The sequence below is a fragment of the Argiope bruennichi genome, chromosome 7 (genome assembly GCF_947563725.1).
Source record: "Argiope bruennichi chromosome 7, qqArgBrue1.1, whole genome shotgun sequence".
In the NCBI taxonomy this organism is placed as follows: Eukaryota; Metazoa; Arthropoda; class Arachnida; order Araneae; family Araneidae; genus Argiope; species Argiope bruennichi.
The window spans coordinates 127,708,973-127,776,891 of NC_079157.1; the positions used below are offsets into that span (position 1 = coordinate 127,708,973).

The 67,919-nt window shown below is 31.3% G+C and overlaps 2 protein-coding genes across 2 annotated transcripts; both read left to right on the forward strand.

The window, feature by feature from the left end:
- Positions 1 to 22,951: 22,951 nt before the first annotated feature.
- On the forward strand, positions 22,952 to 40,653 carry LOC129976410 (protein maternal effect lethal 26-like). The gene is made up of 2 exons (XM_056089960.1): positions 22,952 to 24,594; positions 40,535 to 40,653. Exon 1 carries the CDS (start codon positions 23,700 to 23,702, stop codon positions 24,582 to 24,584), a length of 885 nt encoding a protein of 294 aa, XP_055945935.1. The 5' UTR covers positions 22,952 to 23,699; the 3' UTR covers positions 24,585 to 24,594; positions 40,535 to 40,653.
- LOC129975574 (speckle-type POZ protein-like) lies at positions 23,126 to 23,677 on the forward strand. The gene has a single exon (XM_056088637.1). It carries the CDS (start codon positions 23,126 to 23,128, stop codon positions 23,675 to 23,677), a length of 552 nt encoding a protein of 183 aa, XP_055944612.1.
- Positions 40,654 to 67,919: the final 27,266 nt, after the last annotated feature.

The following is a 67,919-nucleotide window of genomic DNA, read 5'->3' on the forward strand; positions in this document are numbered from 1 at the left end:
GGAATGATGGAGAAGACTGGGTAAAATAAATTTTAAAAAAATATATAATTATATAAAAATATTTGTTGGCTTCGAGCCTCGAACTGAAGACCTGCAAAACTAAGCGCCACACTCTGCCGATACAGCCAACAAGCCTCGTAACACGACAGCTTCTGAAGGCTCTAAGAGTCTCATTACGACTCTCCAATAAAATTTTAACCCTCTGAGCGTTTTCATTCTATGTCTGAAACCTCTAAAAAGGGAACTAAACTTGACTAGTATTCTCTCTCACAATCGTTTCGGTTTTCCTAAAGAAATGTACAGCAAGAACGAGCACTTTTTTCTTTCCCCACTTCTTCTTCACGGGTGGTCGACACACCCTGGGGTATGCGCAAATTACCGTTCATTCATGTCAGATCTTATAGCTTTCGTTTATGGCTAGAAAAGTCAGATGGTTTCTAGGAATAGTGTATGGGGATCCAGTTTCGTTGCTTTTTAACCCCGATAGTAGATAATATCGCTCTGTAAAAAGTTGTACAGAGCAAATATAAACAGATGGGTTTTCTCTTAATTTTTGCTAGGTATTTTAAGCACAGAAACTCTCATCGGTCTCACTATATATATATATATATATATATATATATATATATATATATATATATATATATATATATATATATATATATATATATATATATATATATATATATATATATATATATATATATATATATAAAAAAAATAAGTAATTAATGAGGATTCAAATTCCATTCATATTCCTTTATTATTCTTTCAAATAAATCATTGTAATATTTTTTACTGAGTAATCAATATTTGAATAGCATTTGTCTAAAATTAGGACTAATCACAAATAGTTATGTCAATCAGATGTGTATAAATAACAATATATAACCGATTTATCATTAAAATAGCATTATCTTCTATTATAATAAAATATGCAAATCAGCAAATTGATTGAGTAGCTTGAAAAATATACAAATCTTATATGATTTGCTACTTATGTATTATTTGCCATATGATTTGCTACTTATGTATTAATGACCCAGGCTCTAAAATATATCACATCAATTTTTTTAAAGTTCAATACTTTTTTTAATCATTTTTTTATTGAAAAATAAGGGCATATTCGCTTTTAAATGTTTCAAAATAATGAAAATTTCAATTAAAACCTCATCAAATATATTAGGGTAAATGCAGATTAAATGACCTTATTTAAAATTTATTTTTGAAATTATAGACTGTTCTATTGATTTTAAAATGTTTTAGAAATTTATTAAAATTATCGACTTTTTTTTGCTATTTTTTTCCCACCTTTTTTCACTATTTTGTGTGCATATTCAAAGAAATTGCTATCTTCAAAAATATTGAAAGGAACAAACAAATGATTCTTTTAAAATATTATACAGGAGTATTTCATTCCTCGTAAATTTCGATACATTTATGATGTTCTTAAAAAAAATACAATGGACGTAATAATTTTCTAATTTTCGTACATTCTAAAAAAGAAAACACTATTTATTCATTGCCATTTCTGCTAGTTTTATCAAAAAAAAAAAAAAATTAAATGACAAAAGTTTCAATTATGCTTACATATTTTTATAAAATTTACTGTGGAAAAGTAATTGATGATTTAATTATGTAAAATTAAACTTGTAAAGCATATGTTGCATTAACGTATCTTTGCAACATTCCATTTTCTTTCTCTTTCTAATGATCGCTAAGAGTGAAGATAACAATCACCGAAAACATTTTTTTTAACAATAATTCATGACGATGGATTCAATAAAAGAATAAGCGTCTTGCTTTGGTAGGAACCGCAACAATTCCACAAATGAATTAAGAAATTTTATGTCTTAGAACTGTATTTGAAACAAAGTTTGGAAGTTTTAATTGCTTACTAGAAAAGTTTTTACTTTTGTTGATTACCTCCATAGACATAGTAAAAATATCAAACTATATAAGTAAATGGATTTAGTGAAGAAATAGTGATATTCGTATTTCAGTGAAATTGGGATGTATAAATTTTACAAATATTTGAGAGCATAGTTTGAAAACTTTCGAAAACCAGCGTAAGAGGTAACTGGTTCCTTATTTAGAAGTAATTACCAGTGTAAGCAATTACTTTCATTTATGAAAGTAGCCTTGTTGTATCCAGAATCATTGACATTAGCCTTGAATTGGTTTTGAAATACACAAAAATAAAGTTTTTTTCTTTTCTTTCTTTTTTTTTTTTAATTAGTAAAAAAAGGTTTAGTAGTTGCGCGTAGGACGTAAACACTTCTTATTTTGATTATAACTTAATAAACCATATTCTAAATTATATTACAACAATTAACATACCTGAAAATCATAAATAACATTTACATCTCCTGTTCTTTCCTCTAAATAAATCAATATTATGATGTTTGTTTTGAAATCTGTTTTATGATGATTTATGTCATGAGTGCTATGGTGATTTATGATATGATTATTCAGAGCAATTCAAAATAAATCTGAAGATCGCATTTAGTAAAGAAACACATTCAATATTAGAAGGAATATATTAATCGCATACCTTAGTTCATTAAGTATGAAGTTATCTTTTACCATAACTAAATAATCACTCATTGTATTTCGTTATGGAAAAGAATAATTCACAGATTCTCGAAATTTGATACTTACAAAATATGCCCAGTCTTAGAACATCACGTCATATTATTATCAAAAGTTGATTTTAGTTTTTAATCATATTTTTTGTCGAAAATTAATAATAGTGTTTAAACGATTACATCTACTGACTTAATTTCACAAACTTATCAAATTAAATCTTGATTAAAAAAAGCCTTTATAAAGCAGTTACTTTCTAATTTGTAAGCTATTCCATTGATTTATGGATCCCCCCCCTTTAAATCAGAAAGACCATCTCGCGATTAACCATCCGCGTAGCCCTAAGGCTCGTCTCACACTATACGGATTCAAATGCCACCCGTGTCGCTATGAGTTTGGGCCGCCGTTTTTCTGCAGACCGAACATTTTACTCAACTCAACATTTTACTTACTGTACTTCTTGATAACTTCCAAAAGAACTAACCAAAAATTGAAATCTTTTTCACAGTTGTGTAGGATGTTGGATTTAATACAGGAAAACGCATTTTACTTTATAAAAACTTTATATAATTAAATAACAGCCATTTCAATAAAAAAAAAGTTCATATACTTTTTAAATATTTTCAATGTGTTGCTTATTGTTGAGTTGTTTCTATATCCTCACAATAAGGACAATTATGAACAGAATTCAACAGCAAAATCCATTAAAAAAAGTAATAGAATGAAAATATTTTAAAAGGAAATACTTCACGTGACAACAAGAATAATAAACGCATTACTAAAATGCACAAATTCAGTAATTTTAATTTTTTTAAGAGGAAATACATATATAGAAACCAATACTAAAAAGGAGCCAAGCAAAAGGAACAAAAGTATAAATTCATGGCCGCAGTATAAGCTCATAGAGGAATCATCAAGAGAAATCCATTTCAACCTCAAAACTTCAACCTCAAATTCCTGTCGCTTTCTTTTGTCACTTTATAATATATATTATATAAAGAACAGAAAATTTTTAATATATAAATTATTAGAATAATTAAAATATTATGCAGTATAGTTATACCGAATTATAATATTCATTTAACTAGTTTTAAGCATTACAATACATAGAGTGGTGGCCAAAAGTGTGGACATTTTTTGAAAGTTTCATGTTTTTCAACTTTGCTTGTAGAATATATTAATTTTCTTTTACATACAAATGTGTATATATCAAATTGAAGGTAATTTAATGTAGAGTTTAATAACAAAAATGGTATTACAATATCTGTATTACAAAAACAGTTACGCTCATTTTAGTAGAACAAACAAACACAAATCGTTTTGAATAATGACGTGTTTTGTAATAAAAGCATACTAGCCGATCACAAACACTATTTTGAGGACCAATCAAATGTATGTAACTATAATTTAGGTTATTTGGATGGTAAAAGAGTTATTGTTGTTTAAATATTTTGCGGAATGATGCATACTAGTACAATTAAATAGAATATTGCTGTTTTTGAATATTTTAAGTCCTTTTTTTTAATTAAACTAATTTTAAACCATGTCACCAACAAGAAGAACTGATTGGACATCTACAAAAAGAAGCCGAATTCTCATATTGAGAGAAAATGGCCTCTCTTATGCTGAAATTCCAAGACAAGTTGGTGGTTCAGTGACTTGTTCTGATGTACGAAAGTTCTGTTAACGTTATGAAAAGGGAAATCAATGGAAAATAAGGCCGAAAAAAATGAACAAGTGCTACTGCCGATAGAAAATTTAAACAGCTATGCCTTCAAGATAGAAAAATTTCATCAGATGCCATTAGATGTTAAATGAATGCAGCGGGTATTGCAGTAAGTTCAAGAACAATAAGAAGAAGGTTATCAGGATTTGGATTACAAGCTAGAATTCCAAGAGAAAAACCATATTTAAATCAAAAGCAACGCGAAAAACGTGTTAAGTGGGCAAAAGAACACATTAAATGGTCAGAAAATCAATGGAAGTAAGTAATCTGGAGCGATGAGACTAAAATATCACTCTTTGGTAGTGATAGTAGAAAATACGTGAGACGTAGAGTAGGTGAAGCGCTTCATACTGATTGCATTGAAGCAACCATAAAAACAACAACAAATGCCATGATTTGGGCATGTATGTCTGCAGATGGTGTGGGCCGAATTCAAGTGATTGATGGCATCCTGAATGCCAAAAAATACATCGAAACTGTCCTGGAACCAAAACTGATACCTTCCATCAGGAATTTCTTCCCCAACAAAGCACCATTTATTTTTCAGCAGGATTCAGCTCCATGCCCCACAGCAAAAGTATGCAAAGCATGGTTTCAAAATAAAGGCATAGATGTATTACCATGGCCAGGAAACATCCCTGATCTCAATCCAATTGAAAATTTGTGGCGACGTTTGAAAATTCTTGTATGAAAAAAACGTCCATCCAATAAAAGACAACTTATTGAATCTATAATTGATTCTGGGCACCATGTGATTACGAAAGATGAACTTCAAACACTCGTTCACTCGATGAAAAGACGCTGTGAAGCTGTCTTAAGAAATAAGGGTTATCCTACAAAGTATTGATTGTGTAAGTATCACTTTAAAAAATGCAAATCTAAGACAGATCTTACTAAAATGAGCATAACTTTTTTTTAAATACAGATATTGTAATACTGTTTTTGTTATTAAATTCTACATTAAATTACCTTTAATTTGATATATAAACATTTGTATTTAAGTGAAAATTAACATATTCTACAAGCACGCAAAGTTGAAAAACATGAAACTTTCAAAAAATGTCCACACTTTTGGCCACCACTGTATCTGCTTCAGTAAAATATTTATAAACTTCAAGTATCACAGAACTGGTTTTCGTAAAATTTATTATACAAAGTTATTCGCAGAAATTCTGTATTCACGATCCCCAGCGCACAGAGAAACATGGTTACAAAAAAAAATGTTTGAAACAAATTGTACCCATCCACAACGCTTGATACTTTATTTTTATAATTTATCAAATATATCTCCAAGCGGTAGAAAAAATTAATAAACTTGATTGAATTGAATCATGAGCCCAATAGGTGAAAGAAAGAATTTATTTATTTCAAAATGAAAATACATTAAAAAAAGGCGTTTTTTTCTTCTTTCGAAATTGAAAAATTATATAGAGCAGACGATCATTGATGATATATCTATTGGCCAATGGTTTTAATATGAAATATAAATTGACAGATTTGGTCGAATGACTGAGGCAAGTAGAATACCAAAAGGTTTTGGAAGTAATTCCGCCATAGACGTATCAACTGAATATACTGAGAAGATATATATATATATATAAATAGGTGATCATTGATGATATATCAATAGTCATTAGCCCTCATATAAAAAGAAAATTAATATATGATTGACAATATTATTTATATATTTGGTTTAAAAAATAAACAATTGTTTCTCAAATTTCAGTTTAATATAGCATACTAGATATGGCTTAATCCCTTTTTTCAACCCTTTATTAGCTTTTTTTTAACCTCCCCATTCAACCTCCCAGCTTGGGTTAAAAAGACTGAGCATTCACTAGGAATCATTCCAGTCAAAGAATTTGAGAAACGATTTCTTTCTTTATCGTAAATCAACATATAGCAACCTTTCTATAATTAATTGTAATTAATTTATATGTAATCTTATCTTCAAATATTAGATAAACTAACTGATGAGAAATCTGTATGTAAAAGTCATGTATGCATGTACATGATATCCCAAAACGGAAGCATGGAGATAAATTAAATGTATCATGCAATTTTATCAAAATGTAGATTTGTATTAATTTTTTTAAATGTATTCTGACAAAGGATTTATTACACATGAGTGTTTAAATAATTATTTGAAATCACACGCACACATACAAAATAGATAAATGAAGTTTGGTAAGTTGGTTTGATATCGTTATTACGAATGTGTCGAATTTTTGCTCCAGTCTGAAAGGATAGGAAGACGCACCAAATTCATACTTGATTCTATTCAAAATGTGCTAAGAAATATGGATAACGCTACACTGCATAAGCATATGAATAGGAAAAAGTAAGAATGCTGATGCTACCATTGATCTTTACCTTGATTGTAAACCTTGGATTGCTTTTAATAATAATAATAATAATAATTGTTTTCCTGTTTGGGTCCAACAACCTTTAAGGTCGATCCTGCATTAGTGTGCAGTTTATGAAGTTTTCTTCCATAAGTAACACCAGCATCAGTAACAAAATCTGAATAAAGTAATGCAAAGTCATTTATTTGATAGGAGAAAATAGCAGGTTGTGATTTCAAGGCATAACTATGAATGCTAAGCTTTTGAATATTCAAAAATAATTTATTATCCATGCACCATTCAGGAATTTATCTGCACCATTTTGTATTAGAACATCCTTAAAAATGTATAGTTAAAACTCATTCTGTACTTCGCACAAGATTCACCAAAAGTTCTCATTTATCCACTCGGATTTTATTCTATATTGAAGAATGCTCATTAACTTGTCTACAAAAAAAATAATACTGCTTCAAAGACCTGTAAAATAAGAACAGAATTTTTGAACTACCTACTTATTTTTTAGAAGTGTTTTAGAGATCTATAATTTTATCTAAGAAATATATCTTCTTTGATAAACTGTTGAAAAAATATCTTCAGATAGTTTACAATATTAAGACTTTTACAATGCGATTCGTTTCTTAATATTCCTAACAAAATAAATCAAACCCTGAATTAAATTTATTTTACTATTTGCTTTCATCTACATCAAGGTATATTAAGACTAAATATTAATAATTTTCTGAATAGACATAATTCTTAAAAAAACGTTTTTGTTTCTTTTATGAATTTGAATGAAATTATTCTATTCAGTTCTTTAAAAAAACTTTGAAAAGGAGTCGCATTATAAAAAACGACACATTATTCCAAATTTTTACAAGATAAGAGAAACAATATAATAATATATTTTATTATATTCTGTGAAATTTAGACTGCTTAAAAACGCAAAATTCATTTGCATCTGTTTACTTCGTGAAAAATAATTGGAAGTATAGATTAGCATAAAAATATAAATTTGAATCATAATAACAGTTGAACTAAGAATGAAAAATATATTTAATATTTTAACTATATATTAATGGCAATTTTTCAAATATATCCCTTTCGAGTTGCTAGTACTTCAATGTGATGTTTAATCACAAGTAAGCATAAAACTGCATTAAGAAAAAAATAACTCAATGGAACTTTGAGGCAACGCTTAGATCAAAGAAATCCTATCCCTATCGATATCAAACAAAAATTATTGAAACAAAATGCAATTTAAATTTAAGTCCAAATAGAGCCATTATGGGAGACACAATTGTGGAAAAATTCCTGTTCCTCTTTTCTTGGGCGAGACCTTTCCTTTTTCATCCCTCATTCCTCCATAACGCCGGCACCATCACAATGCCCTATGCCTAAAGGAATCTTCGGGCCCTCAGATCCTGTGACTTCCTTAAATGGCCCTAAAACTTCATTGTGTTGTCTCCCCTCCAATTCATCAAGATGTCGAAACTGGTAGGGGGAAAGAAATACGTTAAAATACGTCGACACCATCTGCGGTGCAGTAACACCCCTACGTGATTTTCAGTGCAAAACGAATTTGCATCGTTCGTTACCCTACGTTAAAATGCGTGCAGTGCACTTTAAAGACATCTATGGGGCTACGTCGAAATACGTGTGGAACCCTTAGAGGGTTAAATACGGTGTCAATCTGGTCTAAAAGCACAATGCTAAGAATACGAATGAATTCTGCGCATGTGCGTGAACTTGATTCGTAAAATGTCGAATAAATTTAGATATATTATGATATGAAATTCTATTTTTGATGTATATTATTTGGATTTATTCAATTTATCTCAAGGAATGATGGACAAGACTGGGTAAAATAAATTTTAAAAAAAAGAAAAATATATAAAAATATTTGTTGGCTTCGAGCCTCGAACTGAAGACCCGCAAAACTAAGCGCCACACTCTGCCGATCCAGCCAACAGGCCTCGTAACAAGACAGCTTCTGAAGGCTCTAAGAGTCTCATTACGACTCTCCAGTAAAATTTTAAATACGGTGTCAATCTGGTCTAAAAGCACAATGCAAAGAATACGAATGAGTTCTGCGCATGAGCGTGAACTTGACTCGTAAAATGTCGAACAAATTTAGATATATTATGATATGAAATTCTATTTTTGACGTATATTATTTGGATTTATTCAATTTATCTCAAGGAATGATGGACAGGACTGGCTAAAATAAATTTTTAAAAAAACAGAAAAGATATAAAAATATTTGTTGGCTTCGAGCCTCGAAATGAAGACCTGCAAAACTAAGCGCCACACACTGCCGATCCAGCCAACAAGCCTAGTAACACGACACCTTCTGAAGGCTCTAAGAGTCTCATTACGACTCTAAAGTAAAATTTTAAATACGGTGTCAATCTCGTCTAAAAGCACAATGCTAAGAATACGAATGAATTCTGCGCATGTGCGTGAACTTGACTCGTAAAATTTCGAATAAATTTAGATATATTATGATATGAAATTCTATTTTTGAAGTATATTATGTGGATTTATTCAATTTATCTCAAGGAATGATGGACAGGACTGGGTAAAATAAATTTTAAAATATATATATATATAAAAATATTTGTCGGCTTCGAGCCTCGAAATGAAGACCTGCAAAACTAAGCGCCACACACTGCCGATCCAGCCAACAAGCCTCGTAACACGACAGCTTCTGAAGGCTCTAAGAGTCTCATTACGACTCTAAAGTAAAATTTTAAATACGGTGTCAATCTCATCTAAAAGCACAATGCTAAGAATACGAATGAATTCTGCGCATGTGCGTGAACTTGATTCGTAAAATTTCGAATAAATTTAGATATATTATGATATGAAATTCTATTTTTGACGTATATTATGTGGATTTATTTAATTTATCTCAAGGAATGATGGACAGGACTGGCTAAAATAAATTTTAAAAAATATATATATATATAAAAATATTTGTCGGCTTCGAGCCTCGAAATGAAGACCTGCAAAACTAAGCGCCACACACTGCCGATCCAGCCAACAAGCCTCGTAACACGACAGCTTCTGAAGGCTCTAAGAGTCTCATTACGACTCTAAAGTAAAATTTTAAATACGGTGTCAATCTCGTCTAAAAGCACAATGCTAAGAATACGAATGAATTCTGCGCATGTGCGTGAACTTGATTCGTAAAATTTCGAATAAATTTAGATATATTATGATATGAAATTCTATTTTTGACGTATATTATGTGGATTTATTTAATTTATCTCAAGGAATGATGGAGAAGACTGGGAAAAATAAATTTAAAAAAAAAAGAAAAATATATAAAAATATTTGTCGGCTTCGAGCCTCGAACTGAAGACTGCAAAACAAACCGCCACACTCTGCCGTTCCAGCCACCAGGCCTCGTAAGCCGAGAGCTTCTGAAGGGTGTAAGAGTCTCATTACGACTCTCCCGAAAAATTTTAAATACGGTGTCAATCTGGTCTAAAAGCACAATGCTAAGAATACGAATGAATTCTGCGCATGTGCTTGAACTTGACTCGTAAAATTTCGAATAAATTTAGATATATTATGATATGAAATTCTATTTTTGATGTATATTATTTGGATTTATTCAATTTATCTCAAGGAATGATGGAGAAGACTGGGTAAAATAAATTTAAAAAAAAAGATAAATATACAAAAATATTTGTCGGCTTCGAGCCTCGAACTGAAGACCTGCAAAACTAAGCGCCACACTCTGCCGATACAGCCAACAAGCCTCGTACCACGACAGCTTCTGAAGGCTCTAAGAGTCTCATTACGACTCTCCAGTAAAATTTTAAATACGGTGTCAATATGGTCTAAAAGCACAATGCTAAGAATACGAATGAATTCTGCGCATGTGCTTGAAATTGACTCGTAAAATTTCGAATAAATTTAGATATATTATGATATGAAATTCTATTTTTGACGTATATTATGTGGATTTATTCAATTTATCTCAAGGAATGATGGAGAAGACTGGGTAAAATAAATTTAAAAAAAAAATAAATATATAAAAATTTTTGTCGTCTTCGAGCCTCGAACTGTAGACCTGCGAAACAAAGCGCCACACTCTGCCGTCGCAGCCACCATCCCTCGTAAGCCGAGAGCTTCTGAAGGGTCTAAGAGTCTCATTACGACTCTAAAGTAAAATTTTAAATACCGTGTCAATCTGGTCTAAAAGCACAATGCTAAGAATACGAATGAGTTCTGCGCATGAGCGTGAACTTGACTCGTAAAATGTCGAATAAATTTAGATATATTATGATATGAAATTCTATTTTTGACGTATATTATTTGGATTTATTCAATTTATCTCAAGGAATGATGGACAGGACTGGCTAAAATAAATTTTACAAAAAACAGAAAAGATATAAAAATATTTGTTGGCTTCGAGCCTCGAACTGAAGACCCGCAAAACGAAGCGCCACACTCTGCCGATCCAGCCAACAAGCCTCGTAACACGACAGCTTCTGAAGGCTCTAAGAGTCTCATTACGACTCTCCAGTAAAATATTAAATACGGTGTCAATCTGGTCTAAAAGCACAATGCTAAGAATACGAATGAGTTCTGCGCATGAGCGTGAACTTGACTCGTAAAATGTCGAACAAATTTAGATATATTATGATATGAAATTCTATTTTTGACGTATATTATTTGGATTTATTCAATTTATCTCAAGGAATGATGGACAGGACTGGCTAAAATAAATTTTAAAAAAAACAGAAAAGATATAAAAAATATTTGTTGGCTTCGAGCCTCGAAATGAAGACCTGCAAAACTAAGCGCCACACACTGCCGATCCAGCCAACAAGCCTAGTAACACGACAGCTTCTGAAGGCTCTAAGAGTCTCATTACGACTCTAAAGTAAAATTTTAAATACGGTGTCAATCTCGTCTAAAAGCACAATGCTAAGAATACGAATGAATTCTGCGCATGTGCGTGAACTTGATTCGTAAAATTTCGAATAAATTTAGATATATTATGATATGAAATTCTATTTTTGACGTATATTATGTGGATTTATTCAATTTATCTCAAGGAATGATGCAGAAGACTGGGTAAAATAAATTAAAAAAAATATATAAATATATAAAAATATTTGTTGCTTCGAGCCTCGAACTGAAGACCTGCAAACCTAAGCGATACACTCTGCCGATACTGCCAACAAGCCTCGTAACACGACAGCTTCTGAAGGCTCTAAGAGTCTCATTACCACTCTCCAGTAAAATTTTAAATACGATGTCAATCTGGTCTAAAAGCACAATGCTAAGGATACGAATGAATTCTGCGCATGTGCGTGAACTTGATTCGTAAAATGTCGAATAAATTTAGATATATTATGATGTGAAATTCTATTTTTGACGTATATTATGTGGATTTATTCAATTTATCTCAAGGAATGATGGAGAAGACTGGGTAAAATAAATTTTTTAAAAAAAGATAAATATATAAAAAATTTTGTCGTCTTCGAGCCTCGAACTGTACACCTGCGAAACAAAGCGCCACACTCTGCCGTCGCAGCTACCATCCCTCGTAAGCCGAGAGCTTCTGAAGGGTCTAAGAGTCTCATTACGACTGTCCAGTAAAATTTTAAATACGGTGTCAATCTGGTCTAAAAGCACAATGCTAAGAATACGAATGAATTCTGCGCATGTGCGTGAACTTGATTCGTAAAATTTCGAATAAATTTAGCTATATTAGGATATAAAATTCTATTTTTGACGTATATTATGTGAATTTATTCAATTTATCTCAAGGAATGATGGAGAAGACTGGGAAAATAAATTTAAAAAAAAAGATAAATATATAAAAATATTTGTCGGCTTCGAGCCTCGAACTGAAGACCTGCGAATCTAAGCGCCACACTCTGCCGTTCCAGATACCAGGACTCGTAAGCCGAGAGCTTCTGAAGGGTCTAAGAGTCTCATTACGACTGTCCAGTAAAATTTTAAAAACGGTGTCAATCTGGTCTAAAATCACAATGCTAAGAATACGAATGAATTCTGCGCATGTGCGTGATCTTGACTCGTAAAATTTCTAATAAATTTAGATATATTATGATATGAAATTCTATTTTTGACGTATATTATGTGGATTTATTCAATTTATCTCAAGGAATGATGGACAAGACTGGTTAAAATAAATTTAAAACAAAAGAAAAATATATATAAATATTTGTCGGCTTCGAGCCTCGAACTGATGACCTGCAAAACAAAGCGCCACACTCTGCCGTTCCAGCCACCAGGCCTCGTAAGCCGAGAGCTTCTGAAGAGTCTAAGAGTCTCGTTACGACAGTCATGTAAAATTTTAAATACAGTGTCAATCTCGTCTAAAAGCACAATGCTAAGAATACGAATGAATTCTGCGCATGTGCGTGATCTTGACTTGTAAAATTTCGAATAAATTTAGATATATTATGATATGAAATTCTATTTTTGACGTATATTATGTGGATTTATTCAATTTATCTCAAGGAATGATGGAGAAGACTGGGTAAAATAAATTTAAAAAAAAAAGAAAAATATATAAAAATATTTGCCGGCTTCGAGCCTCGAACTGAATACCTGCAAAACAAAGCGCCACACTCTGCCGTTCCAGCCACCAGGCCTCGCAAGCCGAGAGCTACTGAAGGGTCTAAGAGTCTCATTACGACTGTCCAGTAAAATTTTAAATACGATGTCAATCTGGTCTAAAAGCACAATGCTAAGAATACGAATGAATTCTGCGCATGTGCGTGAACTTGACTCGTAAAATGTCGAATAAATTTAGATATATTATGATATGAAATTCTATTTTTGACGTATATTATGTGGATTTATTCAATTTATCTAAAGGAATGACGGAGAAGACTGGTTAAAATAAATTTAAAACAAAAGAAAAATATATATAAATATTTGTCGGCTTCGAGCCTTGAACTGAAGACCTACAAAACAAAGCGCCACACTCTGCCGTTCCAGCCACCAGGCCTCGTAAGCCGAGAGCTTCTGAAGAGTCTAAGAGTCTCATTACGACTGTCCAGTAAAATTTTAAATACGGTGTCAATCTGGTCTAAAAGCCCAATGCTAAGAATACGAATGAATTCTACGCATGTGCGTGAACTTGACTCGTAAAATGTTTAATAAATTTAGATATATTATGATATGAAATTCTATTTTTGCCGTATATTATTGGGATTTATTCAATTTATCTCAAGGAATGATGGACAAGACTGGCTAAAATAAGTTTTTTTTAAAAAAAAGATATAAAAATATTTGTTGGCTTCGAGCCTCGAAATGAAGACCTGCAAAACTAAGCGCCACACTTTGCCGATCCAGCCAAAAAGCCTCGTAACACGACAGCTTCTGAAGGCTCTAAGAATCTCATTACGACTCTCCAGTAAAATTATAAATAAAGTGTCAATCTGGTCTAAAAGCACAATGCTAAGAATACGAATGAATTCTGCGCATTTGCGTGAACTTGACTCGTAAAATTTCGAATAAATTTAGATATATTATGATATCAAATTCTATTTTTGACGTATATGATGTGGATTTATTCAATTTATCTCAAGGAATGATGGACAAGACTGGGTAAAATAAATTTAAAAAAAAAAGAAAAATATATATAAATATTTGTCGGCTTCGAGCCTCGAAATGAAGACCTGCAAAACAAAGCGCCACACTCTGCCGTTCCAGCCACCAGGCCTCGTAAGCCGAGAGCTTCTGAAGAGTCTAAGAGTCTCATTACGACAGTCATGTAAAATTTTAAATACAGTGTCAATCTCGTCTAAAAGCACAATGCTAAGAATACGAAGAATTCTGCGCTTGTGCGTGATCTTGACTCGTAAAATGTCGAATAAATTTAGATATGTTATGATATGAAATTCTATTTTTGACGTATATTATGTGGATTTATTCAATTTATCTCAAGGAATGATGGACAAGACTGGGTAAAATAAATTTTTAAAAAAAGAAAAATATATATAAGTATTTGCCGGCTTCGAGACTCGAACTGAACACCTGCAAAACAAAGCGCCACACTCTGCCGTTCCAGCCACCAGGCCTCGCAAGCCGAGAGCTACTGAAGGGTCTAAGAGTCTCATTACGACTGTCCAGTAAAATTTTAAATACGATGTCAATCTGGTCTAAAAGCACAATGCTAAGAATACGAATGAATTCTGCGCATGTGCGTGAACTTGACTCGTAAAATGTCGAATAAATTTAGATATATTATGATATGAAATTCTATTTTTGACGTATATTATGTGGATTTATTCAATTTATCTAAAGGAATGACGGAGAAGACTGCGTAAAATAAATTTAAAAAAATAAAGAAAAATATATAAAAATATTTGTTGGTTTCGAGCCTCGAACTGAAGACCTGCGAAACAAAGCGCCACACTCTGCCGTTCCAGCCACCAGGCCTCATAAGCCGAGAGCTTCTGAAGGGTCTAAGAGTCTCATTACGACTGTCCAGTAAAATTTTAAAAACGGTGTCAATCTGGTCTAAAATCACAATGCTAAGAATACGAATGAATTCTGCGCATGTGCGTGATCTTGACTAGTAAAATTTCGAATAAATTTAGATATATTATGATATGAAATTCTATTTTTGACATATATTATGTGGATTTATTCAATTTATCTCAAGGAATGATGGACAAGACTGGTTAAAATAAATTTAAAACAAAAGAAAAATATATATAAATATTTGTCGGCTTCGAGCCTTGAACTGAAGACCTACAAAACAAAGCGCCACACTCTGCCGTTCCAGCCACCAGGCCTCGTAAGCCGAGAGCTTCTGAAGAGTCTAAGAGTCTCATTACGACTGTCCAGTAAAATTTTAAATACGGTGTCAATCTGGTCTAAAAGCCCAATGCTAAGAATACGAATGAATTCTACGCATGTGCGTGAACTTGACTCGTAAAATGTTTAATAAATTTAGATATATTATGATATGAAATTCTATTTTTGCCGTATATTATTGGGATTTATTCAATTTATCTCAAGGAATGATGGACAGGACTGGCTAAAATAAGTTTTTTTAAAAAAAAAGATATAAAAATATTTGTTGGCTTCGAGCCTCGAAATGAAGACCTGCAAAACTAAGCGCCACACTTTGCCGATCCAGCCAAAAAGCCTCGTAACACGACAGCTTCTGAAGGCTCTAAGAATCTCATTACGACTCTCCAGTAAAATTATAAATAAGGTGTCAATCTGGTCTAAAAGCACAATGCTAAGAATACGAATGAATTCTGCGCATTTGCGTGAACTTGACTCGTAAAATTTCGAATAAATTTAGATATATTATGATATGAAATTCTATTTTTGACGTATATTATGTGGATTTATTCAATTTATCTCAAGGAATGATGGAGAAGACTGGGTAAAATAAATTTAAAAAAGAGAAATATATATATAAATATTTGTCGGCTTTGAGCCTCGAACTGAAGACCTGCAAAACTAAGCGATACACTCTGCCGATCCAGCCAACAAGCCTCGTAACACGACAGCTTCTGAAGGCTCTAAGAATCTCATTACGACTCTCCAGTAAAATTATAAATAAGGTGTCCATCTGGTCTAAAAGCACAATGCTAAGAATACGAATGAATTCTGCGCATGTGCGTGAACTTGACTCTTAAAATTTCGAATAAATTTAGATATATTATGATATGAAATTCTATTTTTGACGTATATTATTTGGATTTATTCAATTTATCTCAAGGAATGATGAACAAGACTGGGTAAAATAAATTTTATATATATATATATATATATATATATTTGTCGGCTTCGATCCTCGAACTGAAGGCCTGCGAATCAAAAAGCCACACTCTTCCGTTCCAGTCACCAGGCCTCGTAAGCCGAGAGCTGCTGAAGGGTCTAGGAGTCTCATTACGACTGTCCAGTAAAATTTTAAGTACGGTGTCAATCCGGTCTAAAAGCACAATGCTATGAATACGAATGATATCTGCGCGTGTGCGTGAACTTGACTCGTAAAATTTCGAATAAATATAAAAATATTTTGATATTAAATAATATTTTTGACGTATATGATTTGGAATTATTCAATTTATCTCTCGGAATGATGGAGAAATCTATCTAAAATAAATTTTTAAACAAAAAGAAAAATATATAAAAATATTTGTTGACTTCGAGGCTCGAACTGAAGAACTTCAAAACTAAGCGCCACACTCTGCCGATCCAGCCACCAAGCCTCGCAACCTGAGAGCTTCTGAAGTGTCTAATATTCTCATTACGACTGTCCTTAGACACGGGATAAAATCTATAAAAATTTGGTTGTTGCCTTACTTCGACCACCGTTTGAATTTTAGAGGGGTCTCGATATGTTTTGTGCACCTTAATAGCTTGCTATTAATCCATAGAATTTCCGTTTTTTGTTGTTTTTTTCCGTTGCTGTACGTATTTCATTCAGGCTTTTTTTATGTATTAAGTTTCTTATTAGTTTTCTACGTAATTCAATTCAATATAGAAATTGAGAATATGAGAATGTAAGGTAATGTGGTTGTGTGAAAAATGGCAGTCTCCGTGCATATGCTTAAGTCGGTAAATTTAATGTATTTCTGAGTGAAAATTCGTTCAATAGGATATTAATTTATCACCTCATTCATGAAAAAGAAATTAAACTGAATATTATCTTGAGCATAATACTCGGATTTCATTTATTAAACATTACTTGAATTTTGTTAGAGAAGCTATTAGTGAAATAAAAATTCGTCGAAGTATCTCTAACTGCATCTTTAAAATGCAAGACCTTTTAACATAACTTTTAATTTCTGTTAACAGTTTCTTCTAATTTAAATGGCCAAATATTAGCGGCAAACAAATCTTTTATGCAGAGGCCATTTAGGTGCTATTTGAGCAGTTAGTTGAAACGTGGTATGCAGCCTTTAATAAAAGGATCTTTTTATATTTAAAAAAAGTGCCTTGAATCCGAGTTTTCAATGTCAACAACCTCGATATGCTTTCTTTGAAAATAAGTTTCTTACGCTGTCGAATAAATCCTGAACTTCAACTACCGATGCTTATTTTATATTTATATGCATAGAGCATTATTTAGGAAGGATTCCAGGAGGTTGGGCTCCAGTATTTGCTTTAAAGTCACGGTTATAAGTCGTGAGCGAGAAATCTGTACAATATCCAAAAAAGTGATAAGAGAATCTTACTTAAAATACAAATAAAAATTCTAGACTTCCTCGTGGCAGTATCGTAACTAAAGTTTCGGAAGTTTTCTCATAATATGCGGTAAAAATTTCTTCTCCGTTCAAATAGGACGTTAATTCTTTCGGGGCATGTCCGTTTTCATTCTTCTATTATAATATTTAACTGTATAGTATTTGTTAGAACATCCTAGTCGAATGGTTATCTCGTCTTGAACTATCTCTGGTTCGAAAGATTTCAACGAAGTTTATATAGGGCTGGCAGGTATTAAATCATTCGGAAATTTTTGTTGAGATCTGTGCTGCACCAATAGTATTCAAAGTAGATGCTTCAAATGACGTTTTTACGTATATTAAATAACAATTTACATCGGTAGTCGTATATTGATGTAAAATATTAATTTATTGCACCTATATTTATTTGGCTGCTTCAGAAAAATTATTAAATTCTACTTGGGAATATTCTAGCTTTTAATCATCTTTGATAACGCTCTTTCTAATCGCCTGAAATATTTATCGAGAATACCAACTGTAGAAGCGAAATTTAAATCGAACTCGATTGACCGCAGTTGAAACTTTGAGAACTCTTCACAGGCCAGCGAAACGAAGCATATTTAAGCTTTTAAATCATTCCTCCAATAAAATGTTTGAAGGCTTCATGGGAATTGAGTGTTACAGAAGAGCATTTACTCGTAGTTTCATGAAGATACGAGTCTTAAAATCGTTGCGATTGCCAAATAAAAGGTAAATCAGAGAGGGAGGGGGATTGTACAGGACTGGAAGCATAAGCGAAGCGAGAAGTACTCGATATCAAGACTCGTTAAATGCGTTTCTTCTATTTTTAATATCGGACATGAATGAGGCAGGTGGGATACCAGCCGGCTGGTGGTGGTGGGTTAGGAATATGAGAATCTTGTGAAAGAGGGTTGTGGATTCTAAACAATATACTCCGCATAAGGCAAATAATTCCCTAAAGCAATTGTAGAATTTTATCTAAAGAAGTGAAGGACTTTTTCTTGGGGAAGGAGGGGGAGGTGGTCTCTTTTAGCACGTTTTGCCAAGTTCAGACTCATCTGTATCTTGCCCTTCAGAGATAGCGCAGGAAAACTTAGTCTGTATGCCCATTAATACTCAGTCAGTTAGGCTATTTACTTCTTGCAAAGTAAGCGCTTCGACTTTCTGCCTTGCTTTCTTTTTAAAGAATCATCGACCATAAATTAATGCCATTTCGTTAAGAGTAATCTTAAGCGTCTTGCAGTAAGAATGCCGTGAATCACTAAAAATATTAATTAAAACAATCAACTTTTGGCTACTCAAGAATATGTCGAATTTTCGATGTGAAGTAGGTTTAAAAGCCGAGACCGTCATGAGAATTGAACAAAAAGCTTCAAGAGATTTTGTCGGCTCGTGAGGATAGAACCTGCGGTGGTGAAATCGTCTAGAAAGACTTGCTGAGGTAAAATGCCAAAACCAAAGAATTTAAATTTTAAACAGAAGGATTGCTCTGCTAGGATACAGAATATTTCTAGACAGATTTTTATCGGCGATTTTGTTCTTAGTATTTGTAAAAACTAATTCTCGAATTTCTGGAACATTTGTGGAATTTCTGAGCTCAATGTTCTCGACGTCTCTACAGTACAGATGCGGAACAGGAAAAAAATTAAGAAGCATTGCAAATTCAGTCATCTAATAATAAATCTGGCCAGTAATTAGTTTCGTTTTCCCGCAATAAATTATTGGAAATATTTAAATTCAATTTTTCGTTTAAATTTCCTCAATAAACTTCGTAAACATGATTATTTGCTTTGCACTTGAATCTATTCAAATATAAGGAATAGAAAATTGACTGCTTTATTTTTTTTAAAAAAAAAAGATCCTGTTCTTTGAGTAGTTGCAAATGTATAAAACATATTGCGAAAAGCTGGCGTTTCTTTCAAAAACGAAAAAGATGTAAAATTAACTTATTCGACATCACAATTTTAAACTGTCATTAGTGGGGGGGGGGACTAGTCCATTTCCTTCCTATGGACAGTAGAGGATTGATTGGTTAGGGCCGGCGAGCTGATTAGTCGTCTTCTGCTCTGGTTCAGGCTCCTGATCAACATGAGCAAAGAGGTTCGAATCGTAACTTTAGATGGGAAAAGTAGAGGAGTAAATCCTTATGTAAACATCTCAAATTTATCTTATATTAATAAATTCGGTTTGTTAATCATTCCAAATAGATTACTTACGTATGAAGGAATGAATTGTGCTTTGTATCTAAAACTCGTGCTGAAATATTCAGAACCTCGTTATGTAAAATATCAAAATTCAGCTTTTCGCATTCAATACGCGACTTCTATTAGTTCTTGGTATTATTCGCGATATGCGATTAAATACCCATTAGGATCAATTTAAGTGCAGTTGAAAAGAGCCCTTCCACCAAACTAGCTGAAATTCTTCTGGAATTTCTGAAACAATTCTTTTAATTCATAGGATTATTTTTTGGTTAAAAGTTTCTAAAGTGTATAGTTTTAAAGCTTCATCGAGTACCAATATTAAGATAAATGTTTCTTGCAGCAATGAATCGATGGTTCTATATTAATATAAATAATTATAAAAGAACATGCACAGCAGAATTTTCTGGTTTTTAAAGCTTGTGAAAACTAGATATTTAAAAAATTCTGACATTTCAAATTGAAACTCAGTCTAGGTTTCCTCTTATGTTTCGCTATTTATCTGAGGGGATTAAGCTGCACCTTCGATTTTATTCAGTTTTTATGTTCGGTCTGATGTCAGTAATATGCATCTAAATCCTATGGCCCGTGAAAATTCTGTGACTAGTCCCCTTATCTTATAGCTATTAAACAGATCTATTCTCTGACGTAGAACCTCCCTGTCCCCAAAGCCAGTCTCAAACGAACAAAGCACGCCCCACAGATATTCAATCAATCACCTATAACGAATGGTAGTGGGACATTTGCGTACGGCTCATAAAAGGCCAATAAATCATGCGTAGCTCTTTGGGGGTAGGGAGTGATTAGTCTAGGTTTGCTAAAACTTATGTTATCTGTTGGCAAGAGTATTTGGCGAAAAAATGTATTGGTATTTTGATTAAATTTTGATGCTTAAACACAAGAACTTTTGTCCATGTGTATACGCTGGCTCTGTACACACCAGGCCGTCTGCCTATTAAATTTGACAAATATGTACTTTGGAGGGTAGGAAAGTGATTTTTTTGAATTATTAATTAGAATTTTAATTAATCAAAACTAAGAGAAATATTGACTTTTTTCCGTGATAACTTTCTAAAAAGTTACCGTAAAAAATAGTTTTTACTTGTAAGTCATATCAATTCTCTGCATTATTCATTCACAGTCAAAGTATGCTAAATACAGTTCTCAAATGAAAATCAATAAACTTGAAAAGAAAATCTGAAATGGAAATCCCATTCTAATAAATTACACCTGAACTTAACTATTACCATCACAAACGATACCAATTATTTTAAGATAAGTGGATTATTTAAATGTACATTTCAGCTAATTAATAGCACACAAGACAATAAGAGAATTTAAGTCAGTAAATTTCCTACTATTTGAAGTTAAATTTGTTCAAAGCTTTTGAATTTCTGGTAATCAAATAAATAATTCATATACACATGAAATAAATAACTTAACAAGCCTGATATAGTTATAAAAATACATCTTATATTTAAAAATCTAGTATTCTCGTTTATATGGAAACTTCATCTTTTCATACGTAAATATAAACGGAAGATCTTGACTATAAGACATACATGCTATCTAAGATCTGTATTCTTTTTACAGAATAAAAATTCGCAAAGATTGATCAACCAATAAAATGAATGATTTTTTTTTAAATTTTAAGATAATTTACGATAGAGTCAATATTATTTTTTTTTATTAATATTTTTAAATGCACTGAATTGCATATTTCTTTCTCCCAAATATACGTGAGTTAAATTTAGTATCTCTACGTGCAATGGTCTATATTTTAAATAGACTGATAGACGAATATATATATATATTCACTCCTTATTTTGTTAACTAAAACTTTTAGATTAAAGTCTGAATATTCCACACTTTAATTTTTGAATAATTTTAAACGAAAAATTTGGAGATATCTGTGAAATTTAAAATATATGCTTCCGTGTTAAAAGTCATTCAGTCAAGTTTTTTCCATTCCCTCTCCCCCTAGTAATATGAAAACGCGCCTCTTCTCTCTCATGATTTTAAATTTATTAATAACCTGATTTTTCTAAAAAATATTATCTATTGCCTTTCACTACTCACAATCCCGCTTCCGCTCAAATCGAAGTGGTCTTGGTTCACGCTAAATACAATGTCGTATGAAGTATTTTTCCGCTGTTGCGGAGAGGTGACTTCTAGCTCAGGTGTCATTCTCTTCTTATGGCCGATGATCAAACTTACGAGATATGGCTCAAAATAGCCTTCTTGTGACTTCGAAACGGAATGGTAATATGTTAATATAACCATTACCTATATATGTTAATATGTCATCCATTACCATTTTGCTTTTTCAATAGGCAGTTTATCGTATTATATAAATAAAAAAAATAATGTATTTGAGTTTGGTTCCTGGCTTAAATTATAACTAGCCTGAGCTACATTTAATTGAAATTATTGGAATGTTTCTAATACAAATCTCCTTAGTTTCTCTAATACAAATAAATTTATTAACCAAATAACTTACTTTAGGTAAAGTAGTATAAAAGTGATAGCATAAAAAGAAAATAAAACATGTCATTTTATTTATTTGTTATTGTCATTACTTTTTTGTTGTTGTTGTTATTGCAATGTTTTAATTTTTTCTTTCCAAAATTATAAAATTAATGAATTAAAATCAAAATAGCAAGAGGTAAATAAAAAATCGTATACCAATCGTATTCAAATTGTTTCAAAAAAAAAAAAAAAAAGGAAGGAAGAAAGAAAAGCCGAAAGAAGCCAGATTGAAAGAACTGCAACGATGGTGGTTCGCCAAAAAGGGTGATAAGCGCCAATGAGTGGTCTAGCAAAGGGTAGAATGAAATACTAAAATCTCTGTAGTCAACAGTCCTTTTCAACTAGTGAAGAGGGAAGCAGATCCCTTTCTACTTTCTTTAAAGTTCCAGGGAAGTCGGGAACACTCCTACTTATTTCCCTATTCGTTTCTGAGAAGTCTAGACGACATTTTAATTCAGAAAAAAGAGCATCTTGAATTCTTTTTAGTGCATCTATTGTTTTTAGGCAAGAACAGCGCCATTTTTTTCGACAATGTACGAAGATGACAAGTTTTATTTTCAATGGAAAATCAAAAACTTTTCGTATTCTGCAAATAAGACTGGTCAAGCACTTGTGAGTCCGTCTTTTGTTGCCGATGTTCTAGATGAAACCAAGTGGCACCTTGCAATTTATCCAAGGGGCAAAGATGATGAAGAATACATAGACATTTTTGTAAAAAGATTGAAAGATGATGGCGGAGGTGTTAAAATTTCAATTATATTCACAATTGAGTTGGAAGCGGCAGATTCATCGCGCCAAGAACGCAGAGTAAGTCTTAATTCACTTTTTGAGCGAGGCACTACTTGGGGCTTCCAACAGTACATTAAACGGCAAACCTTACTGGAAGACATGAAGTCAACTTTCTTGCCGGATGATATCCTAACAATACATTGCACGCTCGAGAGGGCTCCCACGGAAGTCGAGTATATCAAAGAATATATTGCTGAGACGTTTATAATGACCTTTAAGAAGGAATTCACATGGAATGTTAAGAATTTGCGTAGAGCCACTGACTGTTGTGACATAAGTGGTGCAATTTACTGACGAAAGCAATGCTTCCTTGCAAATGATCATTTGCGAGAGTGAAGATCTCAACAAAAATATGATCCTAAAGGTGAGAAAAGTGGAATCGGAAATAAACACCTTTGTGAGTTGCCGCATATCTGTTTTGGACAGCCAAGGTGCTGAAGCATTGGTTCGAACCACTCACCACTCTTTCGTTGAGGGATTGCAAATAATTTCTCAGCATCTCTTCGACCGACAGGAAATAAAGGATTCTTACTGGCAAGAGGACACCTTGAGTTTGCGATTCGTTCTGAATGTGCAAACAGAGAAGGGGTCTGAGACGATTTCACAGATAGTTCATGAATCTCCTATTGATGAAAATCTGGAAGAATATATTAACAAGGAGCTAATCAAGGATTACGAGAATATGTTCTTCAACGGCAATTTTAGTGATGTAAAGGTCAATGCAGGCGGTAAAGTAATCAACTGCCATAAGAGCATTCTATGTGCGAGATCGCCAGTTATGAACGATTTGTTGGACAAGGCTGACCAGGCATCAGACGGCTGTGTGATCATTGATATCGACGACCTGGATGGTGATACAGTGGAAAGAATGATTTATTTTATGTATTCTGACAAAATTAACAACATAAATCCTACCATAGCTTTAAAATTGTTTCTGGCTGGTCATAAGTATCAGATAAAATATCTCAAACAGAAGTGCTCGTTATATCTCAAAACAGCTTTCACTTTCGAGAACGTTTACGATATCTTAGTCGCAGCTCATATCTATGAAGACGGCTCTTTAAAACGGAATGCAATAAGCTACATCAGTGAGTATTTTTCTGTTATCTGCTTAACTCCTGAATGGTCAAACTTCAGAAAATCAGAAAAAGAACTAGCTGCATACACCTGTTTAGAAATTCGACGGATGAAAAACCTGTAATTTTATTCAAGTGAGTGCATTTTTTTATTTTGATGCGGCTGAAATGCTGTTATATTTTCATACAATTTCATTTAAATTGATTTGTTGTATGCTTTTTAAGGTGGAATTCTCTTTTTCAATCGCTTCTAGATACCGAGTTTTGAAATTTTGTTCACTTATATGCTTTGGATTTTAATTTTTTCAAATTTTAATTGGCATTCGTAATTCCTTATTAATAGAACTACTTCACAGTTATTTTGAGGCAAACATTTATTACAAGATTCCGCGATACATATATTATATAATAATGAAAACAATAATAACGATAAATTAAAAGCTTAAAAAGTAATTTAATAGAATAATTCAACTTTTTAATTCTCTAAAACTAATGTGTTTTTAATTAAATGTTTTTTTTTCTCTTTAAATTAGTTTATTTCTAACTTTAATCAGTTAGTGTCAATGCTGTAATGTGTAGGATGTGAGACCTCTGCATTTGGATAAATAAATGGTTTTTGAATCTTTTAATGACTCGTATTGGAAAAAAAGAGTTTCGCATTATCTGACGACCGCCAAGCAGTGGCGAAGCGAGCGATTGTTCACCGGCATAGGAAACTGCTCGTGTCTTCTGCAAGTATTATGACCCAAGTCGATGAAAGAACCTGCTATTGATGGGTGGAAGTGGCTAAGCTATGGCTCTATAAGCCCGGCAAGTTTGAGAATTCCAGTGCCTCAAAGGCCTGAGCCGTTTTTCGCGGAAGAAAACAGAATGGAATCGCCTTTCCCTTCAGAGATATAACAGGAGGGGGACACCTACTGAGTTATAATTGAAATGCATGGTCAGTTTCTACCCCCATGGGACTGCCGTTTGCGGTTTGAAAGAAGGGTTTGCTTAGTTTACACTTACACGTGTTTCCACGATTTTAGGTGCATTTTTTAATTGCTAATAACTAAGAGTAAATTTTAAAAATAAAATAAATATAAAGCAATTAAACACAAAACATCATTATCTTCGAATTTCCTTGGATATTATTTTTTTCAAAAGTTATTTTCTTACATATAATGATAAAAATAAAGTTGGAATTTTAAGTTCGTAGTGTTAGAATTCGTGTTTTTTTTTTAATTATTTTTTAAACTTTTATATAAAGTAAATGAATATTATCGTGAAGTCTTCAAAGAATTGGAAACTATTTTAGTAACAAAAATCTTGATTTTTCAAGCTTGTTTTTATTTTATAATTATTAATAAAATAATTTAAATTTATTTATTAAAGTAAAATGGAGCATGCTTTCATTTGCTTTTTAACTGACCAATGATATTTTTACTAACTTTTTAGATGCAGTGCAATTATAAATAATGGGTTGGTGGCTCAAAAACTGAAAGGAAAGTAATGAAAAGGTTAACAAAACTTAGCGTTAAAATGTATTATTTTGCCAATATGATTATTGATGATTGCCAATCTCTAATTACCAAATATCAGCAGAAATATGGAATGCAGTTTGTTAAAATCTCTTCCTTTCTGCATTGTATATTTAATTTCCTGAAAAACTAATTCCGTAAAGGTGATCGCGACGAGTATCTTAATACAATTCTTTCTTTTGCTTCTTCGAAAATAAAAATGTATTTTCACATTAGTAGTTTCAGTACATAATTAGAGGGCGGAGAGAAGCGATATTTCACATAAAAGTATTTATCGCTATCGATTCCTAAAATTATCATTCCATTCAATCTCATAAAAAATTCCATTACAGAAACTTGTAGAATTTCTACAGCAATTCAAATTAGTCTCTGAATTAAGATCAATATTTTCTATTTAATTTCATAATTAAAACATAATAAATTTTATTCCAAACAGTTTTTATATTTGTATAAAAGTGCGTTTCTGACAAATAAGGTAATAAATATGTAAAGATTATTTTTACTTTTCGCACTCATGTAGACATTTATCAAACGGTGGATCATTTTTCAATTATTTTCCCAGAAGATTCTTCAAAATTGAAACTGGATGCATCAAATTTTGCTTTATTTCTAAATTTTATACAGCAATTGACTTTAATTAGCAGTCATGATACTTTTTCTAAAATGGACTCATTGTAAAAAGGTGAGGAAAGAAACAGTCATTGCCCAAATTTTTATTTTATGTTTAATTGGGATTTTTTGGTAATGCAATAAATTTGGAAAAATCGATTTTTAATTAAATAAGGTACCAGAAAAGAAAACACGAGAAAACAGATTTCGAAAAATATTTGAATAATCAGAGTCAATATAAATAAGTAATATGATTTTTTTTTTTTTTTACTTGATAAACATATTAAAAATCTTTATCTTATGCATAAAAAAACTGAAAAACTAATGGCAATCGTAATAAAATGTTTTTAAAAAATCCAATCATTGAATTTAGGTCTTCTTAACTGATAAATAACGATTCTTCCCCTTAGTTACTATCTGGCTTGTTCCTTTTCCTTCGCAGACATAACATGACTTGAAAAGGCGCTCACCGATCACTGTCAAGCTTAGAGGACCCCCACCCCATAGCGAGAATATGGTCACAACCCCCGATAGACATCTATCGGGGGTTGTGATATGGTGCGCTCATCTCGATACATCGAGATGAGTGGTGCGCTCATCTCGATACATCGAGATGAGCGCACCTAACCTAACCGCCTTAAGAGTGCCATATACAGAGAAAGAAACCCGATGTCGACGAAAGCGCCACCTATCGATGGGGGGGATAAGGCGGTGACCAAACTAATGACGGAAGAGGCTTAAAAGGTTTGATTGACAAGCCGAATAACACCCAACAAAAAAAGAATTCCTAGTCCCCAGGAGATATTGCTGTGTGAAGAGAGTGACACTTAGAAGGTCAACCGACCCACCGAACTGGCCCCAATAAAACTTTCCCTTACTCTTTTTCGAAAACCGACACTGTCTTTGTACATCACGAGAGGGGTTTAGTGGGGTTCATGACCCACCCAAACTTGTTTGGAAAAGATACTCTTTGAGTTGGATATTTTAGATTTTCTCTGCTTTCACAGAAAATCGTACCGAGGGCAGCGTGAATGTTAGAAGGACTCTTGGAACACAGAACTCAGCACTGATTAATTATTGAAGTACTTCGATCTTGGGACATTTAATTGCTCTTCATAATTCTGTTAATTAATATTAGAGAATCCTGAAATTTAGAAGGAGTAATTGAATATTTTAATATTTATAGTATTTCGTTTGACGCGACTTTATTTTTAACAAAAATTGCGTTCATTAATTTTTCAATCCAGGAGGATCGGGCAAGATCTATGTGCCTATGAAAATATAAGACCACGAACTCATCCCTAAGGTGACCATTTTTTTTTTTTAACCTGAAACCAGGACAATATGAATTTTGACCAGCCACGCTCAAATTTTATAAATTTTTATCAAAAATTCACCCAACGGCCAGCCTGTATACCTCAGTAAATAAAAAACTTTTAGATATCAAAAAATGTTGCGTTTATTTAAACACAAGAAATGCGAAAACTAAAATATGATTTTACAATATAAAAATAAAACATAATAAACATAACATAACATGGAAATCCATACCTAATATAATAACATAATAAAATATAAGGAGTTATTTAATTTAGTTTGTTTTTTTATATTTTTCTGAGGAGTGAATTGCTTTTAACAAATTTTTGTTTTTCTGTATATTTTCATAGAACTCCATACAGGTTGCATTTAAATTATTTTTGACAATCAACAAGAATTTCAAAGTTTCCCCTTTCAATTGGGTTTTCTCGCTAGTCCAGATGTTGTTTAATAAAGAAAAAAAACCGTTCGGTCGGTGCATTAGTTCTTGGCATACAGAGGCAATACTCTACCAATTTGCCAATATTATTGGACACATCATTTTCTTTAAAGGCTTTAAAAATTTGAATCCACCTATCTGATACCGAAACACAATTTTGTTTCCAATGCCCAAGTTTCTTCTGTGCTGTAGCGCTGAATGAAACAGATTTCATCAAAGAGCTCATCTTCAATTAAATTTATTTCCGGATAATGTTGAATTAAATAGTCACTGCATACTTGAACCATTTGATGCGTAGGTTTCATGTTTAATGTAATCCAATTAAACTTTTCGATTCCCTCATAATGGCCTTCCCATTCTTCCAGATACTGAAAACATGTGCTGTAAAATTCCACCACTTTTTCTTTGAAAATATTCGATTTAACTAAGCCGTCTTCTAGACTTTTTAAATTTTGTCGAACTTGCAGGGGCAGAAACACACTTGCTATCCTGTCATCAATTTTGGTTTTAAGGTCCTTATAAATGATATTTGTTTCCAACATAGAAATATCCTGTCCTTCTATCTTTAAAACCGTGCTATGAAACATTGACGACACATTATGGAGAAAGAAAAGCCAAGATTCGGTTTCAGGATTCTCAAAATAATTTTTAATAATTGTCGGAGTTTTTTTCATTAGACGCAAAATACGATTTTAATGCAGGAAATATTTCCAACACGCCCTCAATAGCTGGTCGTAACGCTAACTACCGCGTATCCCTGTAACCCAAAGGTTTTTAATATTCTATGTCTACAAAATTACAAAATTCTTCTGACGCTCACAGTATAAATGTAAAAGTAAGAGTAAATCTTGGTAATTAAAGTTTGTATATCAATTGGAAGGCAGTCCGCCGCGGTTTGTATAGAATTGTTTAAAATATGCGCTGAGCAACCAATTCCCACAAACTCCCGTCCGTCCAAAGTAGCTTTTAGCTTGGTAAAAATATTATTTTTCCCTGCTCTTCGCATGCCTCCAAAGTTAGTGTTGGTGTTGTCGGCACAAAACCCTAATATCTTGCTTTCTAAATTATGTTTTTTTAAGACCTCTACAATATATTCGGTAACTATGTCAGACGTTTCTCCTGGCAAATCCTTTACTTCAATAATTTTTACTTGTATTCCATTCTTGTATGAAAAATATCTGACAAGTAAAGGAATAAGTTTAATTTCTTTGTGATTTGAGGCGTCTGAATACACTGATATAAAACTTACGTTTCTCAAATCTTCATCCAATATTTGATTTGCATAAGGGACAAGTACATCGGTGATCATAGCTTCGCATTTGGTCCTAGAGCATGTGAATTTAGCATCAAAATATGCCTTAATAAGTTTACAGGTACAGTCCATTGATCTAAAAGATTCATTATGCATAACTGTATGATATGCCCACAAATCTTCAGCAGCAGCTATTTTCTTCTCGGCAGTTTCAAATTCTTTTTTTCTTAAAATATGATGTCATACTCGAACTTGCAATTGCTGCTGACACTGCTCGTTTGTGTTTAACTGTTTTTATGTGGTTTTCAATGTCGCTTTTTCCACTATTTGCAATAGAAAACGTACTTCTACATTTTTCTACAATATACTTCACTTGGATTAATATTATTACTTTCTTTAATAAATGTATATTTTAATTTTAAATCATCATTAAATACGCACTTTCGTCGTTTTGCCGCCATGATAATAATAAGGTAGGTACATCACAGAACTTAGTACATCAGACCACCACAGTCTTGTATGACGTCGTGGCGGTCCTGCTCATGCGACACCTGACGATATCACATGGAATTATCAGGGTTGCCAGTTCTATTTTTATTATTTTTATTTTATTACTTTTTTTGTTTTAATGTTTTCTAATCTAAAACCAGTACTTTTCGTGTACTGGTTTTGTTTAATGACTAACCAGGACTTATGCCCTGAAAACCAGTACTGTAGTGGTAAAATCAGTACGAATGGTCACCTTACTCATCCCCAAAGAATGGGTTCAATCCTTTCTCTCAATAGTTTTAGTACTTACAGATAATTCTAATAAAATGTCCCTAGATTTTCTTTAAAATTTTATAAGTAAATTATTTATTTAAAAAAATATTAAATAAGCTTAAATGAGGAAGGAAACGAATAAAATTAAGGTGAATTTTTCAATTTATGAGACGTATTTGATATGACCTGGTGTTTCTGTGTAGCTGGGATGTTCCTAATTTCTGCCTGATTTTCGCAAAAAAGAGAATATCCTAAATTTTAATTAAATGACTCATTTGTACCATATTAAAAAGAAAAAATAAATATAGTTATTTTGAAAATAATGTTAGGATAAATTCTATTAATTAGCTTTTCTAAAAGTGGAATATAACCAACTTAATATGATAATGTGCATAAATTGGAAGAAAAAAATAAATTGTAAAATGCATATATTAGATTAAGTTTCTCCTGGTTTTCGAAATGTTTTAAACCATTAATTGAACGATTTCTTTCTTTTCTTTTGCTTTGTTTTATTTATTTATTGGATTTTGCCAATATCACCATTCATCCGCTTAGCCAGGATTTCGTATCAGAATTCTGAAATGTTTCAATCTGAAAATTCATCTTGGCCTTGTAATAATTTTTACTTATATATATAAAAAAATAATATGAAAATAAAAAAAAGGGTTACAATTTTTTTTAAAAAAATTATATCTAATTTCTATAGAATTCTTTTTTTAATATTTCACAATATGTATAATATGGTCACCTGTATTTAACAAAGAAAAGAGTAAAGTGACCGCAAACATTTCTCTAACATCCGGAATAAGTCAAAACTGTTTCGCATTCCTGAAGGTTATCAGCCATTTTTTTTATTTGTAAGTAACTAAAATTTAAAAAAATGTTTAGCGAGATTCAATTAAAAAACTTGGTAGAAATGTTGTTTCGTTCAAAATAGAAATTATGATTACTTATATATAACCATGAATTGGAAGAAAAACAGTTGTAAAATATATTGCAACACAGATGCCAATAAACATTAAAAAACATTATTTCTTTGTCATATAAGAAAAAGTTTTTATGAAAGTAGTGATCAACTTAGTTTAAGATAATTTTTATAATCCAGATTTATGATTGATAAACTCATAAAACTCATACTCATAAGTGTATATTGAACTTCAAATTCGACAGACATGCAACATTTACTACTAGTTTAAAAAACTTATACTGTTCCACATTTTGTGCAAGGCATCTTTCTAATTTTCAATAATCTCAACTAAAATGGGAACTTGAAAAACGAAAGTATTTAAAGTTCAACTAATGCAAAAATTTTCTCATTCAGTATTGTTTATGAGCATTACAGATAATATTCTTATCCAACATTAATTAATTTCACTAACATTGATCCTTATACATCCAATAACTTATTACATTAAGGACATTTCCTTGTTCCATTAAACAATTATTTTCTCATTATCCAAATATAAGCAATGTAGATACATGAATAGGAGGAAAGATCGATAGTAAAATATATTGGTACAGAAATACTAATATAGATTAAAAAAACAACAACAACATTACTTTGTTGTCATGTTGCTGTTGAAATTTTAATTTAATGATAACGATGCGTGAAAATTTCTCTGAAAGCTTTATTTAAGATTTCTAAAATAGCTCCCAAACCACTAATATAATTAGGAGTACTTGCATAGCTCGTAACTTGATAAATATTAGCAAAATCAGAACCAGAAACATAAAATAAAGCTATTAAATTATATTAATCGGTAACAAGAAAAAAAACAATTTTACACGTTTATTTTTTATTATTATTATTATTATTATTTATAAAGATATTGCTTAGTGAACAAATGTAATATACATACATACACATACATTTCCTTTTATGAGAAAAGATTATAGCGATTTCGAAGAAAACGTATTCAGAAATATGAGAATATTCAAATATTAGTAAATACAAGAGGATATAGATTTTCTTATATCTTACCACCCTTTAAATGAATTTAATTCCTGTAATTATTTTTCTGATGAAATCAATATTACTTTTCCATTTAGAATAAAATTTACTATCATTTATTACAAAATATATAAAACATTGATAAAAAAAACGTAGGCAAAATAGAAACGAATTATATACAAAAAAGTACAGTTATAAAAGTGACCAGAGAACAAAAAGCTTCAAAAACATTCTTATTGTGCTTTCTCCTTTTTTTTTCTTTTGGACCTCTATAATAGCAGAAAATCCCGAATTTTCATTGATCTCGGATATCTGGGATCAACAAGTTCTGGCAACAAACAGTCAAAATAAAAGTAGGTCAATTTTTTTCTCCATTTTTTTTTATGCCAAAATATTGGATCACGAATTATTTTCTCTGTTTTTTGCCCCTTCTCCGTCCACATTGCAAATAAACAAAAGCATCTTTGTGTAATATGCAGCTGGCTCTGCACTTGAAAATAATACTTATGGTTTTTATTTACAATTGTTGTTCCATCTTTGTTTAATTTCCAGAATGGGAATTTTTTTGCTTTTATTGCCTTATATGGAGAAATATTTTTGCAGGATGCTAAGTTTTGTCCCATTCGCTTTTTCCAATTTGCCGACGAGAACAATCTTGTCTTTTTACCTCTTCGATAATACATATTCAGTTAATTTCCCCTCAATATTTCAAACATGTGAGTAAGAAAAATAAACGATTTGCAAATTTACAGATAGATATAATCATATACTTGAAAATAGTCTACTAAATTTGTTTACAAGGATGCAGTAGCATTCGCAGAAACAAGTGTGGGTTGTGAAGACCACAGCTGTGATGGTAAACAAAATAAAAAGAAAGGAGGAAAGAAGAGAATGCTGAGGGGGAGATTTTAAGACCTAGTGAAGACCAGATAATAAATCAGATTGTAAAGGGTGGGTTTATAGTGTATTCCTCCGCGAATGGGAGGGGTTAAAGGAGCATTGGAGGGGAGTGCAAATTATTTTTCCAATTTTAGGACTAAAATACTGCTTTTACACATTTTTTTAAAAAAAATTAAATATGCATCGGAAAGAAGATACCAATAGTGATGTTGCTATTATGCTATTTTTATTTTATTTACGATAGAATTTTGTATAGAATTATTTAAATGTCCGAAGTTGAAGTTTTGAGACTTTTAATAAATATTTAAAAATACTTTGAGAAGTCCGAGAAAAAATTCGTTTGGCTGAAACCTGTATTTTTATTCTTTCTACTGATTGCAGTTGACTTCATAAGAAAGAAACCGCAATAGCAAACTTAATAGTCTAAAAATATTTCTCTATAGGATAACATTACGTTTGAAAATTGTAGGTGGCGTGTATACGGCACCCTTAAAGCGCCCGAGTCAGGGCCCTGTTGGACCGTGGCTGTCGAGAGACCTCGGCTACGGTTGGACGGGGCGGTCTCGGGCGAGTTAGGGCTCATAGGGTTAAAAGGTTGGACTGACAAAATGAGGTGGGTCGTTCGCGAACGGCGGTGTGGAACTTGCTAATTTCATGCTTGAACCTCACAGAGGTAAAAAGACAGATGCTTGCGGTTATGTCCGCAAAAGAATGAGAAAGCGGGGGGTGGGGGGCAGATATTTCAATACACTTAGCAGAAGACTGGTAGTTGACCTTGAGTGAATGTCCATTTTTACAAATTTTCGACATTCGTCTAACAAAAAGGAAGTGCTTTACGGAAGGTAAAAGTTTTCAGTTCGTAGAATCAAAAAGTGTGGGATTTTTTTTTTTTCCCTTCCTTCTGGAGGCAGGAGGGCATGCCATTTTTTTATATTGGAGATTTCAGAGAGTGTTAATTGTAAAAGATTTGTATTGAAAAAAGCGTAGGAGTGGTTTACGACTTTGCTGCTATGATACTAAATTTTACCTTTTGTTTTAATAATAGTAATAAAAAAACATATTTCAGAAATTCTTAGTGCTACAATATTGTCATAAAGTGAATTCACATATTTTATTTCTCTCTTTTTATTTTACTTCGCACCCTCTTTTATTCCTAACTTTTAAGATATTATAAAAAAAAATATGAAATAAATTTTATTTAAGTGACGAGAATTGCTATCATAATAAACTATTTATTTACTTTGAAAAAAAAAACCCAAATATATCACATCTATTACTCCACAGATGAGAAGATGAATAAATTCGCTTCTAAGGACAAATAATGAGAGTTAATAATATTTAAAACTTATCTTATTAAGCAACTGCTTCTTTAAAATGAATCTCCTTATTTCAGTGTTGTTTTATCTTCATTTCTGAAAAAAAGATTCTGAATAGAGATTATAGAACTCGGGCATTAATTACACTGCTTTCGTAAATATCAAAATGTGTTGTTTTTCCCGCTGGTGTGATGTGGGAGTTTGGAGAGGGGGGTGCTAGACGGTCTTGTCATCTGACCAGGGTTCAAAATGACGAGGACCGTACCCAAAGTAGCCCTAGTGTTGCTTTAAAAGCGGGACATCAATATAACTAAACTAAATTGACATCCAGGATGATTAGGATCTGTATTTCTGAAGGCTTATCACCTATTTTTTATTTATATGTATGTAAATAAAATTTTTAAAAAATTATCGAGATTCTTATAAATAAGTTCGGAAAAATGTTATTTTTTAGCATAATAAAGATTATGATCTCCCTAATATAGCCAATGTCTCTTCATGAATCGAAAAAAAAAAAAAAAAGTAGCAACATATATTGCTACACAGATGCTAACAATATTAAAAAATATTATTTCATTGCTATATAACAAAATATTTTTATGAAAGCGGCGACCAGCTTGTTCCGCTGGGATTTGCAGATGTTAAAATGTTTTTCTTTCTTGGTCTTGATCGCTTAATCAAAGGAGTATTTTTAAACTTCAAAACTGATAGACATGTAACACTTATTTTAAAAACCTTGTATAGTTCTGTTTGTTATACAATGCATCTCTTTAATTTTTAGTCATCTCGACTAAAATATGAACTTCTATTTGAAAAACAAAAGTTTAAACTTCAAAAAATACAAAACCTTTCTTGAAGAAAGGAACAAAAATAATCATTCAGCATTCTTTATGTGTATTATAGATTATATTTTTACCTAATATTAATTAATTTTTATTAATATTCATTCGTATTTTATACACCTTATCCTAATATACCTTTTCTTATGCATCTAATATTTTATTATAATAAAAAGTAGCAGGATTTCAGAATAAACGCCCTTTCCTAAAAATTTCAGTATTGGCCCATTCCACGGTAATGTATGTGACAATCGGACTAAAAGATATGCATAAATATCTGATAAATTTATGTACAAATGTAGTGAAAGTCAAAAATTTAATTTTGTTAGACAATTAAAAAAGAGTTTTAATAAATGGTAATGAAAAATATATTTGTATTTAAATTTTGAGAGACCTTTTAAAATTTTTTTTAGATAGTCACGTATGTGACAAAAATTGGAACTGTGATTTGATAACACCAACTTTCTTTAAAAAAATCAGTGAATTATATGCATGAAACGTGCTTAAAAAAAGTTTCCCATAAGAAAAAGGTTTAATGAAGACAAACTAATAAATGCATTAAATATTTCTTTAATTTTTCAATTAAAAAAAAAATGTAACTTTACAGGTCATGTATGTGACAAGTAGTCATGTATGTGACATCGTTCAATTTCACATAACTGCATTTTGAAATATTACAGTATTGCGACCGTTAATTATAGGTGTTGGCAATACTCTAATTATGTCATCCCGCTGAATAACTCCTATATCATTCTCTTGATAAATGAAGTTGCATACGGATACCTGCTTTAGGAAAATAACATTGATTTCGGTGTTATCTAATGCAGACACCTGTGCTACATAAGGCTTCCAGGACTTTTTTCCAAACACTTTTACAAGTAAAAACTTGCCAAGTGAAATATATGCAGAAGTGTGATTTTGTGCAAGTAATGGAGTTCTTTTCAAACACTGTTCTGTATTTTTACAAAAGCATAGCTCTTGCACAGTTGTATCCAAATTTTGCTGACTTGTAAATAAACAAATGTGTTCATCCAAACATTTAATTATGTGGGCTTTTTTAATTCCTGGAACATCCTTAGCTAAATTCCAATCAATTTGAGTTTTATCTATATCCTTTTGCAGCATAGGAATGACAGTGATATTTTGTACTACTTTTGCAGCAACTGTAGCAAAATCAACTGCATTCTGTACTATAGCTCTTCTTGCCTTTACTTCCGCATAGACTCGGGACTTTGCAGTACCTCCTATCCCATCAACAACTCCCTTTCCATGGGAAGTTGCTGAATATTTCCATTCGAAACTAGAAAAATGCTTTTGTGTTTTGAATAAAATAAAGAGGAAGTAACAAATAAATTTGTTTTTAAACTCGCTGGATGGTCCATCGCTCCAAATTATTAATTTTGGTTTATTTGCCTGAAATTTAATAATTTCCAAAAGCTTCAAAATGAAAGCAGACACAGATAGCTTAGATTTATCTTTAGTATCACTTACAATAAGATAACTCTGTGTTTTATGATTCTTTTCAAATAATGCAGCTGTAAACAAAGTTACGTTTTCCCGGCTCCATAGTGCAGACTGTATTTCACTTTGCCACTCACATGAATAACTCATAGCAAAATCTACTTGCAATACAACAGTATTGCTTTGCTTTATATCAGATTGAAAGGCAGCAGCTTGGATTCGTTTAATTTTTACATGCTGCTTAAAACTTTGAAAATTTTCTAAAACATTATCAGTTAATTCAGCTATGCAACCTTCATTGGTTTCTTTATAGAAGCGCTTATTTTCTGACTTAACCCATTGGTGCCATTGTACATTAGAAGCATTATTTAATCCTTTTTTGCCAATAAAATCTAAAAGCAATTTTCCAGCATTACATTTATCACATTTTGTTTCCCAACACTTTGATTCCAAGTCTGAATTGCACAGCACTTCTTTCCAAAAATCATTGTTATAATCAATATTTAATCCTTTTAACAAAAGAATGAAATTCTCATGACTCTTGCATTTACACTGATCACTAGGTGTGTCTTTAAGAAGAAGAACATTTTTAGGTCTTAAACTGCAAAATTTTGAATATCCAATATTAATGCTTGGATTTTCTTCCTTAAACAAAGCATGTGCTTCTTTCATATACATTGTAAGAAAATGTTTACGAACACGTTTTTTAATGCCATTTTCCCAAATTATCATTTCATCATGCATTCCTGGAGCAGTGTAGACTATGTCTGCTCGGCACAAGAAGTCTGCCACAAGTTCTTTGTTTTGATTATTATCACTGATATTGGACTCTCTTTCCTTTTGCAGTTTTAAACCTACCTTTTCCACTAAATTGCTGACTACAGCCATTCGTTTTCGAGGTGAGGTTGGTAAGGCTTTCAAAGTTTTTTTAACTGCTTTGCCAAGTGTCTGGGGAACTGTATAAGGAGAACATTCTGGGGTAGTCGCAATAGAAGAATTCAAACTTGAAATTTTTGTAGAATTACTTATCTTTTTGGCTGCTCTGCATTTCCTCTGCCTTTCTCTAGCTGCTTGCTTTTGTTTCTTTTTCTCCTTTTTTGTCATAGTTGCTGCTTTTAAATCTCTTATTTTTTTCTGCCTTAGCTTTTCTTTCTCTTTAAAATCAGGATCATTTCTTTTTTTCTCATAATATCTCTTTTGTTTAGTAGCATTTTTTATTCTTTGTTCATCATCCATATTTTAAGCTTAAAATAGCAAAATAAGACTAAGATGCTTAAAGATAGCAAAATCTGACTTGCAGCATACTTCAAACACAGTGTGCTGTGAACCTTTGCTTAAAAACAAACATTAGGTTATAGCTGGAGAAGTAAAGGAATGTACTGCCATCTGGTGAGATGAATTTAAAATAACTGCTTTGGATTTTATAATTCAATGTCACATACATAACTGCTTGAAGTCACATACCTGACCATTGAAAATTATAAATTAATTATAATATTTTTTAAATTTTTAAATGCAGTTTCATCAAATAGTATGATTATATTTAGAAAATAAAAATTTAGAACTTTCTATTAATTTAATGATGCAAAAAATAAAAAAAAAGTTTTAATGGTCATGTATGTGACACTCCACAATCTTCATTAGCTTTGATTGTTAAAACAAAGCCAAAATAGACATTAATTTGTAATTTTTTGATATAGTATTACTAAAAACATATTAACAATTGAAAATTAAAATTCTATAGGCACCTTATGAAAGGTGAAATAATTATAGAAACCTTTAAAAAATATAATAATGAAACAGGCCATTTACAAATTCTCAGCCAAGGTTTTAAAAAATGCAATTTTTGATGAGATCTAATATTTTTACACAAAAATCAAGTCAACAACAAGCAAAATCAGATATTTTTCATTAAAATTATGTGTTATAACCATGATAATAGATTAAAAAAAAATTTGCCCCTTGGTTTCAAAATCCATGGAATGGGCCTATTGCATGTTTTCGAAGTGAAACTGTAATTGTGAGAAAAACAAATTTTAAAAAGTGTATTAGATGCATAAGTCGAAATCTACTCATTATTCAAAAACAAAACGTAACTTCATACTTCCATCGTCAACGGGGGGGGGGGGCAAGATGAAATATTAATAGTATTAATATAAACAATGAAAATGCTTTGAATTTCCCTTCAGCATAGAAATATAGTGTTGTAAAATACATTTAAAATATTTTTTTATTAATAGATATTAAAAATAGGAAGAAAAAATCTGTGCGGCAAAACACTGATATCAGTAAAATAATAATTTTTTTAAATTTAAGGGGTCGCGGTGGCCTGGTGCTAAGGTCTCGGCTTCGGAATCGGAGGATTTGAGGTTCGAGACCCGAAGAACCATCGTGTGAGCGGATCTGGTACACGTTAAATACGTTAGGGCCAAACGCCCTCCCACTGGCGGGATGTGGAAGCTTGGATTGGGGGGTGCCAGCTCAGGTGTCGCCCTCGTCATCTGACCGCTGTTCAAAATGACAAGGCCTATCCCAAAATAGCCCTTGTGTTGCTTTAAAAATGGTACGTTAGTATAACTAACCTAACTTTAAATTTTAAGATGATATAAAAACTCTCCCTTATGATGTAATATTTTTGAAAGTTACCGCTGAAAAATGCGAACTTTTGCTTCGTTTATAATTAAATTAAAAAAATCTCGTGTAAACTTATATTTTCACCCTGCTAAGTAGATAGGAGCCAAGATGTTTACTAGTTATAGATCAAATAGTCTAGCTTGTTTAGCGCCAAAATAAACATAAACACGCAATTTCTCCTTTATTATTAGTAGAGACAGAGATAGAATAATAATAATAATTTATTGAAAGAATATAAGAGTACGGTAATTTGACAAGTTTATTTACAAGATTATATAAACAGAATATTACATAAAGTATCTACAAAAGAGAGCAAAGTAGCATCAATTACTAAGTTAAAAAAAAAAAAAAAAAAAAAAAAAAACGGTATAATATGTCAAGAATTTAGGAGAGAGATTAAATGAAATTCATCGACTCTCCTTTGCACATACCTCAGGAGCGCATGCATTTTGATCTCAAAATTGAACTTGTTTTGGATCACATATAAAGAGTTTATTTATTTTTTTTAAATAACGTAATGCATTCTTATAATTATTAGCTGCAATCCACCTCTTCCAAGAACCCTATTTAATCAAATATTTGCGAATTTTATTGAGAATTTTCGGCTGTCAGAAGACGCCGATCTGAACATAACTGTTGCGAATCTGGACAAATTAAGCACATATAGAATAATCTACAGGCTCTACTTAAATTTCCCGAGGACTCAAAATGGGATCAATTCTGAAAGTCTATTCATTTACCCCATTACAGTCCATTAAACGAACATTTCCTTTAATTTAAAAATGATTAATGTGTTTGAATGAACAATCATTTAAATTAAAATGACAATTCAAGATTAAATTAGGAGTGCATGTTGGTTCACAATATTGATTATCTTCTGTAGTATGATTACTTATATTTTAAAAACTTTATTATCATCAATGAATTTCCAATTACATTTGATAAGATTAGTATCGGTTACTTTTGTCACCCTTTATTCTTGGATGTGCACATCTCACCATTTTTTTTAATCTGTATTTTTGTAAACTTAATTTTTTTATTAGAGCCAATATTTTTTTTTCTTTCTTTTTTACAGATTAGAATGAAGTTTCAGAAGAAAAGTGACATCAGTGTTTCTGAAGGAGGAAAGTGAAAAAAATGATGTCATTAAAATATTTTGAAAATAAATAAAAAAAACAACAACAACATAGAATTGATTAAATGATTCATGTTCCAATTATACCTGCATTGTTTTCAAATATACCTGCATTTTTGAATTATAATTTATATATATATTTTTATCCTTCATTCAGAAGTTTGTAATAATACAATGATTGTTAAAATGTTAAGGGGGGGCGGACAGCACAGTATCAGAAGAAACAGCATTGCGTTTTATTTTTTAAATACGCATACTTATGTAAAATAGAAATTCATAATTCCATCATTAAAATATTCTAATAATAATTTGAATTATGATTCTTTCGCCAATTTCATGTTCTGTCATTCTTGAGGCTCATTAAAAAGAAGCATCGTATTATCTGATCATGTCACAATATCTTTTACCAAGAGCAGATTCCTTACACCTGGTGAAAATTGTTCTTTTGAATCTTGAATAGAAAACCGACAACATATATATCTATATAAACATTATTTTGCAGGTGCTTGGCTGAAAAAGAAAAGGAAAGAAAAAAACTTTTGCGTGGAACTTCTTCTTACACGAGAGGCATGATTTGTATTCAGAGAAGAGAGATAAGACGTATCTATTCATATTGCGGGACAGGAGCAAAGAGATAGTAATTTTTCCCCTCAGTGATTTTATTATGAGGTTCTAATAATGATCCTTTGACACGTATAGACTTAGGAAAGAGAATCTTAGGTTTGGAAATGTAAATTTTTATCTAAAGGGATATGTAGTTAGAGATTTCTATCCCTTCACTCGGAGCAACAATTGCGAAAAATGGCTACAGTCGCCCGTTTTCAGTCAGTGTTAGAAATAATTAAATAAAAATAATATGTTTTGGATCAGGAAATAAGAGAAAATTTTTGAATGAAGTAAAAGGGCTCATTTAAGATCTCCATATATAAATATTATTTCTAACACCCGCTCTAAAAAAGAAATGACTTCGCAAATCTCACGCTGCAAGCAAAGGGATAAAAATCCCTAACACCCACGACATTTCTTCAAAGATATTATGATTCCCTTTCCTAAATCGATGAGTGTCAAAAAATTCCCTGTAAGAATCTCTTAGTAACTAAAGGAGTAAACTTCATTGACTTTTCTCTTGTATCTTGGTGCAGACAGGCGTGTTCCACCGTTATTTCCAGTGTATCAATTATGCCCTCCCGTGGAAAATATATCCCAATGTGTTCTCTTGTCGCCTACTCATCTGCAAACTTATGTTATACATTAGAATAAACTTTATTATTTTTTTTTATCACGGAAGCATTATACAAAAGGACAAAGGCGGAACGTAAGAGAAAAGTGACAAAATTTTTCTTTAATAGTTTTATGAAGACATTCTGATAGGGATTTCTTCCACACGTGTGGAGCGAATTGGAAAGAGAATCTTAGGTATCTTTGAAAGCAAAGCGTAGATGTTAGGGATATTTATCTTTTTGCTAATTACTTGAGTATCAAAGAGTTGATATGTTTTTAGAGCGCGTGTTAGAAATAATTAAATAAAAAAAAGTGAGATTTGAATCAGGGAATAAGAGCAAATTTTTGGCTGAAATAACTTGGATTTATTTAAGATTAAAAGAAAAAAATAATTAGTATTTAAATTAAATTAAGAAATAGCATTATATATATATATATATATATATATATATATATATATATATTATTGTTATATATAATTTGTTGATCCAAGAACTTAATAAAGTGATAACATAACATTTTTGTTCTTAAATAATACATTACCTCTCGCTGTACTTATTTTCTGGAAAGTAAAGAAAATGTGACTTATACCACTTTAGCTTTAATCTTTTCATTTATTGAAATGGTGAATCAATAAATTCTCTTAAATACATCTTTCTAAGATATTCCCATTGTTGCTCTCATTCGTTTTCTTTAATGATTGACATATTTTTAAAATTAACGTTACGTTTTAAAATTAACGTTACACTAAATAAAATGTTTTCCGAATTTTATTAAAATCTAATAGATTAATTACAGGTCCTACAGGTTCTTATAATGAATTTGAAAATAAAATTCATAAAATTCCATAGTATTTTCAACAGCAGCATATCAAAAGATTACTTTTTATAACATTGTTATAGTGTTGATTCTAAAATTTTACAAAACGTAAAAAATTTCATAACAGAGATGCCAGTTGCATGTGGTGATCATATATAAGCAAATCTTCCAGAAATCTGGCACAGTTTTGATTGATTTTTTCTCGGCTTGATTTTCTTCATCAAGCCGAGAAAAGAATGCTTTGATTTCTTATGAATATCAATTGAAAAATTGATGAGACGTAATAAATATGCAATCAATTAAAAACAAAAAGCCCATTTGAGCTGAAACATAATTTTAGTTTTAAACTCACTGCTCCTCCGAAACTTATCATTCCTTGAAATCGAGTTGTTTTAAAACCCAAAATTACTGAGAGTACAAATGAAAGGACTGCATGACTTTTGCTTACGGGACATGAGTACTGATCATAAAATTAACAATCGATGTTTTTTTGATAGCCAGTTATGATGCTGATCAGAATTAGTTCTAGAAGAATTTACAACATTATCTGTAAGTGTGAGATTTTTTGAAATTTGACATAGTTTTTTTCGAAAATTGATATGACAATACAATTTTCTTTGTTTGTAACCCAATTGTCTTTTGAAACTATTTTCTGTAAGATACTGAAAAAATGAAATGAGGCTTGGTTTACAGAAAGACATCTGTGATCGTTTTTATTCTTAAGGTTGACTTTTGAATATAATGCTAAATAATTTCAATTCAAAGGCTTATTTTAAAATCCTTTATCTGTAATTTTCACGAAAACCTTGTTTCGTTTTGTTGTGGTTAAATATAAACTGTTCAAAAATTTAGATTTTCAAAATATTTTTCCTATTAAAAAATTTAACATTCAAAATTCTAGTTCCTTTAAAATATTTTTATTCAATTTTCAATAATTGATGGGTTTTTTCATTGAAGAATTTTTTTAATAGATATAGGCATCCAATTTTTGATAACCTATTAGTTTCGAACAAAAAAAATGATTCTGAAAATTCTGAATTTATAAAAAAAATTTCAAGTAATTTGAGTAAAATATGTTTGACTTTTAGCATTTTGTAGAAAAAAAAAAATGCTAACTTGAAATTGAGAAAAGTGGACTGAAACATATAAACATTAAAACTAAATTTATATTAAATGAGTTAATTTCCTCAGCAATAGCAAAACATTTTTTTAAGTGATAGGGTAATAATTTTATAAAATTTTATTTTTTTCCGTAATTAATAATTGCTGTAGTTTAAACTTAGCTATCATTAGAAAAAGTTAGAAAATTAATTTTTTAATTTTTAAATATGTTTTAATACTTTAAATTTCAATATATTTAAAAAGTCATTCTTAATTTTTTTCCCCACAAATATTAATTAATTCCCAAAAAATAATTGTCTATTATTTAAATAAAGTATAAATTGAAGAAAAAGCATTTGAAGCAAACACACTATCTTTAAGAAAAGGAATGCAATAAGAATGGGTTTTAAAAATTTGTATAAATTCCTTAATCACATCGACATGAGCCGTTAAAGCCATTTCTAATACATATAATTATATTCCCAAGAGATTTGAATCTACAATAAGGGAGCTGTCATTAGCTCTTAACTCTTTTTTTGACCCAAGAGATTATTTAAATAATTCTAATCACGGGAGAGAAAGAAAGCGGGATTATTAAATAAGCAAAGTTGCCAACTGCCAAGGAGCCCCTCAGCACTTGATAATTTTTGGCAGTTGTAGAAAGTTATTTAGTTTTATACTTTCATTTAATGACAGAGAGCCCTGCAATCAAATTTATTCAAGTCAAAATCAAGTACTGATTAAATTAATTTTGAAACTCTATTTTAGTAATATCCCTAATTACATTTATAAGTTATTCATGATGCTATTTTATAATTCTAAAAAATTTGGAGCTTTTCAGTTTTAGAAAAATGTCCCCGCTTTTTACAACATTATTTAGAATGTGTTAAAGGAAGTTGTCTTCTGTTTTTAATATTTTGCTTACAGTTAATTTTATATTTTAACTGTGCACTTTTTTTATATGCGAAATATTGAAATGGACTTTTTAGAAAGGGACTTGCAGTTTTTCAAAATTTGCTATTCAAAACTGTTGAATAAAATTGAATTAAAATAGATAAAAAATTTAGATTGTAAAAGGGGCTTTGAGATTTGCATTATCTCAGGGCCCCTGGAAGCTTTAAAACAGTCCTGAATTCTTCTGAAATTGGAAATAATGACATTATTTAAAATACGGAAAAAAAGCATTGTTTAATCAGTAAAAATTTACAATAGAAGTGTAGATGTATGTTGTTGAAGAGTGTATTAACTGAATTTCATTCATCACGATTTTTAATGACTTATTTTACATATAAGGATGATCTTTAAAAAAAATTTAAATTTCTGAAGAATATATACAACATATATATATTAAGGTAAAAATAATTTTTTATTCTGTTTTATTTTTCAGCAGTAGATTTGGGTTATGGTTTGATAAATAGTGCATTTAGAAGAAAATTAAATTTGAATTCAGCTCCTACAGATTTTAGCAGATGCAAATGATCCATTTGCAAAATATGGATGTACTTCTGTTTTAGTCTGCTCTTCCTTTTTATGCACTGTGTACTTGCAATATTTCATATATAAAATGAAAAGTTATTTAATGAACAAATAATTTATTTTTATCAAAGTACAGATTTTTAATAAATGCAGTAACATTGAAATTAAATCTACGATGATAAATAGAAAAGTTTAAATAGTGTTTCTATTCTGGAAACTAATTTTTTTTTTTTTTTTTTTTTTTTTGAAACATATAACATGGAAATTTAGCATCCGTAGCTGGAAGCTTTTCTTACTACTTACGGCATTTCAAGAATTTCTTTTGCAACTATTTCGCCCTTACAAATCATTCCAATACTACTAACCTCATTTAATTGTACTTTAAATGTAAGAAACAACTATTTTTTAAGTGCCTATATTTAAATAACATATAGTTGAGAATTCGAACTTATTGAATTAAGCACACGAATCAAGAAGAAAGAAAGCAAAAAGTGATTAAACCAAAATCCTTTCATTTAATGAAGCTCGTTATATATATGTAAAATAATTCATTTACTATCTAAAATATAGAAGAAATGATTTCTATTTCGAGGCGGATAGAGTATTCATATGAGAAGAAATATCATTCTTCTTTCATTTTTATCATACATATTTGAATAAATTCATTGAAAAGCAATTCCTCTTTCATAAACGACAAAAGGGAAAGTATTCAGATTGCATTAAAACGCATGAAACTGTATTAAAGAACATGTCATTAAATATTCAAAATTGTGTTAAACATCATGTTAACTTCCGCCAAATCTGACACGTTTAGATAAAGTTTAAAATGTTTAACAAGACTATTGATAAAGTTTAAAATGTTAAACAAAACCATTGATTGATATGACCGGTACAGAAGTGGATCCGTACGGAAGAGTCATACAATCATTTATGTAGGACTCACAAATCACTACTATTTTAGAACGCACATTTAATTACATTTAGGATATACTATATACATTAACATAAAAGAATTGAACATTCAGTAGATTTCGTCGAATACGTCGCGTCTCGTCTTTACTTTCGTCCAGATCCGTCTGATCTGATACGTCTTTACTCTCGTCCAGATCCGTCTGATCTGACACGTCTTTACTCTCGTCCAGATCCGTCTGATCTGCTCTCCGTCTAACCAGCGTCAACTCCGTCTAACAACCAGCAGATGGCGTTCGCCAACAGGCGCTCGTCACTACATTCGAAAATCCTGAAGTCTCTTTCGTCCTCGAAAGTTATATCAAAGTAGAGAAATCTGAAAGAATAAAAAAAAAAAGAAAACAGTATCTGGATAAACCAATAAACATTTTTTTTTTCTTTTAGTCTGAAGACCATGCTTTCATGAAATCAGCTGCTGTGGAAGTTGTACTTGGTCCGTCATGACATCCAACTTTTTCAACGTCATACCGATCATTAGGTTTAACCTTGACAATCCGATACGGTCCATGAAACTTTGGTCTTAGTTTGAGTCCAGTTCCAAACTGCGTCCGTTGTATGGCCACTAATTCACCAAGTTTGTAGATGCGCGCCACTTTTCTTCGTTTGTTGAAACTTTTGCGATTCTCTTCTTGCATCTTCAAAATGTTTTCCCTTGCTTCTTCTCTCATATTATTTCGATCTTCCATCATTGCTTTTGTGTATTCTTCTTCCAATATTTCCTTTAAATGTAAATCAGTTGTATCTTTTAATTTTACTCCAGTTAAAAGCTCAAACGGGGTAAACTTTGTACTCCTCGAGACAGTACTATTGATTATTTTTTGCACTGATGCAACATGTTTATACCATTTGGTAGGGTCTGTTATTGAGAGTTTTGATAGAATGGGTATTAAAATTTTATGCATTATTTCAATTTGCCCATTTCCTCGAGGAATTCCAGTGCTAATTTTGAAATGTTCAATATTTTCATCCTGACAGTATGTTTCAAATTCTTTTGAGGTAAAAGCTGAACCTCTGTCTGTTATTATTCTCGTCGGATTTCCAAAAGTAGATTGTTGAAACTTAAGTTTAGTTATTGCATCCTGAGTAGATGTTGATTTAACCGGATACAACCAGACAAATTTTGTAAAAGCGTCGACTATTGAAAAAATATGCTGATAGTTCTTATTTGTAGACGGCATAGGGCCAATGAAATCTATGTGATATGTACTTAAAGGCAAATTTTCTTTTGGGATGGGGTTAAGGAAACCTTCACCTTTCCCGCGTTTCTTATTACAAAGAATGCATGCAACGCAGTTGGCAATCACACTTTCTATTTTCGACCTCAACTTTGGTATGTAAAATTCTTGCTTGAAAATTTCTTCCGTCTTAACCACAGCGTAATGTCCTTTATTGTGAATTTCTCGAATAATTTCTCTTTTTAATGCTTCTGGGACTATGAGTAATTCTCTACCATTATCGTATTTGTATAAAACTCCATTTCTCACAATATGTTCACCGTCTTCTTGCTTATCTATCAAAGCCTTTAATTTCTTAAAGAATTCGTCCTGATTTTGAGCATTGGCTATTTTAGTGGTCACTTCACTATATGAACGAGTAACAACAAGTACTGCGTTTCGACTAAGAGAATCTACGTGTGTCATTTGTTTTCCTGATCTGTGAACAATTTGGTAATCAAATTCCTCTAACTGTAAAGCCCATCTTGCAATTTTTGGTGTAAGATCTCTTTTACTCATAGTTTGTTGAAAAGCGGAACAATCAGTCACAATTTTAAATTTAGAACCCAGTAAATAATGTCTAAATTTTTTTAATGCTTCGATTACAGCCAAAACTTCTAATTCATAGCTACTATATTTTTCTTGTTGTGGGGATGTTTTTCGACTAAAATAATGAATAGGATAAAACTTATTGTCGGTTCCCTGTTGAAGCAGCACTGCTCCGAATCCCTGACTGCTAGCATCTGTATGGAGTTCTAAAACTGATCCCTGTTGATAGAGATGCAAAATTGGCTCCCGAGTTAAAATATCTGTAAGTTTTTGAAAAGCTTCCTTTTGTTCAGATTCAAACTTAAATGCAATGTCTTTTCTTAGTAGATCACTCAGCGGTTTTGTGATTTTTGAATAGTGGGGTATGAATTTCTGAAAATAACTAGTAAGGCCTAAAAAGCTTTGTACTTGTTTAACAGTTTGTGGTTGTGGAAATTTTTGTACAGCTACCGTTTTAGATACAGAGGGCTGTATAGTTCCGTTTTGGATTCTATAGCCTAAAAATTCTATTTGTGGTTTTAAAAACTGACATTTCTTAAAATTAAACTCCAAACCGTACTCAGATGCAACCTGTAGAACACGTTGTAATTTTTCTAGCCCTTCTTCTTCGGTTTTGGATGGTATAACAATGTCGTCCATATAAATTAGTACAGTTCCATCTAGCATCAAATTCCTGAATATCACATTAATGTAACGCTGAAATACACTCGGACTATTGGAAAGTCCAAATGGATTCCCACTGGCCATGATGTGTTACAAAAGACGTAAATTTTGTGCTATCTTTCTCTACGTCTACATGAAAAAATCCGTTTTTCAAGTCCAAAGTAGTAAATAATTTTGATTGCTCAAGTTTGTCTAGCAAATCTTCTATGAGGGGTAAAGGGTACCGATCTTTAATCATCTTTTTATTTAGCTTATGACGATAATCAATGCATAACCTATAACTGTCATCCTTCTTCTTGCTTAAAACTACGGGGAAAGAGTAATTTGAACAACTGGGTTTTATTATCCCTTCCTGTAACCATTTATCAATCTGAGTTTCAACGAAATTTTGTTCTTTAAAAGGCAGCCTTCGAGGGTTATGACTAATCGGAATATCATCGCTCAATATTATTTTCATTTGCAACTCCGTACTTTTTGTTTTGTTTGGCGAATACTTATTTAATAGACGATTTATTTCCTGTCTCAGGGTTTTTTTTACATGACTCATGTCGATTTCATCATAGTTTATCGAATCCGCTAAATGAATGAAGCATGGGAGAGGATGTGTATTTATTTTATCGCCAGTCTCAACAAAAATAGGTGCCTGACTGTCTCTTTTCAGCTCCGAGGAACGTAGTGATGCGGCCTTGACCTCGTTTCTCACCAGCCGGGTGTAATTTATTTGGACTTTTTTTCCATGAATGATAATTTGTTTTTCTTGGAATGAAAAGCTTAGATTAATTAATACGTCCATGCCAATGATTATTTCGTTCGACATTATTTCTAACACATACACATTAGTTGATATTACATATTCATCAATTAATATATCACAATAAAAAAACCTAGAGGAGTAATGCTATCTCCACTTATACCAGCTAATTTCACATTATCAGTCATTAAATTAGATTTACCAATTTTCAAATAAAAATCATAGTAATATCACTTCCAGTATCAATTAATGCATCACAATTTACACCATTTATTTCAACATTTTTACTAAGCTTATTTACAGTTTTTGGAGAGTTACGAGTATATACTTTATTAGATAGAGACACTTTAAAATCTCTTAGCGGGCAGTTACTGGCTTTGTGGCCAAAGTTACCACATTGGAAACATTTCAATCCTTTGTTTTTAAACTTGCAATTAATTGATTTATGGCCAGTCTCATTACAATTAAAACATTTATTATCACTCTTGTTATAGTAATTATCATCAGCATAATTCTTTTGAGCACGAACGTGGTGAATTTTTAGCTTCTTTCGCGATATCAAATTTACTTCTGTTTTCGGAAACACGCCAATTTCTGTTTGTTTCCTTTTTAAGGTGACTTCGTGCAGCTTCATATTCGTCCAGTTTATTAACCAAATCTTCTACTTTCTTTATTTTGGGCAAATCATCGAGAAAATGATCGCGTACGTCATTTGGTATTTTACTCTTTAACTGGTCAACGACCATTAGCTGCTTTAAATCTTCAAAATCGGTTATTTCTAAACAATTTATCCATTCCTCAAAAAAGTTATTCAGTTCAAAACCGAAATCCCGCCATGAAGAAGAAGAATCTCGTTTGTGAGTAAAGAACTTCTGCCTGAGTTGTTCGGAAGTTAATTTAAATCTTTTAAGCAACAGTTTTTTTATGTAATCATAGTCATTAGCTGATGGATCAGGTTCGCGAGCAATTAAATTGACTATATCCAATGGTAATAACCCGAGTAAATAAGAAATCCAGTTTTCTTTTGCAATGTTAGCCCTACTTATTTGTTTCTCAAATAACGAAAGGTAAACACTTATGTCTCCGCTATTATCGTAATTCTTTAGCAATTTTAATATATCAGTCTTAGGCATATCTGATACAGTTAAAGTATTTTCTCTACTTTTTAACTCAAGTTCTAACTTTTTCAAAGTATATTCACGCTCATTCTTTTCGGCTTCTGCCTTGGTCTTTTCGGCTTTGGCTTTTTCAGCATCTAACCTTTCGCGCTCCTGAGTGAAAGTTAAAAGTAAGTTTTTTACGAACTCTTCGTCATAGTCTTTCGACTCTGTTATCATTGTAACTAACTGTCGCACTTTGGCATCCTGTGGTGCCGTTAGTTCTAATTCGTCTACTAAAGTTAGTAAGTCGCTCTTTCGTGCTCGTATAAGAAATGCCATACTTGAGAATAAATCAAAATTGTACTCACAATTTCTTCAACGTCGATCCACACTGCGTCAGTCCACAAGGAGTTGGTATCCGAAAGGTTTATTGTAGCACGTCAAATTGCTCTACGTCAAATTTCACTCCTGTTTGGCTCTTCTTTCGTCTATGTGCCAGTCTTCATTAATATCTCGGCCGAACCCCCATATTTGTAGGACTCACAAATCACTACTATTTTAGAACGCACATTTAATTACATTTAGGATATATATACATTAACATAAAAGAATTGAACATTCAATAGATTTCGTCGAATACGTCGCGTCGCGTCTTTACTTTCGTCCAGATCCGTCTGATCTGCTCTCCGTCTAACCAGCGTCAACTCCGTCTAACAACCAGCAGATGGCGCTCGCCAACAGGCGCTCGTCACTACATTTATTTCGTTGTAAATTAGAATCACAGCAATAAGTAAGACCTTCTCCTGACCTCACTTCCCATTATATTAAGGTTGGACTTGAAAACGAATTTTTTACTAAAGTTACAACTGTGTTACACTTATTCAGCTTGAATTCTTGAAACTATAATAATTTAATTGCATCGCAATATTTAATAATTAACCGAGCCATTTCTCTACTGATGCATTATCTCATTGAACTCCAAGCCAGATATAAATTTCATAAATATTCGAAATAGCAAAAATCGAGTGGGTACTGTTTTGACGCCTTAGGCACCCTTTTCTATTAGTACGTCTTTGATTCTGTTGAATAGTATATTTTGTAAAACATGTATTCTGTGTTTTAAGTAGGTATAGATCGTTTTATAAAGTATGGAGCGTTTGGTTTTATTTAGTTTAGTTATATCAACGTCCGGTTTTCAAAACCACACTAAAACTATTTTGGGGTAGACCTCGTTATTTTGAACCGCGGTCAGAAGACGAGAACGACACCTGAACTGGCATCCCTCTCCAAACTTCTTAACCACACCAATGGGAGGACAATGAGCGTTTGGAGATGATTTGAAATAATCCGAATTGGAAATTGTGGATTCCAAGAGATTGCAGTTAACATAATAGGGCTAACATTCATAATAACATTAACACTTCCCTTACATATAGATCAAAATGAATTGTTCGGTGCTGCGAAGTTTCGGTACATCATGTACGATTGGTAGGGGACAAAGGAATATGAAAGCAAGTAGGCCCTTTAATTAAATTTAAATAGAAAATATTTAGTTATTAATTGATTTACTTTTTATGTTTATTGAATTTAAATATAAATATTTAAAATGGAATAAATTATTTGTGAGGGCTTACTGCAAGGTACAGGGGAAGCTTTAGTTTCATCAGTTAGTATTATCAAAATTAGCGGGAGGGGGGGAACCTCCATGAAAGTTTCATGCATCTGATTGATACTGCAGAATTGTATTAGGATACCTCATCTGCAGTTCTATTAAAATGCCAAGTCTGTTATGAACGCTTGTGCCGGTATTAGGCAGATGACGTTCATATTAACCGCCAACTGCTTTTCTATTCCCATTGCAGGATTGCGTGAAATGAAAAGATATTCTGAATAATGCAATAATTGCGCACTGGTATGCAGTCTGGTTAAAATAATGCCTATGTCGCGATTAAATGTTTATAACTTTTCCTAATCCACGAAGGTAATGCTTGCGAAGTGTCATAAAGAAGTAGGGTTAATATATAATTTTAACAACGAGAAAAAAAATTATTATTATTTTCCCGTTAAAATTATAATTGCACTGTGTTTCATTGCATGAATTAATATTTGATTAATTATTTATGATTATTGATGCGGTTTTTGCGTACCTACTTGCGGTTATAATAAATTTCCAAAATTTGAATAGAACAGATTTATGTTCATGTATATCTGTTTAAAAATATTTGTTCAGAAATTCGACTGTGAAGATTCTCTAGGGACGTTGTTCATCGAGCGTTTTGATTCATTATAAGGGGTAGAGGTATTGTAAAGTTTGTGGTATATGCCTACACCCCAAACCTCCTTGAATGTAATGGTAGTTACTGAAGCTGAAGATTATCATGATCTGTATACAAAACGGTTAGGTCGTACTTTTTTTTCTCAGGGAGGAGATGTGTTTGTAGAGGGTATAAACTTACTTGGTTTAAAGAAATAACCATTTGCCATTATTATACTGAATGAGTCATTAAAATTGATTAGTTCTGTTGTTGTCCGGCATTATAATAATTGCAACTTATAATTTTGAACTGAGTCAGCGTAGTCACTTTTTAGGAATCGGCTGTTTAATATCGTCTTATATTTCGATATGATTTTTTTTTATCATGCTTGGATTAGTTCAATCACTCTTTTAAGTTTGCTGATAAATATTAGGGTCTTGCTTCCATCTAGATTCTGTTATTATGTTTATTGATCAAAAATTAAAGTAACACCATATATATAAATTTATGACTGAGTTTCCCTTTAGGTAAAGCTTGTAGACTGGTACTGGTAGAAAGCAGAGCATATTATTGTTATGGCGGTTTAGCTCAGTTATATTAACAACCCGTTTTAAAGCAACATTAAAGCTATTTTCGGACGGTTCTCCTAATTTTGAACAGCGGTCAGATGACGAAGACGACACCTGAGCTGGCATCCCCTCTCCAAACTTCCACACCTTACCAGTGTGAGGACGTTCGGCACCGATTTATGTGCACCAGACACGTCGGTTATTCGGTGAAATCGGGTCTCGAACCTGCAATCCTCCGGTTTCGAAGTCGAGATCTTACTACCAGGCCAATTGGCAGCATATGGGATGCTGACAGAATGGAAATCTAGGATATTGCAAAAAATTGAGGCTCTAGCAAAGTGATGGGTGAATGAGAGTCATTGAAAATTATGGTTAATATTTTTATTTATTTATTAGTGCATACAATTAGTCGCGTATTTTAAGACTCCATTTAAGTAAGAGTGGGAACGGTTGGACAAACACACACACACACACACAAATATATATATATATATATAAATATATATATATATATATATATATATATATTGAAGTGTTTTTCATGATTTCATTTAGCTATGCCAAGCCTTGCGTTTGGCGCAGCATGACCAAAAACCGTTAATCAAACGCCGTTAAATCAAACGAATCATCCAGCCAAGATGGATAAACTCGGTTGTTGTTTGATTTGATTCGTTTATGAATGACATTTTTAGTAATGAACTTTGCCTTGATCTCTTATACTGGTAAAAAAAAAGTTCGCTTTCCAAATCTTAATGAATTTTTCCCGAAATATTTTTGGAACATTTTTGTGACACTACTCTCCAAATTTCATCGATTTTGCTCTTTTAGAGTTATTGTGTGACATTATTTTTACTTTTTGTTTAAAAAAAATTAACAAAATAATTTTATTTTATTGTTTTTTAACTTTTAAGCTGTTAATTTTTAAACATCTCTGGAGAATACATTTTAAACTATTTATCAAATCCACCAGCGAATATTCACTAACCTTGATTTTCGATGAAACGTTCGCTGCATCACTAAGAGGATGATGTTTTAAAATGAATTTTTAAGTGAAATTGTTGTAGACATAAAATTAAAATGTTCTTAAAATACGATTTAGCTGACTTCACTTTAAATATATAGCTTTAAAAAAGTTAGTAATTATATATTAAAAAGAATGTTAATAAAGCACTTGGGTGGACACTATTATTTTTATATAAGCACTGATATTTATATATAGCATTTATATACGTTTTAATACTATTTTACATCTTTAAAAACTATTTTTTCAAGCTTTTATCTTTCGTAGTATTTTCTTACAAAAAAAACCTCATAAATTAAAATCTAATACATATTTTTTGTGCAAATTTCTTATAATAATTTCTCAATATATTTTACAGTTCCTGAACTAGACAATAAATAATCTATCCATTTAGAAATATTCTATAATTGTTTTAATGTTTCACAATGACAAAAAAAAAAAAAATGAAAATTTCATATTATATTCATATCCAATATTTATATATGAAATATATAATATTTCATATTATATTATTTCATATATATCTTCATATCCAACTTAAGACAAGCCCAATATTTAAACAATGGTGCTTGTAGTACCTGCCATTTCCTTTTTTCGATGTACGGTGTCGCTCCCTATATCTTGTTAAAAAACACTTCTATTTATATGTCCTATTCATACAGAGTAGACGTGCATTTACTTTCCTTGTATTATCTTGCTTCAGGTGCCTCTTAAATTTTTAATTATTCTTTAAATGTTGTTCTTTATTATGTATGTTAATCGTAATAAATTTATTTTCATAGTTAATATGTTAGGAAATAAAGTTGTGGCTGCACTTAAGACTGATCTTTTGGAAATAACCTTGTATTCTGATTCCACAATTGTCTTAAGTTGGATAAGGTTTTCATCTCACCTTCTCAAGACATTTGTCGCTAATACAGCTGCAAAAAAGTTTTCGTGACAGCATATGTCGTCTGAAAATAATGCAGCTGACCTTCTTTCCAGAGGTTTGAATGTCCCAGACTTGGGCAAGAGTGAACTGTGGTGGAAGGGCCCCGATCCTTCAAAACTGGTACATGCTGAACATCTCAGAGCACTGAACTGTACTGATGACATTGAAAAGGAATTTAAAGCTTCTGTGGCTAAAGTTCTGTTGCTCTCATCTGAAATTGATTTGTTTCATAAGATTGTTTCTATAACTAATAAGTTTTGTAAATTAATTCGAATTCTTAGTTATATTTTCAGATTCATCAAAAATGTCAATTCACCAACGCGTCACAGGCCTTTAACTCACTGGAGCAGAGATATGGTTATGCACAGCTTACTGGAGTAGAGATATGGTTATTAAATACTGTTTAAAAAATAGAATTTCCTAGGGAGTTTAAAAATTTATTCAAAGGTGAACCTGTACCTTGTAATATCAAACTTGCTTCTTTAAATTGCTTTATTGATGAAAATAACACTATTTGTGTTGGAGGTAAATTACAAAACTCCTCTTTGTCTCACAGTGAAAAATGTCCTTAGTGTTACCGAGTAAGAAAGCTATAACTTTAATAATTACAAGATATTATAGTAATGAATACTTTCTTATTGGTTCTAACAATTTGCTATGGGCCAATTAATGGTAGAAATCTAACACGCCAAATTATTTACAATTGTATAATTTGTTTTACAAATAAACCTGTGATGTCAAATCAATTAATAGGTAATTTGCCCGAAGAAAGGGCAAACTTTTCCTTTAACAACTCCCTCTTTTCCTTTTAACAACTGTGGAGTAGATTTCTGAGGTTCCATTCTTGCTAAAATACAAAAACCAGCGTAAAGGCGTACTAAATAAAATGTATGTCTTCATATTTGTATACATGGCTACGAAAGTGATCCATTTCGAATTTGTGTCTGATCTTACTTCCGAAGCGTTCATTGTCTGCTTAAAAAGGTACTTTGGGAGAAGGGGTAAGAATTCTAAAAATCTTCTAGGATAACGATAAAACATTTGTAGGTGCAAATGTAGAGTTTAAAAAAATTATGTGAATTAGTTAAATCTCCTGATGAAGCATTAAATAATTATTTTAATTATAAACAAATTGATTGGTATTTCATTCCTCCTAGATCTCCTAATTTTGGTGGATTGTGGGAATCGGGAGTGAAATCTTTTAAATTCCATCTAAAAAGTGTAGCTGGAAATTCAAATTTACCCTCGAAGAATTCATCACTTTACATATTGAAATAGAAGCTGTGTTAAATTCACGCCTTCTAACCCCACTTTTTTCTGAATTTGACCATTTTTAGACTCTTTCTCCTGGTCGCTTTCTAATTGGCAGACCGGTTACTGCTACAGTAGAACCTCAATTTATTGATACGCTATCAAAGAGGCAAAGAGTCACTCGATTATCGCAATAGATTTGGAAAATTCGGAAGAGAGACTATCTAAATAATTTACAAGAAAGGAGCAAACGGAAATTGAGCAAAAATAATGTTGAAATAGGCACTCTTGTTTTAGTTAAAAATGAATTTCTTCGAGGTACCAAATGGATCACAGGTAGAATTACAGACGTTTTTCCTGGGGAAGATAATATAATTAGAGTTGTGAATATTAAACTTCCTGATAAAAAAAATAATTAAAAGAAATATCAGAGATGTTTGTATTTTACCTACTGTATAAAAAATGTGCTAATTATTAGTTATCATTCTTATATTGCATACTAGCCGCTGGCGACCAGCCAGTTCACCAGTATTACCGCTCGCTACAATTTTCAATTAAATATTTTAAGTAACTTGTCTCTTAATAGCTTCTCAAACAAAACATTTTTAATCTCCAAATTTTGATAGTCATACCAAACTTATACTGTTGTTTAGATCGTTTCGTTCAATTTACTATATATATTTTGCTAATTTGTTGTCATTTCCGGTAAAACTTCAACTTTAATTTAAAGTGGAAATGCTGAAATTGCAATTAATGTAAAGATATTTTTTAATGAAACCAAGCGTTTTATTTTATTTATCATTTTTGTTGTTATTTATTTATTATTATTATTATTGAATATGAGTACTGCAAACAGAATCGTTCGGTATTTAAGTCTTATGTGAACTACAAAATATTTTTCATAATTTGCGTAATATCTCAAAGAATAATTCAACAAAAATTTCTCAGATTCAGCATAAAATTCAGTTTTTAGTTTTGCTTTCAAAATGAAATCAATTCAATTTGCTTCAAATTGAAATGAAATCAATAATAATATTTTGTTCCGGCCTATAAATATATTTCAAAAATTATGAAGTCTAAATTTTATGCAGTAAGGTATCATATTCTGAGAAATATTCTGAACACACCAAATTTTAAATAAATGAATGAATGTTTCTATTTTCCACGATTAACTAAGACTGATTTATGAAGTTTTCAATGTTAAAAATTTAGAAAAACTCAACATTTTCATAATCTTAGGCCAATTAATCGTGAGAAACTTGCGTGCTGATTTGCGTATTTTCTTTAAGACGATCGATGGAAAATCTAAAATTATCCTTTTTTTTTTTTTTTTTTTTTTTTGAATAGTGATATTCAAATTTTTATAAATAAGTCAGTTTAAGTGATTGATTTTGTTGATTGGAAATTAATTCTTTATTTAAAATATTAGTGTTTCAAGAACATTTTGTTAAACGTGATTTCCACAGCAGAAGCTTTATGTAAAATCAAAAATTCGTTATATATTAGAGTATTTATTGGATCAAGTTACATAAAATATAATCATTTTCCATTTAGACCATTTTAGCAGATCTGTGTCTATTACTAAAGGTTTACAAATTAGCAGTGTGGCCCTGATTTGAATGGATATCCTGTTCATATTAAGCAAAACTTGCCTTAAAATAAAACTGATTTATTGGATTAATAATACAGATAGTGTAAAAGATCATAAAATAATTTTTCTTGAATTTATTTTTTAGAAAAAAAATAATATTTGTTTCATTTCCTACAGACACGTGACGAAAATCCTATTTTTGCAGATTTCATTTCCAAAAAGATTTAATTTATTTTTAAATGGAGCTTTAATCGATGTGATGGCAACACTTTGAAAAAAGCTAATTTTTTCCCCATGAATGCGAAACGTGCTCGTGCAGCTTAAATTTTATTTTTATTTGTACGAAAAAAATTGTTGAAAAATATAGTTAAATTATTTATTTAAAAAATTAATTAAAAATAGAAATTTAATTTTAAGGTTAAAACATTGGTATCATTTAAAAGATAAATTTTTGATCTTTAACTTGATGTAAAAATCTTTTTTGTGCGGTAATATTTTCGGAAGTTATAGCAGAAACACGCTAAAATTTTGCTTATTTTTTAAATATATAAAATTTTAATTAAAAATTCGAAAAAATAACCCCAAGGTGCACATTCCCGGCCTCCAAGGTATACACGTGCCAAATTTCGTAGCTGTTGGTCGAATGGTCTGGCCTGTAGAGCGCCAACACGCACACACACACACACATTGAGCTTTATTATAAGTATAGATATATTAGTGTATTTGCATTTACTTGTTAATTTTTTTCGCTTATATTTCATTTGATTTAACATGTAATATGTATATTTTTTTCTCAAATTTCAACAAATAAATTTGATTTATCTGTTGAAATTAGTATTTCAACGGGGCCGGAAAGCTTGTACCACCTGCCACTTCCTGTTTCAATGTATGGTTGTATTATTTTGTTTCAGGTGCCCTTAAATCTTTAATTTTTGATTATTCTTTAAAAGCTGATCCTTAATTATGTGTGTTGATTAACTATAAAAATAAATTTATTTTTATAGGTGATATGGATTAAGTCCATTACTCTCGAACTCGACAAATTTATTACTTGCTGGCATACCGACAGAATGAAGCCTACCGCCGCAATAACAAACGTTTTCGCTTTTTTATCAGAATTATTTCAGCTTTCCATTTGTATAAATTTATCATATATCCAACGTTGGAGGATATTTGTTGCATATTTTTCTCCCTCTGCATATTTTGATGCTTCTGTTTTCTGCTTTCACTGATGCATATTTTTGATTTAAAAAAATCTTAAAACAAAACTTAAAAAGTATTAATACATAAATCTAAATTTTTAATCGTGTATCCATTAATAATCCATACGAAATGGCTTTTTTCTCTTTATGCTTCTTGTAGTTTTAAATGTCGAACAGTTTGTAAATATATACTTTTTATTAAATAATTACTTGAAATTTAATTCTGATCCTAAATTTCTTTATAAATTTCAATAATACTCCCTCTGCAAATTTTGAAATCTTTTCAAGTACATTTCATATCGCTTGTCATTATTTGCTTTTATTGAAGTTTGAAATTTCATCTTTTAATAGACGGAAGCGTTTTTCTCCTTTTTTGCTTTAGTGATTGAACGCGTTTAGTTTTTGACTCTCGTCCCCCATTTGTGAACAAAAAAAATCACAATACATGTATATATGAACAAGAAAAATATTGATTATCCAAAAATACTTTCAATTTTTTTTTTAATTTGAGCCTTACCAGCCTGTAACTTTCCCCTTTTTCCTCACATGGTAATTGCCATTCCGGCGAGATATAACGGCACCCGTTTTCCCACATATAATTAAGTGCTAACAGACCGCCAGATGTGGATCCTTTTCACTAGAAGAGTCTTTGTGTCTGGTCATTTGTTGTTTCCAGGTGAGCGGACACAGATGTGCGCATCGTCGTTTCAAGTAGATCCATCATGTCTTCAAAATCGAAGAACGTGAAAACATCCAGATGTTAAACATTTTTCCCCTTATGAAGAGAATCTTCAAGAAACGATCAATCACCAGCAATCATTTTCATTAAGTGTCGAACTCAGATGGACTTCAGCTGATGTTAGCTGCGAATTGATTATAATTAGCATGTGTTTGGGAGAGGTCAGCTACAAAGATGGATCCTTAACAGACATTCCCACGATCGACTGGAGAACATTGAGGAAGCATTGCTGAGCAGCTATTGAGTGATAAGGAACTCAAGCTCACCAATTAGGAAATCGGAGGCGGAGATCTGACCGAAATAAAATGCGATATTTTTGTTCTGTCAGAGAGGAGAGCAGCGAGAGGCTTCGAATTGGAATTTGGAGAGTCGTCAGTGTCCTAAGTTGTTCCTGGCTTTTTGAAAAACTCCATGTGATTCGAGTTTCTGCATTAGGATCCACCCGAGAAAGATCAATGGATTTCTAGAGCGGCCCCTGGAGTAGCTGTTTTGAACTAACAGTCTGTTAGCGCTTTTTTTTAAAATTTATTCTCCGATTTGATCGAGGAATTATTTCATGATTAAACTTTCATCTGTTATTTGATATTTGTAAATAATATTAACCTAAATGAGAACAAACTTTTTTTATACATAGGTAAAGCTGCAAATAAAAGAATTGTTTTGTTCCGCTACTCTGTTATTTGATCGGTCTCGATCAAGATATTACAAGCCTAAATGCTTTCATTCTGTGCAATAAAATAATACAGTTTGCTTTAAATTAACCTGCAAATAACAAAAGTTTGTTGGAAATCGAGAAGTTCAGTTCTAAAAGAATTGCATTTCTCAGCATTACATAAATACATAGCATCATCTGTCTCTGAAAATTAGATTTAAAATTGTCAATATATCAAAAAATTTTATTCTGTAATTAAATTTCTATAAAAAACTTGTCAGATTAGTTTAACTTACCTTAATTCATCTACTCGGCATTTTTTTTAAATTGCATAAAAGAAACAATTTGATTTTTTTATTCGCATCGATAAAATTACGTGCATAAAAGTGTACAAAAAATATTTACATGATAACATTTATTAACTTAAATAAGTTAATAAATATTTAAATGTTAATAAGTATTTTGAAAATATGTGGATTTAAAAAATATGTCTATCTTTTTATAGTACATTATGTGGAAAATTAATGTCTTCGTAGCGTTATGTCTTAGAAAAGAAAATGCGAATTGTTTTTATTAATACCGCATAGATTCTCATGAGAAACACTAAACAACGCTTCTTTATCAAAAACTGTAGAAGTGATGTAGAATTATTAAAAACTTCAGATAGAAATTCAAGTAAAATTATTACAATTTCAAAGAAATAAATTTAAAGTTCCCTCGCCATATATATACATATACAAGGTGTTGCTAAATTCGACCGACAAATTCAGAGGACTGATAATAGGCATCAGGAGGATAAAGAATCACCATACAACATGGCGTCCCAAACGACGCTTAGTAGGTGCAATTCACAAAAATATATGGAGTCGGAGAACAGTTGGAAACTGTAAAAAATTAATTAAAAAAATAACAAATGCTGTGTTTTAACTATGATTTTTTTTTTTTTTTTTTTTTTTTTAGTGAAAGCACATTCTAAAAAGTTTCTTTTCATGCTGGTAAGATCCGGATTTGATGATTTAGGGGGTCGTAAATTATTGAAACCGAAAAATACTTTAGAACCCATATTTGCATAAACATTAAAACTTGAAAAAAAAATAAAATATAGAAAATGTAAGGAATTTTATATTCTATAATTTGATATAAGCGTGTAATATGAGAACAGGGGAGTCTTAAAGATACTCACGAAATATTAAAATGGGAACCAGAAAACATCGCTGCAACATCAGTACCGGCATTCGCACAGAGCGTTGTCAAATTCGAAAGACAAATTCAGAGCAAGGACAATGAGCTTTAAGTAGATGAAAAATTACCAGAAAGCATAGGGTCTCATTCAACGTTTTTCAATGAAAATCGCAAATAGAATGGAGTTCGTACGCTGGATGCTTGATGCCACGCAAGAAGATGCACATTTTTCTGCTAGAGTTTTATTCTCAGAGGAAGCCTGCTTTGCGAGAGAAGGTGTCTTCAACACGCACAATTAGAATATTTGGTGATTCGAAAATCCTCCATCATTATCTCATCGAATGTACAGCACAAGTTTGATATTAACATCAGGGCAATCATCTATTTGGACCGTATCTTCTGCACGGACACCTCAGCGGCACAAAGTACCTTGTTTCCTCCCAGCACGTTCCTCCGGATTTACTGCAGGGAACATCGACAGTTGTATGCCAGAACATTTTTTTAATGCATGAATGGAACACCAGAACATTTTAGTTACATTCGTGAATATCTGATCTGTTGTTTGCGAATGAAGTTTAACGACTATCGATTCTGCAAATGCGCTTTAATGAATACTTGCTTGCTGCTTTTATAATTTTTTTTTTTTCGAACGCATGTAGAATTTATGTACGAGAAAGCTTCATCTCGATTATCTGGCTCCTAATCCTCGCACTCATAGGGCCATTTTCTCCACCAGATTCATAGTCTTTTCGGCATCTGTTTTTTCTCGTTTTCATTTGAGAAATAAATTCATCATTTTCTTGGGCAATTTTGATTTTTTGTGTGACATCATTTGGAGAGATCACAAGAACATGATAACGACTAAGGGCATCCACATCTTTCATCTGTTTACCTGGCCACCTGGGACAAACTTCATAATTAAATTCTTTAAGCATCGACGCGCATCGAACAATTTTTGGAGGAAGATCTTTTTTATTCATTGATTTTTGGAATGCGTCACAATCTGTCATTATCTTAAACTTTGTACCTAGCAAGTAGTTTCTAAAATTTTAAGTGCTTCAATAACTGCAAGAACTTCTAACTCGTAACTACTGAATTTTTTTTATTGAACGGAAGTTTTTCGACTGAAATAATGGATAGGGCGGAATTGCCCAACAGCAGATTTTTGGAAAAGTACACACCAAAGCCTAGAGAACTTGCATCAATGTGAGTTCTAAAGGAAGACCTTGTTGAAAAACATGAAGAACAGGATTTTGGGAAAGTATTTTTTTAGTTCATGAAAAGAAGCAATTTGTTTTGCGCCGAATTCAAATTCTACATTATCACAAAGAAGGCAACTTAGAGGTCTGGGATGAGAGCATAATTAGGTATAAATTCTCTGAAGTAATTTGTTAGACCTAGAAATCTTTGAATTTGTTTAGGGGTTTTAGGCTGTTGAAAGTTTTGAACTGCTAGTGTTTTAGAGGGTGAAGATTTAACTGTGCCATTCTCAATAGCATACCCGAAGAATTCTATCTTTCTTTGCAGGAAGTTACATTTTTTAAAAATTTAATTCAAACCATAGTCCGCAGCTGTTTGAAGAACTATTTTTAGTTTTTGTAAACCTTCAGCTTCATCTTGGGATGAAATGAAAAGAACATCCATATACATAATTATAATACGTTCATGTATAAGTTTCCTAAAAATATTATAAGCAAAACGTTGGAAAACACTAGGGCTGTTTGACAATCCAAATGGCACACGTAAAAATTCGTATTGACCTTCATGAGTCAAAAAAGATGTATATTTAGTGCTTTTTGGATCCATGGGTACATGAAAGAATCCATTTTTGAGATCGAGAGAAGTGAAAACTTTGGATGTTTCAAGTTTATCTAAAACTTCTTCAATCAATGGTAAGGGAAATTTATCTTTAATCATCTTTCTGTTAATTTCTCTATTGTCTATACAGAGCCTATAATCTATCCATTTTTCTTCCATTTCTTCACCATAGCATAATCAGAGCAACTGTGTTTAATGATTCCGTCATTCAACCATTCCTGGATTTGGCTTTCTACAAATTTCTGTTCTGCGAAGGGGAGGGAGTCTACGTGAACATTGAGCAACTGGGATTTCATCATTTAATAAAATAGTCATTTTAAGTTCTGTATTTTTAATTTTGTGAGGTTTGTAATTATCTACCAAGCTTTGAATTTCATCATGAACTTTTTGATTAATTATGTGAGAAAGATCAACAACAGATGTTGAATCCTCATAGACATTAGCGATAGCAATTAACATGTCATCCGTATGCTTGTTACATAGGCGTATGTCCTGTTTACCAAATGTAAACTCTGTTTGTTTCAAAAAGTTCATGCCAATAATGACATCAAGAGGAATTGAAGTGTCGCCAATTTTAGAAGGGAGGGTTGTATTCTTGAAAAAATCCAATGTTGTGTACTTTGTCTCAGCCAATTCCTCAGAATGTTATGCTTGAAGGATATAATAGAGGGGATCCAATGTTTTGATATGTTTTTTCGTTAATTATGGTGACTTGTGAACAAGTGTCACAAAGAGCAGTGAATTGAATATTGGCAAGAGTTATGGGAATATGCATAGGATTTGCGGAAATTTGTCCAGACAATTGAGAAATTGGGTGAACAGCTATATCCAAAGGGGTAGAGGTGTTGTGATTAGATGTTAACATAGAATTGGTGCAATTTTTAGAGCAATTAGCATGTATAGGCCGAAGTTTTTGCATCCATAACATTTCTTACCATGTTCTTTGTCTGTGCACGAGGCACTTTTGTGACTTTTAAGGCCACATGAATGATGAATAACAAGTGAGTAGTGGCTGTGTGACACGTTGGTGGTCAAGCCTTGCATCATGTGTGTGATCATCATTTTTCCTATCTACATGTTGTTTAAAAGTTTTTGAAGCATAAAAGAATTTTTCGTAAATTTTCAATTTTTCTTTAAATTTAGAAATGGATTTGCAGCCATATAAAATAATTTTGTTGTTTGAAGAATCAGGAATGCCATTTATGACATAATCAATTAAGGACAACTCATCAAGAGAACCTTTATGTGCCAAATATCTCATGGCCAAAAAGTATTCTTGTAAAGTTTCAGAAGGTTTCAAACGTCTAGCTTGCATTAAATTATGTAATTGAAGACCATTAATTTTCTGAGAAAATTCTTCTATCAAGTGTTTTTTTCATTTGTTTCCAATTATTAATTCCACGAATAGACCTTATTAGAATTAAAGCTGGACCAGCTAAGCATTTCTTTACAAAAATAACTTGATGAATTGGATTTTTTATTTGGTATGAGTCAAAAATATCTTCAATAACAGAAATGAAATTTCCACACTATAATTATACCGAGACGAAAAAGGTTTTATTAACTCGACAATATCTTTCAAGCAGTAAAAGTATTGTTAATTTTTTCGGAATAACTCTCAGAAGTATTCAAGGAAAGGGGAAACTTCTGAGTCAGCCCATCTAAATCAATCGGCGATTTCCGGTGTTCAAATTGTAGTTCTTTTGAAGTATCAGGATTTTCGTTATGAAGAGGATTTGTTTTGACTCCGTTTCAAGGTCATTGTCACTGCTCAAATCAGAAGCTTCCACTTTCAGCAATGTGAAATCACATAATTAATAAGGATAACGTCACAACATTTTTCCAAATCCGTAAAAAATTCTAAATGGAGAATATTATAAATCGCGATTAAATCTTTAAGGGAGAAATCTTTAAGAACATTTCATTTTGTTTCTTCTAGATTCAAATGAGTTGGAAATCCCGAAAATTTTCGTAATCTTGATCGATTTTGTCTATCACCATCTTCACCAAAAATGAAACGATGCCGAAGTTTTATGTTCCTCGTAATACTAGCTTTTAAAAAATTTGCGATTTGTGGATAATCATTAAGAGTAGTCATTATTCTATGTTTTTAGACATTTTTCCACAGAATTATTCAAAGATTTAAAACAACTGTGATTACTTTACACTCAAAATAAATAATTCAAACAGAATATGCTATCAACAAATATTAAGAAAATATGCAATATAAATTCAAAAATGAAGCTATAATGTTTTGCTACAATGTATTAATTCGAAATTTCGTTCAAAAAATATTCATTCCAGTAATCTTAAGAAATGAATTCAAATAATCATCAACCTCATTATAAGCAGCAATATTATTTTAAATGTTCTAATAGAAACTTTTTAATTAATCATCACATAGTAATTCAAAATTTGTTACGAAATCTTTAAATTATAAATTCACAATTTTCTTCTAAACAAATTTTTAATACAATATCAAATAGTAATTCAAAATTTTTGCAAGTAGTCTTCAAATTAATAATTCAAAATTGTCTTCAAAAATCAAATATCCGTGGAAAAAAAACAGAAGAATTAAATTCAGCATCAGAGGAACATCAAATAGGCGATTAACATCAACAAATTTCTGCAAAAAATATTTGTTTCTTCAACATCAAATATAGAATTTTATCAAATAATTACATGAATTATTCTTCAATTTTCTTACACTTGTAATTTTCATCAAATTTAAATGTTTGTATTGCATCAAAATTCTAGGTTAAGAATAAAAAAAAAAATTCCAAATAAAATCATTAATTAAAGAGTTTTACTCACAGTTTGCAATTGTAGAAGATATTACTTTCGGTTCGATCATCGCTTGCAAATATCCATAATACTTGCTCCGTATTCATCGTTTGGTGTCGTTTCCGTTCGTTACTTTTTGAAGACAATCCTTCGACACACAAGCATACTTTACAGTGGTGTCTAAATAACAGATAAAAATTTTAAATGCTTATTAAAAGTGATACCTGGGTTTCCTTTACCATTACATTAATATAAGAATCATTTTCACCATGGTTATTAGAAATATAAAAAATAAAGAGTTATATTTGTAAAAATCTTATGTAAACCTAAATAATCATTAATAATAACAAAATATTAATAAATTAAATGATATCGTGCACATATGCATTCCGGTCATTTTACTTTTAAAGCTGAAGTGAGGAACTTAATTGGTGAGGATAGTCAATGGTATACTTGATTACATTATTTTTAAATGTTAACTCAACAAAACTATTAGATTAGAAATAAAATGCTAAATTATTGAATAAAATATCAAAATTATTTTGACTTCATTTAAATCAAATAACAATATGATTATTTTAAATAAAATACTTGGAACTGAAACTAATAAACATAAGATTCGAAATTTGCATATAAAACATTTGGAAATGGAGATAATAAGTGCAAGAAGCACTTATAAATGAAAGTAATAAATGCGAGATTCAAAATACTCTTATAATAATCATTTGTCATTGAATAAATAGTATAAAAATGTTTGAGTATTTGAAAACAAAACATTTGTGTTTGGAAACTTGGGAGAATTTTGAGACAAGGGATAACAGAGGATAGCTTAATTACAATAAGAGGTGTAAAAAATTTCCCTTGATGTATTTACCTCCATTTTCTGATTATTATCATTATGAAGTATTAATACCTTGGATTATAATTACTTTCTTTATTTACAAGGTTTGTATGCACGCTAAAATATGAAAGTATTCTGACATAGGATAATTTAATTACAATCGGAGGTGTAGAAAAATTTCCTTTGAAGCATTTACTAATTTTCTCTGATTATTATGCATCATCGATTTTATTTATTTTTTTTTTTTTAAATTTACCCTTGGGGTTACATGAATCTAATTTAGCTGAGTCAGTCATCTTTCTTCATCTTAATAACAATAGAGTAAATTTCAAGTGAAACACATTTTAATATTATGCATAAATTTAAATAATAGAATTGATAAAAGTCGTAAAAAATCACAATATTTTAAATAATACTTTTCAAAAGATTATTTGCAATTGGATAATTATTTAAATATCAATTCAAAATGTAATAAAAATACGAATATAAGTTTTAAATTTCTGTAGGGAACGAGGATATTATAAATGAATTCACTTATAATCGTTCATTTGTTGAGTCCGGAACATATAGTTGTAACAATGATTTTTTAAAAATTATCTCTGCCAGCTAAAGCGAGCAGACAGTGG

Bases quoted from the DNA above. Each gene is read 5' to 3' on its own strand.
- LOC129975574 (XM_056088637.1), top strand. From the start codon at position 23,126: ATGTACGAAGATGACAAGTTTTATTTTCAATGGAAAATCAAAAACTTT.
- LOC129976410 (XM_056089960.1), top strand. From the start codon at position 23,700: ATGATCATTTGCGAGAGTGAAGATCTCAACAAAAATATGATCCTAAAG.